The 71360-nt window shown below is 42.7% G+C and overlaps 1 protein-coding gene across 1 annotated transcript; it reads left to right on the forward strand.

Annotated features, from left to right (window-relative positions):
- The first annotated feature begins 31280 nt into the window (after positions 1-31280).
- On the forward strand, positions 31281-56008 carry LOC144248241 (3'-5' RNA helicase YTHDC2-like). The gene is made up of 27 exons (XM_077790205.1): positions 31281-31455; positions 32086-32176; positions 32549-32742; positions 34342-34541; positions 35151-35317; positions 37744-37846; positions 39018-39174; positions 41380-41487; positions 42579-42727; positions 43116-43251; positions 43603-43729; positions 44687-44752; positions 45539-45723; positions 45874-45970; positions 46047-46134; positions 46234-46314; positions 46756-46838; positions 47761-47866; positions 48004-48123; positions 48477-48749; positions 49241-49367; positions 49811-50016; positions 51310-51505; positions 52613-52722; positions 54151-54440; positions 54836-55013; positions 55802-56008. Exons 1-27 carry the CDS (start codon positions 31281-31283, stop codon positions 55844-55846), a joined length of 3858 nt encoding a protein of 1285 aa, XP_077646331.1. The 3' UTR covers positions 55847-56008.
- The last annotated feature ends 15352 nt before the right edge of the window (positions 56009-71360 follow it).

Consider the following 71360-nt stretch of genomic DNA (forward strand, 5'->3'; position numbering starts at 1 on the left):
CCTGGAGCACCTGTCCCCTGGCCAGGCTGGGAGAGCCGGGGCTGTCCAGCCTGGGGAGGAGCAGGGAGCGGGGAGGCCTCACCGCGGCCTTGCGGTGCCCAGAGGGGGCAGAGAGCCATGGCGAAGGGGAAGGGTTTTAGACGAGAAGGGGAGATTGGGATTGGGTGTTCGGGAGAGCTGAGGGGCAGTGAGACATTGGAACGGGCTGCCCAGAGAAGCTGTGGCTGCCCTGTCCATGGACCGCTCCAGGCCGGGCTGGGCAGGGCCCTGAGCGCCCCGACCTGGGGGGAGGCAGCAGCAGCAGGCGATGGCTGAGCTGCCTCCATGGCCTTCTGGAGCTCCATGGGTGAGCACTGCGGCCATCAGTTACCTGGGCATGGAATGTTGCCACCGGTTGCCAGGGGCACTCCTGGTTCCAAGGTTCTGTTGGCACGGAGTCTGTTGAGCCAGTTGAGGGATTCTCTGCTGCGCAGCAGACGCAGAGCATCCGTCTTCTCCATCCCACAAGGGAATAGAGAGCAATTTGCTGACATTTGCCAGCCAAACTCTGGACTGATCGTACAGGTGAGTGCAGAAGATTCCTGGAAAGGCTTCTGATGCTGAGGGGCTGGGCTGGGCTGCAGGATGGGCTGCGGGTGGGCTCAAGTACCGGAGTCATGGACTTCGCCTCTTGCTTTGGACAGGAACTAGAGACTTGGGAATGGGAGTCTTAAGGCATGGGAGTGTTCAAGAAAACTGGCAATCCAAATGGATAATCTCACCTCTACTTTTCTGATAGGTTTGGAAGAGCAGTTTTCTGTCACGCCAAAAAACCTGCAGTGGGCTGCCTAAAGGAACCAAAGGGATTGATCACATCCCTGACATTCCTTTTTTGCAGTTTGTCCCACTTATTTTGGTGGTTGTTTTTGATCACGAAACACCATGAGCTCAGTAAGTACTTTGCAACTCAATGCAAATCTGATTCTTGAAACGTTTTCCAGGGTACGTCTAGAAAGCATTTCAAGAGTTTGTAGCAAATGCAGAGGAACAGAAACCTTTGAAAACTTCATGTAACTTGATGTTCTGGAATTGGGAAGGTTTTGAATGTCTGTGCTTGTTAGCAGTAGTGCAGAAATGCTTACGGTGTGAGCAGCAACCTGCTGGAATTGGGAGCTGGTCTCCTCATTTTCAGCCATTGGGACAGGCTCTTTCTCGGGGAGGCGGCTTGTCAGAGATCAGGGGTGCTGTCTTTTCCCAGATGTGATGTGCTCGGGTGGGAATGGCCCACAGCAGCATTTGGTGTGTATTCCAGCCTTTGCAGGAGTGCTTTCTGTATCCTTGTGTGCTGTCATTGGTGTTGCAAAACCCAAGGGCCATGTTACTATTAGTGGCAGAGAAAATGCTGAGGCTTTGTTCCCTGTCAGCATCAGCGAAAGCGCCCTGGAGGAGCAGTTGATTCCGGACCAGCTTGGAAACGGAGCAGGCTGCTGCCCTCCAGCGCAGGTGGAACTTTGCAGACGGAGCCAACAGACCTTGAGGAAAGTGCTTTTGAGCCTGGTAAGAACAGAAGCGGCTTCTGGAGGGTTGAAGACCATCTGGCCATGTGCTTTTGCCAGTTTCTAGGCCCTTTACTGGGGAGGAAGGGAAACCTTGGGATTGAGGAAGCTCCTGGTATGGCTTCCCTAAACAGCAAGCCTTCTGACAACGGTTTTGGTTTGTGACTGAGATCATTATTGCTGCTGCTTGTTATTGCTGCTCTTAGTGGCTGCAAGTGGGAGATGAGCTGTGTAGGAAAGGTCCTCAAGTGCTGCTCAAACACCTGAACGTGTGTTCTGATGAGCTGGCAGTCACTGCAGCTGCCACAGTGGAGGGTGGCAAGCTGAGTTTGAGATCTCCCAAGCTTGACGGAGATGAGGAAAACCTGTCATTAGCTCTGCCCCATCCTTCAAGGAACCAATCTACAGCATGGTGCCATAAAATTAGTAATTGCTGTGGTTTGTTTGTTTGGTTTTTTTCCTGTGTGCTAAACACTCCCCTGTGTGAAATGAATCATCTGTTGGTGTGAACCTCCTGTAATCTGTTGTCATCCAACAGAACCTGTGAGGAGCTCAGCTGCCCTTCAGCTTGTTTTGCACAGGGTCTGCCCTGCTCCCTGTGCACTGTTGAGGGCAAAGCTTGAGTGAAATGTTGGACACATTCCTGAACTTGAGGGCACGGTGAATCCAGCCACAGCCTGTTCTACAGTGGTAACCCATTGCATTCCTCTGCAATCTCTGACCATGGTTCTAATGTTCTCTCTTTTCAGCTGGTGTAGAAGTCATAGATCTCACAGGTGCCTCTTCTGAGCCTGAAGTCATCACTATCAGTGATGATGAGTCTCCTGTGGTAAGTGATGACTGGCACACTCCTCTCCATCTTGCATTCAAATTAGTTTTCTTGTCTGTCTTCTGAAATCTTACTGAGTACCCTGGCCTCAAAGGTTGAATGATGGCTCTGATTTGCCACAGTTTAGTCAGCAATTCCCAGTCAACCACAAACACACTCATGAACATATCAGCATGCCTGAGAACTGCTTGCAGAGAGCAGGTGAGCAACCTAAAAGGTTGTTGCTTCTGTGATTTAAAGGAAAGCACAGGAGATTTTTGACTTCCCAAGGAAGAAGTGTTTTACCTGCAACATCAGTTTCAGGTACCTCTGTCATTGAGGTGTAAAATGCAAGTGGGGCTGACTGGGGTACACAATGATCTGGTTTCTTATTCCAAGAAGTCTTTAAAAGGGTCACATTTGGTATTTTTTCATTTTCCCTTAATATTTGGTAAGAATATGCTTGGATCCAGCCCACAGTGCAGTGTATCTGCTCAAATTTGGGTTGCCACTGCTGCTGTGCAAAACAGAAACATGCAGCAAACATAGCACAGGAGTTATATCCTGACAGGGTTGTTCCTGAACCTTTGCAAAGAAAAGGCCTCAAATTTTACAGCAGAATTTGCATGACCCAGCTCCACATGCACCAAATGCAAGAGCAGGGTTGGGTACTGGGTTTTTTCCTCTTCAGTAGCTGTTCATATAATAAGTAGTGTTCAGGCTATCACAGCTGAAATTGCCAGTCTGGGGGAAAAAGAGAGACACAGCTCCACCCCAAATCCAATTAGGGAACTGAAATAGGGGCACAGGAAGTACAGTGTTCAGGTGGTTCCTAAGTGGTGGTTCCATTTCTACCCCATTTCAGGACATGCAGCAGAGCCAGCAGCAGCCACATCTTTCCAGAGCATCAGAGAATTCATCCGAGCCACTGGCAAGTAGTGATGAAGAGGAACCAGGAGATAGTGGGTATGTGAGAGTAAAATATCTCTCTAAAATCTAATTTCTGATATATAGTGGGAACAGGTTTTTCCAGGCTTCTGGGTTCTGCTGAAGTCTGTGCAGAAACTTCAGGCCTGGAATGTAGTGACCTGTCTGGCAGAGAAGTAAGCAAAAGAATCCAAAAAACCACATAGCAAGATCCAGCTGAAACCTTTCTTTTCTTTTCGTGATGTCATGGCTGAATATTTGTTACAGTGTGGCTTGATAGATGTTGAAATGCTTGCAGCACATAGCGGCTTGGGGAACAGTTGTGGTGCTGGGCTGGGATTTTGTTTAATCAGAGTAGGTATTACATGCTGGTAACTCTGTCTGCAGTGAGATTATTGGCTTCACGTTCAATGGCTGCATGTTCTCTCTGGTTCCCTCTAGTGCATGGCCAGCAGGTCTTGCTAGTCCTGCAAAGCGGGAGGGTGTCAACTCACAGGTGCAGGACAAGGAGCAGAGCCAGCAGCAGCCACATGGCTCCAGTGACACAGAGAATTCAGCGGAGCTATGGGCGAGTAACCAAGAAGAGGAGCCAAGAGATAACGATGAGTATGTGACTGATGAAGTGTCTCTCCAAAGTGTAATTTCTGATATTCAGTAGACAGATTTTTTTGCCAAACTGCTTGATTCTGTGTGTTGGAATCTGATTTGAAACATAGTGACCTGTGTGGAAGGGAACTAATGGGAAAAAACCCCCAACAACAGAGCAAAATCCCAGAGAAACCTTTCTTCTCCATTCAGGAAGGCATTATTGAATGTTTCTTAAATGATGGATTGCAATACACTGTAATGCTTGCAGTACATAAAAGCTCTTGCACTGGTGTGTTTCTGGGCTGGGATGTTGCTAAATGAGAATGAGTGGTTATTTCTGTTTTTGCAATTTTATGTCTTGGTAGCTCTCTTTGCACTGTGAAATGGACAGCTGCATATTCTTCTAGTTCTATTAACTCTGATGAATGGCCAGATCATTTTGAGAGTCCTCTGACATGGCAGGATGACATTACAGATGTAAGCATGATGATCTTATCACATGTTCTTGTCCTTTCTGCTTTGTGGGAGGGGAGGAGACAGAGTGGGAGCTCTGTCTCTGTCTCAGCTGCCACTCTGTCTCCTCAGTTGTCCTCGGTGGGATGCCACATGCAGCTGGCTGGAAGCACAGCCCTTGCTGGGAAGCTCCAACTTGCCCATCCCTCCAAGTCCTTTCTTGGTGGTGTCCATAGAGGGAGAAGCCCTTGCCAGGATGGCACTGGCAGCTCTGTGTGCTCCTTATAGTTTTATAGCATTGCCTGAAAGACTGCACATAGTCCAAGTCCACTTTGCCTGGTGCCAATAGAACAGCAAACTGGAATTCTTTACTTCCAGATTTCTGTTGTGGCTTCTTTTCTTCAGTAGCTGTTCATCTAACGTGAAGTGTTAAGGTTATCATAGCAGAATTTGCCAGTTTTGGGAGAATGAGGAAAATAAACAGCGCCAGGTCAAATCCAAATAGGGAACAGGAACAGGGGAGAAGGGTGTTTAGGGGGTTCCTAAGCTGCCCCTGTACCCTGTTGCAGCAATGAGAGCACAATCAGCAGCACCCACTTCTTTGCTTTTCAGGGCAGCAGCTCTTTGTGCTACTGCTTTGAATGCTCTTAGGCAAACTGAGAGGGTGATACCCTACCCTTGCTCCCCTCTTCTGCTGTAACTGCTTTCTGAGCTGGGGTTTGCGTGCAGCACCAGGGGGCTCACCAAATCTAATTGTATCTTCTTTTCTCTCCCTTCCCATGTGCACCAATGCAAGCTTCTTGAAGGTGAGTTGATGTTTTCCAGTAGGTAATGGACTTTTATCTAAAATGTGATCATTAGTTTTGTTGTACTTTCCCAAAAAAGTCAAGCAGCAGGGATTGAAACTGCTTTTAGCAAAAAGCAAGGGGCAGGGCTAAAGCCTCTGGCCAGTGTCTTAGAGAACGGATGCAATGTGTGTGTGGTGGCCTCTGTCAGTCACAGTGGGAAATGCCTGCAATAAAAGTAGCAGAATACTTACGCAGAAGGAACTTTAATTTGGTAACACTTTCTGCAGTTTTGATTGATTAGTGATTGATTAGTGTTACATGGACCCTGGAGTTGCAGAGGTCATCTCTGCCTGCGGTTTCTGAGAGTTAAAAAACATTTCTTGACCCTTTTGCTGTTACAGAGCAGGCCCTTTAAAAATGGCTCTCCCTGTGACTTGGTCAATATGTTGTCCACAAAAATTTGATTTGTTACTGGGGTGTGACAGGTAAATAATCCTACACTTGAGAGAGACATTGGTTATTTATTTCAGTGTTTCACCAGTCTGGGTGCTCAGTGGTATTTCACAAATCGGACACACGCACTCTCAAAATAATTTCTGTTATTTATAGATTTTATCAAACAAAGAAATTAGCATTACAAGTGACATGGTTATCTCCTTAGCTCGTATTCTGTCTTCTTTTGGGTAATGATTGCTTATTTCTCACTTTAATTAGTCCACTTGGTCCATTGCTCAGTTTCCCTCTTCTTTTGGGCTGGGGAGTTTCTTGAGTTGCTGCTCCATGAGTTGTGGGTTGCAATCTCCCCCTGCAGGAATTATTGTCTACCAGTCAGAGCTGCTTTCAGGAGTGCTGGGTTTCTTAGTCTCTTCCTGGTCTTGGGAGTTATGCCAGATGTTCTTTTGGCTCCTCAATTCTGCATTTTTTGTGTCCACTCTCAGTGGGCATCATTCTCCCCAAGCTTTGTTAACCCTTCCCCAAATCTGAGATCCTTCAAGCATGTCAATCCCGGAACCTTTACAAGGCAATTCTACCAAGAAGGAATTTGTTTTTCTTCCCCACTTAGAAGCATGTTTGTTAGTTGCTGTCTATTTAATGGAATAAATCTCCCTTCCAGGTGATTTGGTTTGAAAGTATAGAATGATCAAATATAGCAATACAAAGTGCATCCTTCCTTAAGAAATCTTTCACATAGTCTACATTTTGCATAACATATAACTCCATTTTCAAATTATCTTAATTCAGGAGGATGATGATGGCAATTTTTAAAGGGGATACTGCTCCGAGTAATTTTATAGTATCCAGGGACTTTCCTTGAGAATCTCTTGGGTCATCTTTTTTAGCTGTGTGGAGGCTGAACAGAGCAAATATTTTATGTTGTTTTGTAGCAGAGTAGTCACAATGTATGGAAGGGTCCAGTCCTAGTATTTGGGAAAGTTTTTGAAATTGTTTTTAACCTAGCTGAATAGTGTCCATTTAAAATAGGAACCATTGCTGACTACTTATATCATTTGTTTCAAAGGTAGCTCTGGGGAGAGAGAGAATAATAGATCTAACTTCTGAAAATTAAATTACAGTGCATGGAGAGGAAAGGAGAAATGTTACACTGAGCAGCCAGGAACAGGTGGATGGCTCTGGTAATGGAACAGGAGCTGATGATGCACCTGTGGCTGACTCAGGCCCTGCAGAACAGGGAGCAGAGGAGGAGGACTCTCAAAGTTCAGAGTATGTATGCCTCATGCCCCACCACACACAGAATTCTGTGCCTTTCTGTCTTTTCTGTGCAGGACTTAGTAATACTGCTATGCCTGATTTATCTTTGATGCCTTCCCTACTCTACTTATTTCCCTCCTTCTCCCATGTTGCAGGATGATCACATGATACCATTTGAATTTTGGGAGAAAAAAGCAGCCCAAAGCAGATGTACATCTTTGCGTAGAGCCTTAGAGAAGAGTGTGGGAGTATGGCAAGGAATGGGGATTTGTCACAGGCCATAGCTCAGTATTGCATTTGCTTTTTCTGACAAGCTGTAGTAGTGATGTTCGGTATGGAAATGCTTCCATTGTAATTACTGGGGCTCGGCATCACGGGGCCAGCAGGCAGCAGCTGGGCGAATTCCAACAAAAATTCCCTGCTGGAAAGGTGCTAGGTGGTTGCCTTTCTCCTGGAGCTGGATCCCTTCTTCCCAAGGTAGACTTGCACACAGGCAGTTGTGGAGGTCCTGCTTTTATGGCCAGTGCTGGATGTCACAAGCCCTGATTTGCTTGCTTCTGTGATGGAAATCTTGCAGTTCAAGTTGGGTGCCTGTGCAGTAAAATTCCCATTCTGCAGAGGAACAGGAAAGTCCTGCTGTAGGAGCACTCCATCAGGATAAGAAAGACACAGTTCATCAGACTGATTAATTTTAACCAAGTGTCTTTGTCACTAGGGACAACAAAGAACATTAGAATTATGATATAAGGTTTTCAAAGTGTCTTTTTGGGGTGGGGGAAAGACACAGGTTTTAATAAAGCTGGTGTGCTTTGAGCCTTTTGGAAAGGCAATGTAGGAGACTACCTGAGTATGGAACTTTTAGGTGTCAGGCCTTAACTATGCCACCTAAAGGGCTTCTACGATTCTAAACCATAATGCATTTTACCAATGAATTTGTAGATGCTTAAGTTTTGGTTGTTAAGTCTGTAGGTGACGAAATCCCAACCCCTGGTTAATATAAAACAGGAATACTTTTTCCCTCCAGTCTCAAGCTTCTCAGTTACTGAATGTAGCTGCTCTGTTTAGTTAAGGCTGAAATAGCTCAGTGCTGCAGCATTTAAAATTGACCAAAGGCTCCTTCCCAGGGCTAGATCTTGCCAGAACTGTGTTACTCTGCAGTTTAAAATTGGGTCCTGGAATGAATATTCTGGGGTGAATAATTCCCAGAGGACAGCTGATGCTGTAGTTACAAAGCTGTTACTGATGACCTGCTGGAAGTCAAAGTTGCCATACACAAACTGGCCTGTGCTAGAGACTGCTGCTACTTCAAAGCCCAGAGCAGGGTGACTGACTGCACCTTTCTCCTAGGGAAAGCCAGGACACCCTTTCCCTCAGGGCAGGGGAAACCCCAAATCCTCATTAAATGCACAGCAAACAGAGTCTTAAAGACAGCAGGGTTCTTCAAAGGAAATGTGTCATGGCTAGTCAGCGCAGTTGTATGAATATGTGAGATTTTATATATCAATAACCACTGAAGCGTGGTTATATTAACAGCTGCGTGTTCTTTCTAGTTCTGTTTCCTCTAGTGCTGAGCAAGGAGTTGTTATCAGGTGTCCGCTTTGCATGGAATTTTACTCAGAGGTAAGGATCCACCTGTTGTTGTCCTTTCTGCTTTGTGGGAGGTGAAAGCCAGAATGGGGGAGCTGCACAAGTCACTTGGATGATGTGGGATGCTGTGGGCAGCTGGCTGGAAGCACAGCCCTTGCTGTGAAGCTCCACAAGTCACTTCTTGGTGAATGTAGAGGCAGAAGCCCTTGCCAAGATGGCACTGGCAGATGTGTGGGTCCCTCATAATCCTAATTCTAGGTGCTCTAAATAGAGCCTGGTGCCAGTTGAGCAGCAAAATCAAATTCTTTCCTCCCAATACATGTTGTGGTTTTCTTTCCTCCAGATTGTGCAGCACGGACGACAGCTTGTGGCAACCCTATGTGGCCATGTCTTCTGCAGCAGATGCCTCCCTATTGCCCTTGGGGTTGCTCACATATGCCCAACCTGCGAGGTGAAACTCAATGCAGCAGTATATTTTCCCATTTATTTATGAGTGCTTCTGAGGACAGACTGAGATGGATCTTGGCCAATAGACAGTGTAGAGACTTGTTTCTTTATGTATATAGTTCTTCCTGTATAAACTTTCATTTCTGCTGAATTCAATTATAAATAAAGTTTTGATTGATTTAAATATAGCCTGTCTGCTCTTCTGTGCTGGACTGTACTGATTGTAGTTCTTGTGGCCGGTGTGTGTTGTACAGGGAAAAAGAAGCACAGCCTGCTTGGGGTGAGAGGGATTCAATTTCTCAGGCCAGACTCTGGTGGATGCTGTGGTGAAAATGTTATGACTTCATTGCTCAGAAGATGGAAAGAGTAGCAGGTTGTGCACGCAGCCAAAGAAAGCAATGTTCTTTGACAATGACTGGTATATTAACAAACTGCTGCATTTAGTGCTGTAAGGTTTCATTAGAATTAGAATCTGGAGGCTTCTGAAGGAATGTGTTTTTGAATGTCTGCAGTTGGTTACCACCTTTGAGCTGTTGGCAGTACAACTGTGTTGTAGCTTCCTTCAATCACAGCAGTATAATCCTATGTTACACTGAAGAGAAATGCAACTGTCCAGAGATTTAAAAAGTGGACATAAGAGAGGAAAGACAATTACTTCTGTTATACACAAGTAATAAAGAGGCACAGGCAGATCTCAGGTAAACAGTGGGAGAGTAAATTCATTGTGCCATGAAACAGAAAACTCAGATGACCAAACTGAACTGAGGTCCTCTGTGTGTTAAAAGTTGGTTGTCTGTGTGGACATGAATCCTTAGTTTTGGTTTTTCATTTTTGTCTTTATCGTATTATTTATCTGCTTCCTCAGTCATATTTCAAGATGTCCTAATATTGCCATATTTAGGTAGAGGTAGTAATAGACAAGGTTCAATGTACCCTCTAATTTTTATGTGGCTTGGTCTTAATAAAAAAAATGGAAACATTAGTATTAGCCTGATAAAGTGACTTTTTGATTTTTGTTTTTAATGAAGACTACTTGAGTTGTCAAGAAGACTACTTGAGTTGTCAAAATTAAACTCAAAGGTAATTTTTCAACAGACACAAATAAAATTATTTAATTACAAGATGGCCATAAATTTTAGACCGATGTTTTTTGTTTCTCATTTTTTGGTAGACTTTTAGCTACTTGGTGGATGCAATGACAGTACGTAGAAATGTCTTACTAAATTATCTAAATGTCTTTCTAAAAGCTATATTCCTAGGTGACATGCAATGCCACGTATTCTCATTAAAAGGAGCACTTAAGGAAATGATTTATGGTCAAGTAAATTTAAGTAATGAAATGGCACTCAGCTGATATTATAATAGGTTTAAACAGATGTTAGTATGGTTCAACACTATCGGCTGAGGCAATTTTCTTTAAAAATGTTGGTATAGGGTTAGGAATTAAAGCATTCTCTGTGTGTATATATATATATATATATAATTTTTTAGAAAGTATTGATCTAGGGAAGCACTGATTAGCAAAAAGTAACTGAAGAGTTAAAGCATTGGTTTCAGTTGTGGTGCATAGCTGTCAGCATAAGGAAAAGCACATTTTCAGCTCATTTCATCATTGGTCTGTAGGCATAGGAGAAGTGGGGCTTTTTGAGCTTTGAAGGCCAGACCAGAAAGACAGCATATTTGCATTGTTCATTTCTCATAATCGGTGCTTTCAGATAAATACAAGGTGCTTAAATATTCGTCTATTAAATGTATATTTGGAATTGCTTTAGTGTCTTTGCATTTTTATATAAAGTATTAAATCTCCTTTTGGATTTTTCAAAAAATGGAAAAGTCATCCCTACCCATTCTTCAACACCCAGCATGTTGTCAAATACCCAAAAGGATGAATTGTAATAACAGAGAAACTTTTGTAAGAAATGAGCTTCCTCATGCAGAGCAGGAGCTGAACATATCCTTGTGCTCTCCAGAGCCCTGGATCAATTCCCACCATTCTCCCCACAGCCCAGAGCACCCAACGGGACCAGGGGCGGAGGAGCAGCCCTGAACCTGGCAGGGCTGAGATGGGTTCCCTGCTGCTCTCAGGAGCCACAGCCCTTCCTTCTGAACACAGGTCCCGTGGCAGAGTGGCTAGAAGGAAAAGTGAATACTGATTCTGCTCCTTCTGCTCTGTTCACCTTCCAGAGCAGAGCAGGGCCTAAGGAGAAAGGTGCTGTCCCTGGTGTTATGAACAAAAAAAATAAAGTTTAAACTTTTGGGGAATGTTGTTAACAAGGTATGTATAAAAGGGATGTTGTTGATACAAGTAACAAGTTATAATTGGATCTGTGTTAACAGGGCGAGGTGCAGGGTTGGGTGTTGTGGGCGCAAAGCAAGGTGATTAGTTGTATTAAAACTCAATACTGCTGTGTATAGCTAAAAGGGGACTGGACCCAGGGAGGAGATGCCAATCTTTGTGGAGGGGGGCAGAGAAGCTTCCAGAAGTATTGCACCGTGGAACACGGCCACAGCTCGGATCAGGACTGGAGGAGAGGCCAACCAATAGGAGGCGAGAATCTCAAAATGATTGGCCAAGACTGCACCAACTTATGGGCCAATCAGCAACAGGAAAAGAGACCTATCACAGCACGGATCCTGAGCGGCCAATCAGGAGAGGAGAGAGACTTTAAAAGGCCTGGGGGGTGTGACGCCCGGGTCTTTCATGGGAGCAGGTGTGCTTGGAAATGTTCCTAGGAATACAGTTACTAAGCTTCGGCTTCCAGTTGTTCTGTCTGCAACAAACAGGCTTACTTTTTTTTAATTAAATGGCCTTCTTTTTTTGTCAAAGTTTTAAGCCTGTCCATAACAACTGGGGCCTCGCCCGGGAAAGCCACACCCAGAGGCGGGTCCGGCGTAGGACTTGGATTTGGGAGGTGCACCCAGCTGATTTCGGCTGCCCGGATTACTGAGGACTAGGTCGGATGCACAGAGGGGCTGCTGGCTTGATCCCGAGGAACGGCTGGAAGCCTCAACAACTTAGAATCGCCTTCCAGGCAGCAGGAGAGGTCCTCGCAGCACTTGGGTGAGCGGCACTTGGGTGAGTGTGCGAGGGGGACGGAGGGTACGGAAGGGTACGGCCTGAATGGAGGGAGTGTGTGTGAGTGAGACGGGGCCGGCAGGCCAGACCCCCGGAGCGATAGTGGAAGGAAGCGAGAGGGCAGAGGACTGAGTGTGGTACCCTCGGGGCTCAGCCATCCCCAAGACCACCGGGCTGGGCTGGATTGAGGGATTCGGTCCCAAGAGCACCCAGGGAACGCCTCGGAGTGAGGGGATACCCCTAACAGGGCCACGGAGGGCTGAGTGCCCAGAGCTTCCCAGGGGTGGGTCTGGGAAGACCGTCCAAAGGCATTAAAGGTGACTCCCGTGGGTTCCCAGAAACCCAGTGCCTGGAAAGGTCCTTCCTACGTGGAAGGAGGACCTCAGCGTCGGTGGTAGTAAATACTCCTACCTGGAGACCGACGACAGGGAGCCACCGTTGAGAGGAGTGTCCTCCTTTTTGGTGGGGGGGATCGGAGTCCCGGCTGAGGGGGGTAGGACCCCAATTCTCGGCAGGGCCGGGCGCTCGGGGCGGGGAACGCACCTGGTCCTGCGCGGGGTGGGCTGGGCAGGTGGACGCACCTGGTTTCGGCTGGCGAGGGGAGTTAGGGGGATCCTCCTGGCCTGGTGACTCGAGGTGAGAGTGGCCGGCTCGGGGCGGCCGTTCAGCTCATCGGGAGCTGGAGACGGAGCTGGGATCTCGTCCCAGCGCGGCGAGCCAGGGTCAGGGAGAGTAGAACCTGCCTCCCATAGGGAATTTATTGTTTCCTTTGGCATGGTACTTCAGTTACATAGTTTTTACTTTTGAGTCCAGGACTACCTAGTACACCTAATTGTTGGTATAATTGCTTTCTAGGTGCTGATTATTTGGGGATACAAATGGTTATTGTTTAACTGTTTCCCACTGAGTTCATTGTGTGTGTGTAGAAGGTCGGAGCACCGGTATAGTGAGGTTCTGGGGAGAGGTGGTAGCCAAGAGTCCCCAGACCACTTACCGGACAGGGAGAATGAACTTAAAAGCATTTAGTTAGAGAGAGAGTATTTCTGTTTAGTGTACTGTTAGTTTGAAGGTAGAAGCATTAAAAATTATAAGTTGCTAAATTTTTATGTTTGAGTTCAAGACTACTTGAACGCATTTAATTGGTACAAATTTCCAATTTTTGGCATAAGTAGAAAGTTCAGTCTTCATTTTGGAGTGAGTGGTGCTGCGGGCTCCGAGGTGCCATTTGGGGGCGAGGCAGTGGTGGCTCAGAGGAGCCACTTTGTGGCGGGGCTGGGCCCTCCTGGAAGGGGCAGTGGTGACAGGCAGGCATTGATTGATGCAGAAGGAGGCGGCCGAGGGGGCCTAAGGTGGACAGAGGGCTTGGGGGCCTTCTTGTTAGTTGTGCTCAAGTTTGTGATCCTGATCACCAAGCTATAAGAAACATAATCTATTTCTATGTGTGACTTACTTGTGATTGGAATCTTGTGGTCAGTTATAGTGAGTTCTTTTATTCTTTTTGTTTCTATAGATTGTTTTATTGGATTATTCCATTACTTTTGTTCATTGTGTTTATTTCAATTACGAGAATTGTAATTTGGTATTTTGGATCATTACTAGTAATATTTAGATTGATCTTTTTATTGTAATCTATTCAGATTGTTTTATTTCGTTGTTTCTGTTAGATTCATTTTGTACTTTAATAGTATAGTTTTATTTTGATTTTACATTTTAATTGTTTTATTTCCGTTTATGAGTTCTTTTATTCAATTGTTTTACTAGACAAAATTTGTCCATCTTAATTATTTAATTCCAATAATTCCATTTAATTATTTTATTTAAATTTGACAGTTGTGACTTCAGTTATTCTAATTCAATTATTCAGTTTCCATTCTACTAATTATTTTATTCTATTTCAATTATCTGATTTTTAACTATTCTCATTTAAATCTAAACTAGGTTAAAGTTGCTATTTCAATTCCAGTTGTTTTATTTTATTTGTTTTATTCTGAATGGTTTATTTCAACTTTTTATTTAAATTGATTAATTATTTTATTCAATTGTTCATATATTTAAAAAAATAAAAGTAAAAAGTATTCCAAAAATTTTATTTTAATTGTTTTTTTCTGACTATTTATTTCAATTGTTTTGTTTCAATTCATTAATTATAATTTGATTGTTTATAAATAAAAAAAATATATATATTCTAATTGTTTTATTTCAAATATATAGTTTAAAGGATTAGATAAAATAAAGATGATACAATATTGCATGGAAATATGGCCAAAAGAAGCTCTCCAAGAAGGATCAGTTTACTGGCCTTGGTATGGTTCAAAGGACAGGTGGCTGTGTTTAGCTTCAAACAAATGTGTGAATTGGAGGGAGAGTGTGAGTGAGGAAGAAAATAAGTATGCAAGTTGCTGGTTAGAAAGTAATAGCCTGGAGGAAAAAGCTAAAGTGTACAAAGTGTCAAAGGACATTAAGGGCGTTAAAGACGCAAGGGAAGAACCCACAAGAAAGTGGGATCCTTTGGATTATCTTCCACCCTCTTCACCTCCTGTTCCTCCAACACCTGCTCCTGTCCAACCTGCTCCTTCAATACCTCCTCCCGTCCAACCTGCTCCTTCAATACCTCCTCCCGTCCAACCTGCTCCTTCAATACCTCCTCCCGTCCAACCTGCTCTTTCAATACCTCCTCCCGTCCAACCTGCTCTTTCAATACCTCCTCCTGTCCAACCTACCCCTTCAGCCTCTCAGACTCCTCCCCATATTCTCTCCACACCATCAATAGGAAGTACATTAACAACCCCAAGTCAGGTGGCTATAACCCCTGACTCCAGGATTAATGTTTCGTCACACCCTCCAAACCTCCTCAGATCCAGTGCTAATCAACCTCCTTTACACAGTGTTGTCTTAACACCTCCAAGACACATAAATGAAACAAAGATTGAAGGGAGAGAGGGATCAGTAGTGAATAGTGATTGGCAGACTAGTGTGCAAGGAAATAGAGTTCAAGGTTGTAATTGTGGTAAAGCTGAAACAGTAAGTCCAATAGCCCACCATTAGAACTTGGTTTAAAATGAAAGAGTGTTGCTCAGGAGCCAAAAGGGCAGAAAGTCTGTGTTCCCCTAAGGGAAGTTCCCATGGGAGGAGCCAATGAGGGAATAGGATTTGTGAATGCCCCATTGACAGCTTCTGAGGTCAGAAATTTTAAGAAAGAAATAAAGACCTTGGTAGAGGATCCCCTTGGAATTGCAGACCAGCTAGATCAATTCTAGGCCCTAATATCTATACCTGTGAAGAATTAAATGCAATAATTGGGATTTTATTTTCTCCTGAGGAGATGCAGCTAATACAAATTGCAGGAATAAAAGTGTGGGAGAAAGAAAATAGAACGGGCAACCCTGCAGATGTTCCCCCAGGGGAGGTTAAAATGCCCCTAACACCAGCGGATTCGGACCCAAATAATGAAGCAGGGAGGAAAAGTATGAGAGAGTATAGATCTTTGAACATAAAAGGAATCAGGAACGCAGTTCTGAGAGCAAACAATGTAAAGCTAGCATTTGATAGCCATCAGGAAAAGGATGAAGCTCTAAGGGCGTGTTTAGCCTGGTTAAAAAGAAATTTTCAACTTTATTCCAGTGTGGATCCAGAAAGCCAGGAGGTAAAGGCACTCATTTGTTGTGGTCGCTGCCCTGTCCCTGAGGGCTGGTGGGACAGGGCTGGAGCCTTCCTTAGCCCCAAGATGGGTGTCTGTGAGCTCAGCCTGCTCATGAAGGGTGAGGGTCCCGATGCTGAAAGCACTGTCGACATTGGTTATAGCATGAGCTGCTCTGGATTACAACTGGAAAGGCATTGTTTGGAGAATGTTTTGGCTGAAAGCTGGAGAAGATGTGCTCCTCTCCTGGGAATGCATCTCCCTGTGCTTTGTTTCCTGTCAAGAGAATTCTTCCAAGGGCTCTACACAATCAGTCTCTGTGCCAGCCATCTGCACTGCAGGGCTGCCTGTCCTGTTGATGTTGTAGCTGTTGTTGCAACTAGCTGACTGCCTCCAGACACTGGGGCTTCCTTTTGTATCTCCTGGAAGCTGGGATCTCTGCTTTAAAGTGAGCATCTTGCATTTTGTTTCCCTCAGGGAAAATGGTGAACGTGGAAAATCCCAAGATGAAATACACTGAAATGGAATATATTGGCAAGGGGTGAGTCCAGCCACACTTACTTCTACACAACCATGGGCCAGGGGTTCTTCTGCTATATCACTGGTATATCAGGAGTTCCACTGGAATATCTATCCAGTGTGAAGGCAGGTCAGCTGCAAACATGTTCAGACACTGGAGATTGTCCCATCTCTTCAGTGCTCCTCAGAACTTGTGAGGGTGCTCAGAAGGCATTGTCAGAGACATCTCCATGCTGCCAAAGTCTGCCTACATCAAGGAGCAGGACCTGGAAGATCTCCTTGTCTCTCAAGTGTGGGACAGCTCTGTGTTAATTTCTTCAGTATTTTTGTATGTCTCAAAACCACACTGCCACACTAATGAATAAAGAAGAATCTTGCTTGCCTTAAAGGGCAACCTAGCCCCTCTCAAAGCTGTGAGATAACAGTTCCCAGGAACATTTCTTTCACATGGTCTGTGGAAGGAAATACTCCATGGTCAGGATAGGAACCACTCTGTTTAGAAACTGAAACACAAGATGAAAGAATCAATTCCTTTAAGAGCTGAGGTAGTAAACCCCAGCGCTTCTGCAACCAGCCCAGGCACTGCCCATGCACTTGAGAGGAAAATGCATCATCTGCCTTCTGGCAGAGCCCTCCTGCATCCTGCAGGTTTTAGGCATTTACAGCAGAGATCTCCTGTGTGGGCCGGCTTTCACTCTAAGAAATAAACAGCTTCTCCTTTCTCTGCTTCTGTTTTGTTTCTAGGCATTTTGGATCTGTGGTTAGAGCACTGAACCAAGCCACAGGAGGAGAGGTAAATGCCAACATCCCCCACAGACTCTGCTGCACTCAAGGGCTTTCCCCTCTGGTGTGAGCAGCTGTGGCCGGAGCTTTGGGTCGAGCTGTGCTGAAGAGGCACAAGAAACACAGACTGGTACCAGCCTGCAAAATACATTGGGGACAGTCTTTGTCCTTTTCAGCTGCCAGAAGGAAGTCACGCAGGGCAGCAGTTCATTTCAGAGAAGGATGTGCTCACTTTCTCTCAATTGCTAAAACAAAGGTGGTGCCTTAGAGCATCTCACTGCTCTTTGGGGCTACAGCTTCAGAGTCCTGAATTCTCACTTCTGGTTGCCAGCAAATACATCTGAAAGTTACTGGTAGTTCTTTAGCCACCTGCAGTGCTGCACTTGGGAACTGCACATAGGGAGAGATCTGCAAGGCATCCCTAGAAACTCGAAGCCCTGCCCATAGCCCAAGATGTAGCCACAGAGTATTAAGGCATGGATTACTTCTTCTGAATCCCATACAAAGCAGCAGGGAGTGGGCTCAGAGGTTTGTGGGTGATAGTTGAGACACCAGTGTCACCAAGTGTTCAGGGCAAAACCTCAGTGGCCACATGTCCTGTAACTGGCCCCCAAGGGAGTGGAGAAATGGGCTATTGCAATGTCATTTCCTAATTACTGCAATGCCTAATCACAAGGCAGTTTGGCACAGCTCAACTGTGTCATTGCAAAATCACTTGCTCCATGTGCTTTGTGGTCTCATGCCACCAACTTCTCAAGTTACTGATTTTCAGTGTCATTTTAGGTGACCATAAAGAAAATAAGCCTTAAGGGACGGCAGAGGAAGCAACTAACCGTTAATGAAATCACAATCATGAAGAAGCATAGGAGTCCCAGTGTTGTGAATTATTTAGACAGGTGAGTGGCCATGGTCTTATCCTGTGAATATACATGTACATACTGCAAACATGAGAGGTTAAAAATCCACTTTGGACACTTCTAGAAAGTAGAGCTGTTAATTATAATGTATTAATATTTCTCTACTCATCTGCAATGGATGAGAAGAGAGTGCATCTTGTCTGCATGAGTCTTCCCTGGCACACGTAGTTTGAAAATTATTCAAAACCTGGATCAGCTGTATTTTATATGTTAATACCTTTTAAGTTCACTGCCTCCACATTTTTTTGCATTGATTTTTTAAAGTTTCTTCGATGCTGAATGATGAACCATCCTAAAGTGGATTTCCTTTGGATTGTTGCCCCACTTTTCTGTTGCTATGCATGCCAGGAAGACTAGGTGCTTATTTCCAGAAACACCACGCGTGACAGGCTTTTGATCTGGGCTCTTACTAAACCACACTTTTCACTTGCTGGCCATCTAAGACATCTCCTTTTTCACAGCTGTGCCTTTCTCCCTGAGACTGCACAGATTGCAAACAAAGCACAGCCAAGAGGGAATGTCTATTCCTTTTATTCTGTCCTTGTCACAAAGGGCCTTGGAAACAAGATGCCCGGAAGCAAAAAATCAACCTAGCCATACATGTTTATCTTCACGCCCTTGTTTCTTTCCTTCAGCCACCTTCTGGGTGAGGAACTCTGGCTGGTCATGGAGTACATGGATGGAGGCGCTCTGAGCGATGTCATCAGGAAGACCTTCCTGACTGAAATCGAGATAGCAGTCATCAGTCGGGAGGTCAGCAAGCCCACCTGTGCTTCCAAGGGTTTGGGTAGGATTATCTGGGAAACAGGGGCTCAGAACAGGAGAGGTTTCATGTGCCAAACTTTGCTTCTGCGTTGCTGGTATGCTATGGGCATGTAAAAGCATCTCCAGTGAAATGCCTGGAGTGCCCCTGCACCCACTTTACTCAGTTCTTGTACTCCTATCTCCTGCTGTTGTATTCTCACTCTACCTCTTGTATCTGCTGTTCTCCATCTTGCCTCCCTAAACTTTTGCCTGTCTTCACTGCATTCCTCACTTGTAGAAGCAAGGTGCTGGTAGCAGGATTTGAAATGAACAGCAAAGGAAAAAAGAGAGACTCATTTCTCTCAGTCCTCAGCTAAAAAGGGTACTAGTGCAGCTAAAATGCTCTTTGCTTCTGAGCACATCCACTGCAGCAGCAGTCATCCTGGCTGGTTTGCAGGGGACAGTCTACAACAGCAGGTGCTGTTGCTCTTTCAAAAGGTGACATGCCTTTCCTTAGAAAGGTCCTGCTCTGCAAGTGTTGGAGCAGCAAATCTTCCTCTCAGTGGCACTGTGTTCTGCCATTACTCGCCATTCTCCTGGGGAATGGGAACCTTTTAGAGTCTCTGTTTCTTTTCTGGTGTGATGAAATCCCTGTGTTTTGCCCTCCTGGTTCTGTTGACTCTCTCAGTGCTTGCAAGGATTGGCTTTTCTTCACTCAAACCAAGTGATCCACAGAGACGTGAAGAGCGACAACATCCTTCTCAGAACCGACGGCTCTGTCAAGCTGGGTCAGTATATTCCTGGTCAGGTGCAGCGTTCAGGGATGTGGGGTGAGGGGCTGCTTTGAGTGGCTGCCAGCTCCCCAGGAATGGTGCTGGTGGCAGTGCAGGGACCCCCCGCTCTGAGCTGATGACATGGTTGCAAGGTGCACAGAGGTATGACAAGGAACAAGCAGTCAAAAGGGGTGTTGCTCTGTGTGTGTCCATTGCAGAGGGAGGGAGCAACAAGTCTAAACCTTCCATAGAACAAAAGCCACTGCTGAAGGCAGTGTACAAAATGTGGGGATTTGGCTAAAATCCTGAGGAAACAGAGCAGGGACAGTTGTCCAGGAGATTCAACAGCACATTCTCAAAGTTCTACTGGGCAATTCTTTTGCTTGGTTTCCTAATTGCACAGAATTCAAATAAAAGCAGTATTTTGCTTTCCCCTCAGCTGATTTTGACATCTCTGTTGAGCTCAGCCCTGAGAAGAATAGACCGTCCTCGGTGGCCGGGACTCCTTGGTGGATGGCGCCAGAAGTGGTGATGCGTCAACCATATGGCCCCAAAGTGGACATATGGTCTTTTGGAATTGTGGGAATCGAAATGATAGAACGGAAAGTTCCCTACTGGAGCCGAAGTCCTGTCACGGTAAGGGGCAAATACTCACTGATCCCGCTTTTCTTTCTCACCTGCCCTGTGTTCTGTATGCCATTGGACAAAATCCCATTGCCATCTGCTGGAACTACTGCCACCAAGGTCCCGTCCTTAAAATGTCCCTGCAACACATCAGCATCTGCTGTAGTTGTGGTTGCATCAGTGTGGAACTCAAGCTATACCACATGCAAACAAACCCCATGCTCAGGCAACACTTTCCTTTGGGTTGTAAGTGGTTCCAGTTCTTTGGTCTGTGTAGATGGCCACAATAAAAGGAAACAAGCATCTTAGAATTGGTGCTGTCCTTCCAGAAATGAAGGAAAGAAAGCCAAACCTAACAGAGTTTCTAAAAGAGTGGTTTTAGTGAGGCACTGCATCCCCTGTGCAGTTTCTGCACACTGAGAAACATGCCTGGAACATGGACATGAGGCTGCAAGGGCCACAGAGTCTCTTCTGCTTCTTGTGCAGTGTTGCTGAAACACTTAGTGACTGTGTTTCTCTCATAGCCCAAGCCACCTTCTCCACATCACCAAGCCGGAGCCTGGTGAGAGGGAGAGCCTGCAAAAACCTCCTGTTTGTTTCCTGGCATTTTCTGGGATGGTCCTTCCATTCATGCATTGACTTGTGTAGCTAAATGAGCAGAGGGTGTCCACAGGGATGGCACCTCTCCATCTTTGGAGCAGGAAAAGTTTTTCTGTTGCTGCATAAGGGAAGCTGAAATTTTCAGACTGCTGACAGAAAGAGCTGCAGGTGGCTCCTGTGTGTCCAAGCAGGCATTTTCATCCCCATACATTTGTGCATGCACCTTAATGTGTCTGTGTGGAATATGAGATTATAAATATTTGTTTCCTTACCTGGGGATTAACTGATGGATTTCCTTTCTTTTTGTTCAATTACCATTGTTTTCAATAACAGACAAAAAACCTGATGAATCTTGTTGTATGGCAACCGGGCTGAAGGGACCCACAAGCACTGCAGAGATGCCTTTCATGTCCTAATCCTTGGAATTAGTTAGTATTACAAAGTCCCCCTTCCAAAAAGGCTGCCAAACTGGTGTGAATCCTCAGAGAAGCAAATGTGCTTTTGCTGATGTAGTTCCCAACTAACTAGGTCAATCAATGAAATTGGCTGCCAAGGCAAGATCTGCGGGATGATGGAAAAGCTGTGGCTGCATCAGAGTTTGGTTTTTTATTGGCAACGGAAAGTCATCTCTGGGTCTCTGCCAGGGCAGAAACTGCCACTGAAGAAGAGAGGTTAAACAATGGGTTCTGGGAGGGCAGTTACAGATGGGAAAGAAGCAGGTGGAGCCTTGTGTTTCCTGTTTCTCCAGACTAAATTCCTGATAGCCACAGCAGGGACGCCACAGCTGCGGCAGCCCAAGCTCCTCTCGGCTTGGCTGCGTGACTTCCTGAGCTGCTGCCTGCAGAGAGACGAGGAGCGGCGCTGGTCTGCCAACGAGCTGCTGCAGGTAAAATGCCAAGGGGCTGAGGTGAAACAGTGTACAAGGGATGGGCTCCTCCTCCACCAAGGTCCGAGGCCTCAGATGAGCCCCCTTCCTCCTCACCTCCACTCTTGGTGCTCTTCAAATGAAAATGCTGAGGAGTGCTAGACTGGGCTGGGCTGGCAGGGCTCTGTAATGTCCTGTTTTACCTAACAGCAAAATAATTGACATAGAGCATTGTAGAGAGACATGAAATGGTGGTGGAGGAAGCCACGGCTGCCAGTCCTGGCAGAGCACTCTGGAGAGATTTGGCTGTGGGCAGGAGGGGCTGTGGGGGATTCACTGTGAGCCTCTGAGGGGTCCTGGTTTGTGCCCCCCACCCCACCCTTAGAGGTTTCTGGCACACAAACAGGGAGAGCTGAGAGGAACTTGTCCCAGCCCCATCTGCTGCCTGGAACACTCAGGCAGAGGGGAACTGGCCCAGACTGACTGCCAGGTTGTGTGGCAGAGAGGGAACTGCAGGACCCAGCGCCACTCGGCTGGCCCTGCTGGGAACGAAGGTGCCATGCAGCACAGGAGGGGCAGGGCATGGAAAGGCAGACACTGCTCTGTGTGCCTGTGGAAATTAGCACAAGACAGGGACCTATGGGAGTCATTGGAGCTTCTTGAAAGGAAGAAACTCCAGGGACAGAAAGCACCATTTCTAGAGCACTGGCAGGGCAAAAACCCCAGCAAGATGGAGAAACCAGAATAAATGGATGAGTGGGATTCTGGGCCGGGTTTGCCTGTGATGGCAAGATCCTGCACATGAGAATTGAGCAGCTGATGGTCCCATTGTTTTACTTTTCAGGTCTTTCTAGGAACCAGAGGAATCGTGATTGAGTATTTGAAGCACTAAACTTGGAAGGAGATGGTTCACTGTTCTTTGTTTGGTTTTTTTTTTTTTTCCCCTTGGCCAGCATCCATTTGTAACATCAGCCAAGCCAGTGTCCATCCTGGCACCACTTATCACTGTCCTGAAGAGGATGCAGGAGGGAAGAATGTATAACCAAGACAAGGTGTCATCTCCACAACCAGTTTTGAGTAGGATTGTAGAATAGGATTGTAGAAGAGTCTTGTAGAATAGGATTGTAGAGGATTGTGGTGTAGGGGTGTTAAAGAGTTTTGTAGAATAGGATTCTGGAGTAGTATTGTAGAGTAGGATTGTTGAAGAGTTTTGTAGAATAGTATTGTAGAGTAGGATTTTAGAGTAGGATTGTTAAAGAGTTTTGTATAATATGATTGTATGGGCAGACTGTGGAGTAGCATTGTAAAGTAGGATTGTTGAAGAGTTTTGTAGAATAGTATTGTAGAGTAGGGTTGTTGAAGAGTTTTGTAGAATAGGATTGTAGAGTAGGATTGTAGAGTAGAAATATTGAGTTTTGTAGAATATGATTGTATGGGCGGATTGTGGAGTAGCATTGTAAAGTAGGATTGTTGAAGAGTTTTGTAGAATAGGATTGTAGGGTAGCATTGTTGAAGAGTTTTGTAGAATAGGATTGAAGAGTAGGATTGTGGAGTAGGAATATTGAGTTTTGTAGAATAGGATTGTATGGGAGAATTGTGGAGTAGCATTGTAACATAGGATTATTTAAGAGTTCTGTTGAATAGAATTGTAGAGACAGCTTGTAGAGTAGGATTGTTGAAGAGTTTTGTAGATTACGATTGTAGAGTATGATTGTGGAGTAGGAATGTTGAGTTTTGTAGAATAGGATTGTAGAGGAGGGTTGTGGAGTGGCATTGTAAAGTATAGTTGTTGAAGAGTTTCGTAGAATAGCATTGTAGAGTAGGGTTGTTGAAGAGTTGTAGAATAGCATTGTAGAGTAGGATTATGGAGTAGGATTGTTGATGAGTTTCCTAGAATGGATTATAGAGGAGGATTTTCAATAAACAAAGTTTCTGAAACATCAGCCCATTTCGAAGATTACCCTCCTTCTGACTCCTTCAGGGGCTCTGTCCTCACCAGGCTTGTGGGAATTGTTCCAGCAGCTCTGGGTGCCAGGCAAAGCTCCCTCTGCTGCAGCTCTGTCCACAGGCTCCTCTCCTGAACACTCAGGGGCAACAATAACACTCCCCTTGAAACAGAAACAGAAAGAAAGAAACCCTTCTCAGCAGTTACACAGAACACCTGGTCCAAAAACTCTGTGGCTCACACTCTTAATCCCTTGCTCCTAACAAGAAGTCTGGGCACCAAAGCCCTTCAATAGTCAAAAAGATTTGACTCCTCAAACACAGTCCAAAAACTGTCAAAGCTGACAGTGTTGGACATGGGTGTGACACTGAACACATGGGATGGTGTAGTAGATAGGGACAGGCGAACGGAAGATTTCGGGATGTGACGGAAAGAAAGACCCCCATCCCCCTCTCACCCTGCAACATGTTATCCATTACCCCAAAGAATGTAACCACACCTAACCAAGTAGTTTTCCACTCCTGACTAACCCTAGAGACCCTGCCAACCTCCCCTGACGTAGCAGAGTCCCCCAAGACTATTTAAACCCATGAGATAAGATAATAAATGCTTTTCGACCGTCCACCACATTGGTGTCCTGCGTGTGTCGTTAGCCCGAGTGGCCCAGGGGAGACTGGGCTGCCGTGCTGTTCCTTGCAACCAGGTCGCCGTTGTCTCCCATGAAGGCAACAGATGGCTTCTAAGGAAGGAGTCCTGCCAGCTCCTGGCACAGGGATGTGCTCCTCCCTCCACAGCCCTGAGCACAGCAGTCTCATCCAGGCTACAGCTTGGCAGGGACTGCATGGGAACATACATCTCTTCCCACAGAGATGCCCAAGAGCAAGGCGACTGAGCTCTGCAACATGGACAGCAAGACGGGCCAGTTTGCCCAGCTGAGGATTTCCCAGATGGAAACTGGACTGCAGGCACCAGGTTACTGAGAGGACAGGAAAGCTGCAGCTCCAGCCCAGCCCCACCCATGGCTCTGGGAGCACCTACAGGTACAGCAGAGCTCTCACAGCAGCAGCAGCTGCAGCCCAGCCCTGCTTTGCCTTGGCCTTCCCACCCAAAAGAGGCAGAGCCCACATCTCCACATCTGCTTCTGGAACAGAGGCACCTCTCGCATGCCCCTCCCTGCACAGGACACTTTGCCTTCAGTGGCAATTCTCCAGGCACTCTTCTCTTCTTTCCCATCAAACAAAGCCTCTTAGAACCTACAGAGCTTCCACTTCCTTACCACAAATGCCCCTGCAGAAGGGATTCTCCCCAGGAAAATGAGCACGCAAACCTGGCCAACACCTCTCATCCTCACTTAAGGGCTATCCCCCTTTTCATTCCCTCTTCTTTAGGAAATCTTCTTTTACCAAGCAAATCCTGCCCTGTCCATTCACAGCTGAACTGAAGAAGCCTTTGCTTCTCAGCCGTGCAACAGCATTCAAACGCTCTCAGTCCAGCCTCTTTCATCCCTGTCCAATGCAGGTTCCTGAACAGAAGGAGACTTCTCAGGCAGGGATCTCCTGCTCTCCCAAATCATTTTCTCAGCAGCAAGGCCCAGATCTACTGGTGGTGATTCCCCTTCCCCAGGTGCATTCTGTGCTGAGCTGGATGCCCTCAGCGCTGCACAACCAGCACTGCCGGGTGGAGCGCTGGGGGCTGAAGCGTCTGCTGTGCCTGCAAGAATCCAAACACTTTGGTTAGGCTCCTGAATGGGGCTTTGGGATGCAGAGCTCTAATCCTGCCTTGGCTCAAACATCACAGGAAACACATAGAAAACTCTATTCCAGAAGTGTATTCAAATTCTGAAGCGATTTGGAATTTGGATTTCTTCTTCTTAAAAAGTATTTATTTTAATTGATATGTACATACATTCAAGTATGGGCTGTAAAATTGATCTACACACACACTAATGAAGCCAGGCTGTGGCACTGCCTCCCCTGAGATCCAGCTGCTCATTTCTTCCTCATGGTCGTTATTTCCCAGTGTTTGACCTGGTGTCTCCTCTCAAAAGGACTCTATTGCTCCCAGCGTGTACAGCTTTTGCCTGCTTTTCCTAGGAATCCTAAATGTGCTGAACAATCTTTCAGGCTGTTTCCACAATGGATCCTAAGGAGATCAGTAAAGAACAGCCCTTTGGCAGCTGCTTTGGCTACTGAAGGCATTTTCTGCTGAGATGGTGATGACTCTTCATTTCAGTTTATGATGGCTCATGACTGTCCAACCTGGGCCCTCAGCCCTCAAGATCTGCTAAGCTTTTGATTGAGCAATGGGCTGTAATCACTTTGTTGAAGATTTTTTTTTTAGGAATATCCCAGGAAGTAAAGAAGGAACAAGACAGAGCTGGAAAAAGGCGCCTGGGTGTGTTGGATTTGGCACAGCTTGGTTTTTGGTAGCAGGGGAGGGCCATGTGGGTAGCTTCTCTGGAAGGCTGCTAGAAGCTTCCACCATGTCCGACAGAGCTGGTCTGGGATGGCTCTGAAGAGGGACATGCTGCTGGGCAAATTAGAGAGGTTGTAACATCTCTGTGATGACATATTGAAGAACAAAAGCAAAACAGCCCATGTGTGGTTCTTTCCCAGGGGTGGCGAGGCACTGCTGCCAGGGGCCATCCAGGTGCAGCACGTGGCGATGAGCTGCCACGGCTGCTGCCATCCTGGCACGACCTGTGGTGAGCCTTCTCTGCCTGGCTGCTCCTGGCCAGCCGCACTGTGGACAGAAGGGCAGGGGGGGGATGGCAGCAGCTTCTCCTTCCCAGCATCCACATAAAGAGAGGTGTTCAATAGTGCCAGCCCTGAAGTGGCCACCACTGCCCCCATGGTGGTGGCAGGGCCACATGGCTGGGAGCAGAAATGTAATGAGCGGTTCCCCGGAGCAGAGCCTAGATGAGATCAACATTTTGGTGCTGTGACATCCTGCAAGAAACTTTGAATTAGTCAAACTTTTTGGCAATGGTACCCCATAGGAGCAGTTTTTCTTCTAGTCAGAGAAGAGGAAGAAGTGAGGACATGTGAGGGAAAACAACATGGCAATGCCAAAGTCAATAGAAAAATAAGGATATGAATAAGGGGAGAGAATCCACTGGGCCATAACTCTGTGGGATGTGTCTTGAGTTTTTGGAAGTCGCAGTCTCTCTTTTATCCTAAACTCACAATTTTATCTTGCCCTCTTTGTTTCCTCATTCGCTGAGTTAGTGAGAAAGTACAGATTCCCAATTCGCCTACTCCATTTAACACATATTCTCCCTCATCAAGCATTGTATGGTCATTAAAATTATCTTTAATCCCACCCTGGTCTGAGAGCGTGGTCCTGCATCAAGATCAGCTGCCTGAGCTGTCCATTCTGCCTTTAGCTTCTCCGGGGTGGTAGTGTGTTTTTCTTCCATAAGTTGGTTCTGTTATCCCTGTGCAGATGGTTTGTCCTTGAAGCCTATCCTCTCACCTCCCTTGTCCATCTCCCCAAAGATGCTCTTTGTTCCAGTACCTTCCATGTCCATCACTGTAACTCTGCCCTCCTCCTTTGTCTGTCAGTATAATCCCGTCTTTACTTCCAGATCCTTCCCTGTCAATCTTGTATCCCCCTAAAACCTAACTGGTTCATTCAAACTGTACTCTTCCCCTGTTATTCCCTATGGGTTTGAGCATTGTAATCCCTACCTTCTGCTCCTCCCCAGGTTCCTTGAAATTTGAGAAAGTCTGTAACCTCCCCTTGTACCCTCCCCTGTATATAAATTGGTGCACACCTTTGTTCTGTGTCTTTCCTTCCCTGACCCTTCTCCTGGAATAAACCTCCCTGAGAAACCATTGGAAGACCCCTCCCTGTTCTTTGTCCCGACCCTTTTGCAGATACAGCTCGTGCTCTGGGGGAGCAGCCTCACTGCTGCAGCTTTCTAGCAGCCCTGCTATACTGCCACCAGGCCAATCCAGGCAAGGGGCGGCCACTCTCGGCGTGGTCAGGGAAGGGGCTAGCTAGAAGTTGACCCAGCACTCCTGTCACTCCTGCCCTACAGGGAGAAAGCGTGTGTGGGAAATAACCATTTATTCCCTTTTCCTTCAGTAAAGATTTGTGAGAGCCCTGCTAGAGTTGCCAGTGAGTTGGCCTCTTGCAGGGCTGGGGAGAGTCCTAGGGGCTGAGTCCCTTCTCTTAATGGGGTGCAAGGGTGCCCATGGCAATCGGTTGTAGCCCAGGAGAGGGGTGGAGGGGCTGAAGCTGCTGCCCTGGGCAGAGGGATCTGCCACTGTCACCACCTCCTGCCATGGCTCCTCCTGGGGCCAGTCCCACTCCACGGAGACTGGCACAGGTGGGGGGCAGCTGGGACCCCCAGGGAAAGCAGCCTCCGATGTACCAGCTTCCTCCTCCACATGACAGACTTCGGGGCCATGGACAGGAGCCCCCATCCAGGAGCTGCTGCTCTGGGAGCTGCTGGAGGTGGTGGAGCTGGCACTGGCCACAGGGCTGTTGTTGTCGTCCCTGAAGGCACCAGAGCACAGCAGCCTCTGGGCCTCCTCGCTGCACTGGCCCACCATGATGCTGATGGTGCCATGCACCAGTGGAGCCGTGTGCTGCTCGAGGACAGGCTGCAGCCCCTGCACCAACACCTCGGCGTTCAGCCCCTTGAGGCACAGGTCGTGCAGGATGGAGCTCTCTGCGGCCTCAACCAGCCACCACCAGAGCCGGAATATCCCCTCCAGCCTGTGGCGCAGCCAGCGCTGCAGGGGCTCCAGCAGCTGCGGCTGTCCACGGAAAAGTCGGGCCCACACCTCGGGCAGGAGGCCACCCGGGAACTCCGGCCCTGAGGGGCCCTGCTCAGCTGGGGACAGTGTCCCCTGTGGCACAGCTGCACAGGACACCACAGGGCCATGGGGCTGTTCTCATCCAGGCAGCCGGGAGCTCTCCCTGCCCGGCCGGTGGCCACTGGCAGCTGCTCCGGGGCAGTCCCGGCTGTGTCCTGATGCTCGTCTGCGTGCTCAGAAAGCCTGACGGTCTCTATGGGTGTCCTGCAGAGTGGGCACGAGGGATTCCTGTGTGCCCACCGCTGGATGCAGCCCAGGCAGAAGCGGTGGTGACAAAGCAGTGCACAAGTCACATCCTCTCCGTGCCTGGCACCAAGGTCTGCCAGGAACAGGCTGTGCCCAGCACCAGAGAGGCCTGGCTTGATCCTCTCGGCCGTGGCCTCTCGCTCAGTAGAGTTCAGGCTGCAGCCAGAGTGGCCCTGCGAATGCCTGAATGGAAGCAGTGAGAGACACAATGTCTGTTGGAATCGTGCTCTTCCCAGCCTTCATTCTGGATTAATTGCTGAATACTATGGATGCCTTGAGGGCACTGAAGGGCTGCAGTTCAGTTCAGTTCAACAGTGATGTGGGAAATGGATTTGTAGAGACAAAGCTCAAGTTCTGGACCATGGCAAGTGAGGACCTGAGAGAGATTGTTTTACAAAGACAGAACAAGACAGAACTGATCAAAAGGCCTTTTCTTTGATGTCTCAAAAATAAATAGAAGTGAAGTAAGGGAAGTGGAAGTGGAAAAGACAGAAAAGTAAGAAATGATGCGTCAGCGGATGATAGGAGAGGTTACAGAAAGGGGGCAGTGGCAATCACCCGGATCAGCAGCCAAAGGTCTGGGGAACTATCAACGTAGGAGTGTATCCAGTAGTGTGCAGTAAAGCAAGAAATGCCCATTTTCACTGCAGTTAATTTATTAAACAAATATCTCTCAATATAATTTGACATCAGCCTTACTTCCCTAAATCTGTATAAATACATAACTTACTTCATGGGATCATTAATGATCACAGCAGCAAACAGCTGTCTGGTTACAAATGTACCATAATGCTTAAACCCCTGCATACTGGAATTCCTTTTTTGTTTGGGTTGTTTGGGGGTTTTGTTTGTTTGTTTGTTTTGGGTTTTTTATGGGTTTTCTGCTTCTTTTTGTTTTTTGTTTTTTGTTTTTTTTTTTTTTTTATTATTATTCAAGGAACTGAAAAGATAAATATATCTTGTGCTCTTTCATTAACTTGATCTTGAAGAATTGGCTTACCAGTGATCCTTGCATCATATTTCAACAGCTAGCAAGTCTTACACCACTTAAAATATTTTAAAAATCCCAAACAAACAAAAACCAGAAAGACTAATTATTTTACAGTCAAGCCTGACACAGTCTAACACAGTGCATAATACTACTGTTTCACTAACATCCTTTGCAGTTCTTTTTCTCTTAGAACTGGCATATTTTGTGGAACATAAGAGTGTTTACAAGAGAGAAAATGTTCTGCAAACTGAAAAGAAGTCAGCAAAAGTGACTCTAGGGAAGGTAAAATAAGAATGCCTAATTGTATTTAAACATGCAGATGTATTTTTTGCGTAAAACTGTGCTGCCTCTTAATTCTTCTTATAAAAAATACATGGGCATTTGACGTATGTTAATACAAGAAAATAATTCTTATTCCAGGGGTTATTTGTTTTGAGTAAACATTAGCCAGAAGGTATCTCTGAGGCCAATCATGAAAGCAGAATTTTTAAATACTTACAGGTTGTTATTTCAAATACGAAAATCCACAGCTAGTAATTTTTACTAGGAGAATACCTATAAAGAATACAATCTCCATGTCTAAGAGCTTGGTCAAGCACAATTCTTTGCTCATTCATATGCTGAGTGCAGACTGTGACTCAGTATTCAGCAGGGCTGCAGCAGGCAGTGCATGCCTGACCACACTCTCCTATTTTTTCACCCTTCTAATAGCATTGGAGAGTCAAAAAAGCAATAAAAAGAGAAGGGCATGTATTAAGGAATTTGTTATGCAGGATGCACTCAGGCTTCACACCATTTAGCCATACAGATGAGCCCTAACCCAACAGTTACCTCTGTGCACTGCTGTATTTACAGGATTGCAAACTGAGAGCAGAATTGAGCCGAGGAATCTTTTTTCAGAATCATGGGGCTTTTTGTCTGTAGGAAGGCAAGCTGATGCTGTTAAGAGGTAGAAACTGTTAAGAGATCTGGGTGCTTAAGTAAAGATGTGACTCTTTCAAATTAGTTATGAACTCTCATTTTTCCTTGTTGATACCAAGGATGATAAGAGGAATGCTCATCTTATTCAGCTGGCGTGTTTAATTTTCCATAACTGTGATGTGCTTTGAGGTGGCAGTACTGAATGTCACAGGAACAGCTATGAGGAACTAGCATTTTGTACTTTGATTGAAGATACATAGTCAGATACCTGAACTGAAAAACTGAAAAAAAAATTAAAGTAACCTTAGAACAGATCAATTGTTCCGCTCCAGTGTAATCTCTCAGTGCAGAATTATGCTGAAGTTAGCTTTGTAAAAGCCTTGCTGGAGGTCGCTTAAGAGCTACTTTTCAGCTAGCTACATCAGACAGTGAGTGTTTATTTTCTATTTATTTAATTGCCCATTTCAACTGAGGAGTAGTAGCTTATTCTTCTTCCAAGTACTCTCCTTCTGACCTAATGATGTTTCCGAAGCAGCAGCCTTCAGTACCGAGGCCTGTGTCAGGCCCAAGTGGATTTGGTTAAGTTTCTAGCTCGTGTCTTCAGCGTGGAGTCCAAGGACAGCAGGAAAAGCAGGGCAAGCAACACTTTACCGAGTGAGGAGGCTGAGGCCCGAGATGACCCTCGCCACAGCTCCGTTTCACGCCATGCCATGAAAGCAGGTAATTCATGACGGGACAGGGAGCAGGGCCGCGTTCTGCCCGCAGCCACACGCGCAGCGCGCTCCTCGGGCAGCCGTGCCCCCCGAGCGGCGGCACAAGCGCCAATTTCCTCCCGCCGGGGCCGGCTCGGCTGCGGGCGGCTCCAGCCGGCCCCGCCCCGCCCCGGCGGCGCCCTCGGGCCGAGCGGCTGCGGCCCCGGGTCCGGGCGGTGTCGGGGCCGTGCGGGGCCGCGCGGGGCCGTGTCGGGGCCATGTCGCGACACGGGCGGGTCCCGCGGCGGCAGCCCGGCGGGGCTGCGGGGGACGGGGCTGCCGCCGCCGCGGTGCGCGCCCGGGCCGAGCCCCTCGGGGCCGCCGGCGTGGACGAGGTGGTGGCAATAGCGGCGCAGCTGGCCCTGGAGCGGTTCCGGAGCGGGGACGAGGCGGGTGCGCGGCACGGCCCGGCCCGGGGGCAGCTGCGGGTGTGGGGAGGGCGCTGGCAGCGGGTCAGGGAGGGGATCCTGCCCCTCTGCCCGGCCCTGGTCAGGCACGGCTGGGGTGCTGTGTCCATCTCTGGGCTCCCCAGCACGGAGACAGGGAGCTGATAGAGCGGGTCCGGCAGAGACCACTGAGATGAGAGGTCTCTCATCAGGAGAGCTGTGGGAGTTGGTCCTGTTTGGCCCAGAGGAGACTGAGAGGGGATCTCACTAATGCATATGAATATCTCCGAGATGAGTCCCAGGAAGGCGGTGAAGGCTTTTTGGTGACAGGACAAGGAGCAATGGCCATAAATTCAAAGAGAAGAAGTTCCACCTGAACATGAGGGAGAGCTTCTTTCCTTTGAGAGTGGCAGAGCACTGAAACTGCTGCCCAGGGAAAGCATTGAATTTCCCCCTCTGGAAACATCCCAAACCCTAGATGTGTTCCTCTGTCACCTGCTCCAGGTGACCCTGCAGGGGGGTTGCACTGGGTGGTCTCCCTTCCAATCCTAACAATTCTGTGTTCTGTAATGTTGAGTTGTCAAGATTACTGCCTGTTGCATTGTTACTGTCTTTTCATTATTATTTATCATTCTAGAGATGGAATTTCCTTCTAGCTTCACTAGTACTGAAAGAGCATTTGTTCACCGGCTCTGTCAGTCTCTTGGACTGGTATCTAAAAGCAAAGGGTGAGTCGGGGTACAGTTTTCAGTTCTTTGGTGCAGATGATAGAATTTCAAGACTAATGATAACCTGATTGATGTTTTCAACATCCTCAACTTGCTGCAAGGAATAGTATTAGAGAAAAAAGTGTAAAAGTAGCTACAGATATGAGCATCTTTGTTCATTGCTGTATGCATGCTTGGAAAAGCTTGTGACATGCATTTTGGGACAGCATGATTTTATACTCTGTGGATTTAATGGCTCCATTAAAAAAGGTTCTCACTGTGATTTCTGTTTTTTTTCCAAAGATTTTGCTTAGCATCTCATACCCTGACAGATAAAAGTTAACCTAGAGTAGGTTCCTTTTTCCTAAAATAAGTTTTCCCTCCCCCTGACAGAAAAGGAGCCAATCGATACCTGACTGTAAGGAAGAAGGATGTGTCAGAGGCACACGCAGTCATGACTTGTGACTTGGCTCTCTGTACGAAACACGCCGTTCGGAGCCTAATTCAGCGCTTTCCCGTCACAAATAAGGAACGCGCGGAGCTCCTGCCAAGAACAGAGCGAGGAAGTGCCTGTGCTGTTGAATCTGGTACGTTCAGCATGTGTTCTGATTTGGACTTGTCCATCGACACCACTCGAAACCACCTGCAACCCAGTGACAAAACAAACCTCTTCCTGCTCTGTCCCCTCTGGTGTCCTAACAGACACCTTCAAACAAATGCATTAATTTTCCTTACTTTTAAGGTCTTTTATAACTGGTGCTGTGAGGAATTTGGGAAGTCGTATCATGCACATTGAGATGTCCACCTTGTGTTGTGTTAATTTAGAATCTTTGAGCCAGTTCCAGCCAAATCTTTTTGGAAGCACATTTTGAAATGTGGCTTCACAGAAGTAACTATGAGGTGGGGTTGAAGAGTCAGAGTTACTGTGATGCCATAAGAATGCCTATATTAGAAAATGAGGTTGTCTGTTCTGCTTATAGAAATTAATGTGCTTGATAAATCAAAAATTTCAGTTTTTACTTCTTCATCTCTACAAAATAGATTTGGTCCTTAAGAGACTACTGTCCAGACTTCTTGATTTCTTGAATATGGAAGAGTTCACGGAAAGACAAACTTCGGTCGAAATGTTGGGTTTTTTTTTAAAAGCAAGGTTTTCATCTAAATTATTGCTTTAGCAGCTACAAGTGGAAGAGTTGCACTGTGTTTCTGTGTGCAGAGATGGGTGTAGTGAACAGAAAACATTTGTACCAGTATGCCTTGTTTAATTGCATGGTTTTGATACGTGGTGTCTCTTCTTGACGTGCTTTCTTTGCTGTTATTTCCAATTGTTTTAGTTGTTTAATAGGATTGTTATATGAACCAGAGGGAAGCTGTAATAAAAGTGCTGAAATGCAATGTCTTAGGAATGTAAGGGATAAGTTAATGAACAGTCTAATATTTGCCTTTCTCTGCATCTCAAGAATGTATTTTTAGTTCTCCTGATCTCTTAGTCTGTTTGTCTTGGTACAACAGAGCTTGAAATTTAGAATATGAATCTGTTAATGGCATTACATATGTATAACTGAGTTTACAGCAAACTTTTCATTCTGCCAGAGAATAATTCTCAAGGAATTACAGAGTAGCACTTGCAATGATGGATGTGAAGTAGCTCCCTCAGAAGATGTGCCTGTTTTTTGGCTACTTATGCACTGCTTTCTAACACATCGCACTGCTGCGTGGGGGCCAGGGCTCTTGATACAGCATGCTTGCATTGGTATGATTTCAGGCAAACGTGTGGAATAGCTTAAAGGTTTAACTCTGTCAGTGTGTATTTCTAGGGGGAACTGCAGGTGTGAAATGTGGGCGCAGATACAAAGGCCACCAAAATACGCCAGGCTGATATTCTCTGGTTTAGTTTGTTTCTCCTTTTGCTCTTTGTAGGCTTTTTTGACTTGGAGCAATGCTCTGGAAGAGTCTGGTTTTCTTCAAAATACCTATGAAAGTAATAACTGTTTTGAAAAATATCTATTGCAAGCACTGCAGGACATGCTATAAATATGACATCTAAATGTGTGATGGGTTTGTCACTTTACCCACAGGGATGCATAAAAAGCCAGCAATGTTAATTTTTAAGTACAATTTTTGAGCAGTGTTTTTGTGACCTTCCTCTGTGTCTGCATAAATGACCTTTTAACTTGTCTTCACAGAAAAGAAAGAAGTAAACAAGACAAGTGGTCGACTTAATGATGGTATCCCCCAGGTCCCAGGGAAAAGAGGGGAATCAGAGTTTGATTCCTTCAGGCAGTCACTACCAGTTCTTGAAAAACAGGAAGAAATTGTCCAAACCATAAAGGACAATAAAATTGTTTTGATTATAGGAGAGACTGGATCAGGAAAAACGACGCAGGTATGTTGCTTCAATGAAATAAAAACTATAACAGTATTTATTCTAAACTAATGCCAGTTGTGTAACATTTGTGATATGGGGTACTTTGATGCTGTTTCAAGGCTTTCCTTTTCCTGTGTGATTGAAAATGTTGTTCCAATTTATTTTCTTGCTTTTGAAACACTAAGCCTCTAGATAGGTACTAGAAGCAAAAATGATTCCTTACAATTTTCTGGTAGATACCATTTTTTCATTAAAATAATACAAAATATTGAAGGGAAAGTAGCTATGATGTTTGTATAACCCTTTTTCTTCTAAGGCTAGTTCTGTTCTTAGTATCCAGAGTAATCTATTTTTTGTGTTAAAATGTGAGATTATCTGCAGGGCTTTGGTTTTTTTTTTTAGATTTCTCTGAAGCAGGAGGGAGGCACTGTAAGGTTTTTCTTTAAAAAAAAAACTTAAATAGGTTATAATTAGAAATTTACTTTCTGCTGATTCAGATATGCTTGCTATGATAATTGTAATGAAAAGTCTTTTGCAATGTGCAATATTGATATGCAGTTAATGGTTTCCCTGTGCTAACAAAGCTGTGACTTTCTCAAAAAGCAAATTTGAACCACTTCTTTACAGATCCCTCAATTTATCCTTGATGACTGCTACAAGAATGGAACTCCCTGTCGTGTGTTTTGTACTCAGCCAAGACGTTTAGCAGCTGTTGCAGTGGCTGAAAGAGTGGCAGCAGAAAGAAGAGAGAAGATTGGCCAGACAATTGGTTACCAGATCCGGTTAGAGAGCAGGTACCAATGATATTTCTAAGTGTCGGTTGATCTTGTGTTGGTCTTGTGAATCTTGTGTACATTGAAACTGCAGTATGTTTGTGTTGCAGCCTCACAGATGGGATACGTTACTGCAGGTAAGGAATACGTAAGAGTGAAAAGGATGGCTTTCTTCCTGTGTTTTGCAGTTTCATGTAGAAGGCTGTCTTACAGAACTGAATCTCAGGTATTTTCTGTTGATTTCTTCTGCATGGAAATCCTTGTCTGATTTTCAGATCAAGTCTACACTTTCTTCTTTTTTTCCCCGTCCTCTCTGCTTTTAACATGTGTGGATTCAAAAGGTCTGCAAGCTTTGAAGGTAGGTGTGAAAACCAGCATGCTGTAACAAATGTTATGTAGTGAGAGTTGATAGGAGCCATAAAAGGGAAAACAGAAAAATTGGAATGTGACTGATGAAGCTGAGCATTATTTATCAGTCTAGCCTGGATTAAATGTATTCTTCTTCAGCTGCTGTGTTTAAAACATGAAGTGATGTAAAAGTAGAGGTTTCAGTATCACTTGATGAATTTGTCTGTAAAGCAGAGCATGAATGGATTGTTTGGGGTTTTTACATCTTTGCACCGTGTAGCGAAATGACATTTCAGGGAAAGGCCAGCAGTTGAGATATGAGTGACCAGAAGATGGCTAAAGGTTGTGTTGCTTGAGTGAACAAAGATAGCACATAGCTGGTGAAAATGAATGCACTTGAACAATGAAGCCACAATAAGAATTCAAATATCACAAGGATATTAAGAGATTAGAAGAGCTGGTGCAGATGTGTCACAAATAAGCCGAATGATTAATATATGGAAGTACTATGCTGGCAGAAGAAGAGCAAAGTCAGGTGAAAATGGTAGAATTACTGGGAGCAGTGCAGAAAATCCAGCTTGAGAAAAATCAATACAATTACTCCAGGGAAACACTGAAAGGGGGAGATAACAATATTTTGAGCTGTGGACAAAAGAAATTTGGAGTGGAGATGTTGAGAGGTGTTTCTAGTAAGACAGAAACATAATTTTTAAGGTTTTCTCAACTGTCTTCCAGAGAAAAGCTGTAGAGTACAGTACAGAGGAACTTTTCAGCTCTTTTAGGATGGCAGTAGCAGAGGGAGTAGTGAGAATTGCTGTTTTTATTGGGACAGCTAACTGTGCCCCAGGTATGGAATTGTAACATTTCAGTATTTTCACCTCCCGAAAAACCAGAGGATCAAGCAGATGCCTCTGTGATTTAGTCAGCTGTAATGAATTGTGTCTTCAAGGCAAGGCTTTGGGAGCTGTGGGGAGGCTTCTGTGAGGACGTGCCAGAAGCCTCTCCCGTGTGTGACAGAGCCGGTGCCAGCCAAGACAGACCTGCCTCTGGCCAAGGCTGAGCCTATCTGTGATGGTGATAGTGCCTCTGGGACAGTGGGGAATGGGGAGGAAAACCTGCACAACAGAGGCAGCAGTTCAGGAAGAGCGGTGAAAGCATGTGAGAGAAGCAGCTCTGCACACAGGAAGGTCAGTGCAGGAGGGGAGGAGATTCTCCAGGTGCCAGAGCAACCCATGGTGCAGCCCATGGTGAGGCAGCTGTGGCCCAGCAGGCCGTGGAGGTCCGTGGTGCAGCAGGGATCCTCCTGTGAAGGATTCTGTGTTGGAGCAGGTAGATGCTTGAAGGAGACTGTGATCCTCTGGGAAGTCTGTGCTGAAACAGGCTCCTGGCAGAAGCTGCGGCCCCGGGGAGGGAGCCACACAGAAGCAGGTTTGCTGTCAGGATTGTGACCCTGTGGGGTCCCACACTGGAGCAAACTGTTCCTGAAGCACTGCACCCTGTGGAAAAGGACCTGTGCTGCAGCAGTTCCTGGAGAACTGCAGCCCATGGGAAGGACCCATATTGGAGAAGCTCGTGGAGAGCCCACTTTACCGTGGGAGAGACCCACATTCTCCTTATCTTTCTCTGGGGCCTGGGAGTCTTTTTGTTATGTTTCCTCTCCCTTGCCCGTGGAGAGGACAGATAGAGTGGCTTGGGTAGGCACTTGGCGTCCAGACAGGCTCATCCCACCACGTGTAGACAAGTACAAAGGCTATATCCAAGCACAGGCTGAGGAATTGGAACCTGGTTTTCCACATGGAATTTTCTAGTAAAATGAATGACGTGCAGGGTTTCTTCACAGTTTTCTTTTATTTCCTTAGTTATTAATATTGAATCTTATTCTTTCAATTAATACGTTGTCCAGAGTTTTGAGGCGCAAGCACTACAAATTGTTAGGAAATGTCTGGGAAAAGGCATAGTTTAAAAACAAGTGGTGTGCATGAATCTTTTGAGGAGAGAACTGTAATTTCTCTTCTGGTCAGCAGCTGCTTTAATTTTTGATCCATGGAAAGCTTTAAATGGTGCAAACCCCTGAGTTGTCTCTGTGATGTGATCCATAGGGTTTCTCCAAAGACGCTGGTAACATTCTGCACTAATGACATGCTCCTTGGCACGCTGATGGCAGGAGACAGCACTCTCTCCACCGTGACCCATGTTATTGTGGTGAGCATCCTGTGGTCTTTCATGTGGGGTGGAGCAATATGTATTGCTTTGGAAAATGAGGTCCTCATTTGTTTTACTGAAATTTGCTGAGCACTTTAGGTGTTTTTGTTTGGTAGAATCTGAATCAACTTCAAAGACTTTCTGAGTCCTCAGAGTAGAATGCATGTTTCGTGCAGTTTGGTGTTTTTCTGTGTGTTTGCGTTTTTCCTGTAAAAATATCTTATTTTCATGCCAATGGTTAAGTGTGGAATCAGGAGGAGTGGAGAGGGACAGAAGTGTAAATATTTCTGAACTTCCATGGTCAGCAGAAAATCCTTAGGGAGGCTTACCTTGATGTGGTTCAATGTGATTGTGTCAGATTTTCTCTTACCATTTGTTTTAGCAATACAGGTTTTCAGTCCATTTGTTTGCCCAGAGTTTTCTAGATAATGTGGAGTCTAATTGCTAGCAAACTATTCAGATTGTTCATTTGTGATTATGTCAATATTCCTATGATGGAACTGAATAAGTAAAGGGAACTAGAATGTTTTTGGCAAGACTTAAGTACTGAAGATGAAAAGGTAAGTTTAGGTGCCTGCCTGTTTATCAGAGTTAAAAAAGCATGAGAATGATTTATACATTCTTGATGTCAGCCTACAAACTTTGTATTTTGACTCCTTGTTTCCTTCATTCATAATATAAATCAAAACAGAAGAATGAAAAAGATGATTAATCAGTTATGTGCCTTAACTTATAGGCTTTGTGTATGACTTGTCTAAGCAATTTGTCTGTTTTTCTGATTATGTGGTGTCATACATTTTTTTAAATGCTTATCAGTGGTGAAGTGAGAATTTATTAAAATAAGATTTGTACTTTGTGGTGTTTTCTTGAAATTTGGCTTCAAATACAAAACCAGAGAGGTTTCAGATACTCACTTTAGCCTCTAAAGTTAAGGTGCTTACAGCTTCAGCATTGCAATGCACTCAGCGCTGACAAAAACTTTTTGAGGCATTTTTGTTTCTTTATGGATAGTTTTTTTAAAAAAAACCTATTACTTAAACTAGACTCACACATATTAAGGCCTCTGTAATGTGCCACCAAAACATGTATTTTTTTTTAGAGAAGTTTGTTTTTGTCAGAAGTTGTGAATCTGTGATGGTTTTTTATCTCTTTTTTTCCCTTTTTGTTACAGGATGAAGTACATGAGAGGGATAGGTTCAGTGACTTCTTGCTAATAAAACTGAGAGATGTGCTGCAAAACCAGAATAATTTAAAACTAATTCTCTCTAGTGCTCCTCTAGATGCAAATCTCTTTATTAGGTATTTTGGAAGCTGCCCAGTAATACATAGTAAGTCTTGATCTTAACTCTTAAGTCTGAGTATACCTGCCCTGAGACTCACAGATCTTACTAAACTGTAGCAAATTATTCTGAGTAAAGGCACATGATTAATACACTGAGAATTCCAGGAATCCTTGTTCTTTCTGTATGCAGGTTTCTTGTTTCTTGACTGTTTGCACCTCATTCAAAGTGAAGTGTTTGAGTCACTGGGAGTTCTGTAAATGCAGGTACATCCTGCCCCCCTCCACTCTTAATTGAAGAAGTAGGAAGAGGTTATTGAAGTTCTGTCTTCATGCTGATACAGGACTTAGGAGCTACATGAGTGTGATATATATCAGTGCATTCCAGTAGGATCTTACTCTTCAGGCTTTGTGAAGGTTGTCACTGGTTACTGGATAAAACACAGATAACTGTACCAGTTCAGTTCAGAAATACAGGCTTAGGCAGATTGGGTTTCACATGAAAAAAGAATCACATGATTCTCTGATTTAAGGAAAATTAGTAGTTGTTCATCTAGGTAAATATTCAGGAAAGATATCCAGTTTTGCTTAGTTTGTTTGCAGACTCAGTTACCTGCAGTTAGACTACATTCAAATGCAAAGAAAAGTTGCCATTATTTGCTGGTTTAATTTCATTTGACTGATCTTTAGTAAAGCCAAAATGTAAATGCGTGGGAGATTGCGGGTTTTTGTGGGTTTGCGGTTTTTGCCCCACCCTCCTGGCTTGCAGGTTTTCTGCATGGGTGACCTCCTCTGGCACCTTGCAATCCTCTTACTTTTTCAACAGTAATGTCCAACTTTAATGTGTTTTGAAAAGTAGCTTTTAAGAGAAATGCTTTATCTGACAATCAGGTAGACTCTCTGCATGTCAGCCTTTTTAAAAAAAATCTCAATGGTTTTAGGAAATGGGATTGCTTACTGGTTTATTTTAGCAAATGTTTGTGAGGAGGAAACCTTTTTTTCCTTCCTTTTTTTGCAGATGGAATTGTTTAGTTCTCAGTTTTGAATTTCTGCCCAGTTGAATAAGGTTTGCAGCTTGTTGGAGACAGGAATCTGGAAATTACACGTGATTTCATGTTCTTTGAATTTTTTTTGCAAGGGAGTGCCTCAGTTATGATTGTTGTATGACTTTCCAGTTTAGTCTTTTTGCAGCTTCCTGTTCTTTCAGATCGGTCAATTTGTGTTGGAAAATCTGCTGGCAATCTCTCCCAATCTCTCCAATTTACCACAGTGTTTGTGCTGGTTATGTAACAGGCCAATAACAATTCAAAAGATATTTTTTTCCCGTTTTTTGTTGTTGTTGTTGTTTTGGGTTTTTTTTTTTTGGGTTTTTTTTTGGTTAATTTAAGAATTAAAAGAAGTGGTTTTGTCTGTTAATTTAATATACAAGGTTTGAGTCTCCTTCAGCAATACGGCTGACAAAATCCTGACCACAGAAACCACATTTTGTGGCTGTGGATCGCTGTAGTACACAGAGTTTGTGATCAGTGTTGGAAGGCTTCCTCTGTGACCAGCTTCTAAAAGTATGTGAATTGTGGATTGTTCTTTCTGAAGGAAAATCCTGAGTGTTCCTGAGTCAGGTTAAGGAACAAGAAATCAAAATGTAGAGATTTTAATCTTCATGCAAAAAGCATCCTGCAATGTCGACAGATAAGGTCTAGAAAACAGTCCTGTTGAAAAAGAGATCAGGATAAATTATCAGAAGGTAAAGGCCGCTGGGATGTCTCATCTGTCAAGAAGTATTCAGTAAAGAAAGCTCAGCTTTGCTGAATTAGTAGAGGACATGGAGATAAGGCTGCCTTCTCACATGATTCTCATGAAAAGAAAGGAGTTCAGTACAAAGATTTACTGTCTCTGTGTGGAACCTTGCAAAAAGCTGTATTAATTGCTTATTATTTAATTACATTTTTAATCCAGATGGGAGACTTACATGGCAAGTTCTTGTTTGTAAGCCTAAACAAAAACAACTGTTTTCTTTTTCTCGTTTAAAAAAAAATTGTAGTTAATAATTGTCAATCTTACGAACATCTCCTGCTGGAACACTTCATAAAATTGAAGAGGTTGAGGAGAAACAAGGTGGCATTTGATTTTGGAAATGTTTTGTTTTGTACAGTTTCGAGAAAAATAAACTCCAGTGAAGGTAGTTTTTTAAAAAATTAATTCTGTAAGTGAAGCTGGTGAATATATGATCTTTTACGGATTTTTTCTATTTTAGTCCAAGGGAGACCTTTTGAAGTTAAAGAGATGTTTCTGGAGGACATTTTACGAAGCACTGGGTATACAAACAAAGAGATGGTGAAGTACAAAGAAAAGAAGCAGCAAGGTCAGTGGACTTGTTAATTCTAAGGGTTGGCAATGAGAATCATTGATTGAACAAACAATTAACAGGATTATTTTCTGTTGAAATTCCAGAGTCAGGAGATTAAATGAGTGTGATTTAGATGACAGCAAGTATCTTTAAGCTGTCAATATTTACATTATGGAAATAGTTTATGCAATTAAAGAAAAAAGATCACTTTGATTCAGTGGTTGCATTCTGTTTTCACTCAGTTGATGAATGTCATCTTTTTTCTAATTATTATGCTGTAGAGTTATATATAACTGGGGGCTCTGCCCACATGAATGCTAAAGAAGCATAGGATGCTCTGTACCTTTGGGTGCAAATTAAAGTGCAGCTATTAAAGCAGGCATGATTTTGTACATCTTGCACTAAATGGACAAGGTATTCCCTTCAGTAACATTTTTCACTGCTTTCTTCAGGCATGGATGTATTTTTTTAAGTGTTAACACTCTTGAGCTAAACATCATTGGTTTTAAGTTGATTAAGTAGATACTGCTTCAGAAGTTTTCCTGGCAACTGAAAGTAATGATCCCAGTGATTATTTAAAGGAAAAGTAAAAAATGCAAACCCCAAAGCTATAACATTCAATATCCAGTCCTAACTGGGTATTGATCACAGTGCTCATCTCTGATCACTGGGGTCAGAAAAGTTCAGTTAGGACACTGGTGTTTTCTGATGTTTCTTCCACTAGTGTAGAAAAGTAAGTTGTTACATGCAGGGACTGTATCACTTGTCTTCAGAATTCCATTTGTGGAAAAAGATCTGGCCTGAGATTGTGTGGAAGGTGATTACTTAAGGAAGATACTTTGAATGCAGTAGTTTGGAATAATGGAGGTTTGGGGGGTTAAACACCAAAGTGTTGGGTTTTACCTCGTTTTTATAGCCCTGGTGCAGTGCACTTTGGGTACCCTTAAACATGTCATTTATGTTGGACTGGTAGTAGCATTCTAGACTAAAAAAGATGTTGAATGGGTAAAACTTGGTAAAACCTGCTGTGACTAACTTTTTTAGTAGAAAACAATGGATAATAAATATGACTCTAAAACTTTCTTGGGGAATACTTTGCATTCTAGAAGAGAAACAGAAGAACACTCTTGCTGAGTGGTGTTCAGCTCAAGATAACACTAACAAAGGGACATCTCGGAGACAAAAATCGGTTCCAAGGACAAATGAGGAGTACAAACAGTTGGATGATGGCGGTGACACAGTACTTAATCAACTGGTAAGTTTTTCTTTAGTCGGAAGAGATGTTACAGGTGTTTATATTTGTGTTGTATTACTAGCCATTTAAAATCTGTTTTCTAAAGTTTTGTCGAATCTTTCAGGACATTAACGTATTTTAAAGATTACTTGATGAGGATGAACGGCTCTAGCTGAAGTGTGCTCTTCAGTTCGGGTGGTTGCACACAGCTTTTCCTCAGATCAAATGGCTCGACTGCCATTGTGTTCGTACTTGCGTATGACAAAATCAATGCATGAACTGATACCTGAGTGCTGGGTTTCTGTGGCTGCTGGGAAAAATAACCATTGCAATTCTTTGTGGGTAATGTATGAGAATAAAGACAACTCTTGGAAAAGATTAAGCTTTCAGTATTGTTTTTTGTCTTCAGACTGAAAAAGATGTGAATTGCCTTGAACCGTGGATAGTAAAAGAAATGGATTCCTGTCTTTCTGACATCTGGTTGCATAAAGATATTGATTCGTTTGCTCAGCTGTTAAATCTTATTTTAACTGAAAATGTCAGTGGTAAGTTTCATGTGTTATTACATAAGAAAAGAGCAACCTCAGATGTACTTAGATTTTTATGGCTACTTTTATCTCCAGTTTCAAATGGTGTTACCTTTGCATTCTGATGCTGACTGAAAAATGATAGGGCTAGCAGAAATAATGAGTTGTTTAGTTAGTTGTTGTTTTGAAGTATTGACAGAAGTGTGTTTCTAAAACAGTGTAGAATTCATATGAACTAACTTCAGAGATAAAGTGAGGAAACAAATTCTCTTTGGGCTGGAATTTGAAAGCAGTATTTGTACTATATTTAGATGAAAAAATAACATTTCTACTGGGTTTGCTGGATTTTTTTTTTTTTTTATTTCTCAGTTGATTATAGGCACAGTGAAACTGGTGCGACTGCTCTGATGATTTCTTCAGGGAGAGGCTTTTTGAGTCAAGTAGAACAGTTGATCAGCATGGGAGCAAGTATCCACTGCAAATCATCTAATGGCTGGTAAAAACAGAGAAACCAAAAGATAGATTTATTTGTCAATATAGGAGAGAGGAAGAAAATTCTTTAACATCTAAATTAATTTGCTAGCTTATCACACTGCTGTAAGAACTATAGATTTTGACAGCCTCAACAATTTCTAACTCCTGATAATCACATTGTTTTCTGTAAATTCTAAATTGAATTCTTAATTACATGGTCTTGATTGTGAGCTATAAATTTTGTTTCAGTAGGTCTTGTTTAGGATACTGGTTAGTAGAACAACTGTAATCTACTGAATTGAACCAAAATATTTGGCAATTCCTATTTTCATGGAGTTACACATATCAGAAGATCTTTCTGTTATGTTTCTAAATATATTGTAGCATGTAAAAATATTTGTGGATCTGTAGAAACTCAGGTTTTGTGGTCATGGAGTATGTCTTCATATAAACAGGGAAGTACAGTAAATAATTGTAGTATGGAATGATAAGAATTAGGATTCCAGGGGTCTGATATTTGGTACTAACATTTGAATAACTTGGGGAAGAAATGCAATTTAAAGTTAAAAGGGTGAACTGCATAGTGAGGACAGCTTCTGAAAGACATGAAATAGCCAGATGTTATGCCTGGGGTGTGACTTTTTGAGATGACTTCAAGGATACTGCAAACAGGCAGGTCTGATCTCTGCACCATTTTTAAAGGAATGGCACCTTCTTCCTCCTCACTTCCTTGAGCATGTTTGCTCCTGTGTAAAACTGACATTCTGTTGTGGTAAAGAACTGTAGTCACCTAAAAGTCAGCTGTTAACACCTATTCAAGCACTTTCAAATGGGAAGTTGCAGATCCAGCAATAACAGTACTGATGTCAATACAGAAATGGGTACAAAAGTCTGATGTCAATTGCCTCTCCTGATGTGCTCTTCATATGCATCTTTTGAAGTGAAAAGTCTAATAAAAATACTTGTGCAACTATTTCAGGATGGCTGTGGACTGGGCTAGGCACTTTGGACAGACAGAGGTTGTTCATCTGTTGGAATCCTACAGGTAAGCTGTAACTGTTTTGCAGAATGAGTTGTATATGATATACATAGAGTTGTGATGGGAAATTTGAGATTTGTGTTCTTCTAATCAGAACAGGTTTTAGCTTTTCATGCTCTAAAATCTGGACTTAATAGCAATACCTTTTTTTAAGAATAGGAGTATTTCAAAAAATAAACAGCAAAAAAGTTTGTACTCAATAGCATATTGTTTATGCTTGCACAACTTGCTAATTCTATACTATGTACCATTTTCTTTTCACATGCTTATTTTGGAAACAAATCTGTAATGTGTTTTTATCTATATTTTTTATATGCAATAGGCATATTAAAGAAAATTTGCAGAAGTAATGTGTACACTAGGCCATTCAAGAATGATTTTCTGATTAACTTACAGTTATCATACTTGTGGTAGTGTTTTGTAAAGATTATCTCTACTATAATTTCTCTTAGTGTAGTTTCTGCTAGTGGGAAATTTTTGGAGAAGACATATCTCTCAAATATTTTTACTTGAACAGATAAACGAGAAGTATCTTTATACTTTCCTTTGCTTATGGTTGTGTTTCAATGAAGTTGAAGAAAACTAAAGTTAACACTAATAAATAAAGTGGCATCCTTCATTGGGTTAACATTGGAATCAGTAAACAGTAATAGTATGGTGATTCCCTTCTGCAACACTTAAACATCAGAATTCAAGACCAACAGTCATGTTGGTCTCGGTCTAAGTTTGATTTGATGGCTCAATGCAAACCCGAAGGGGCAGCCTTGATTCTGGTGTATTTTCCTGTTACAGCGCTTCATTCGGATTTGGAAACATGGATGAAAGTTCCAGTTCCCTGGTCCAAAAAAGTGCTAGTGACCTTAGTGCAGAGGACAGAGAGCTACTGACAGCTTACCATCACAGTTTTGATGATGAAAAAGTGGATCTGGATCTGATAATGCACTTACTTCACAGCATCTGTCATAGTTCTGATGCAGGTAGGTAAATACCTAACCAGTGGTTGTGGATTTGACTTCTGATAATCATGCTCTTTTTTCAGCAATCCACAGATGTTAAAACCTTCTGAGTGCTATTCGACATGTATTTGAATTTTCTGTTTAACTTTGCAAACCCACTTCCTTTTTTAGGAGCAATTTTAATATTTCTTCCTGGGTATGATGAGATAGTGAGCCTGAGGGACCGCATTGTTTTGGATGACAAGAGATTTTCTGATAATGCTCACAGGTAAAACCTTTAGTTACTGTGGCTTTTCATTGCTTCTTTTAAGGATCCTTAAAATGTTCCTTTTGTCTTGCATTAGATACCAAGTTTTCGTGCTTCATTCAAGTATGCAGACTTTGGACCAGAAGAAAGTGCTTGAAAGTCCACCTTTTGGCATCCGCAAAATTGCAAGTATTAGAGGACTTTTTCCAATGCCACAATGACCTATTTTGCCATTGCTTTTGCAGTTATTATAGTTTTGGTGGTTTTGGGTTTTTTCTTTGCAGATTCTTTCTACTAATATTGCAGAAACCAGCATAACAGTCAATGATGTGGTGTTTGTCATTGACTCAGGCAAGGTGAAAGAGGTAGGACTGCCTTAAATTTTCCTAGTGTGATTCTAAAACACACAGTGTATAAATTTTGGAGAACTTTTTTTTTTTTTTTTATTACTTTACAGTAAAGTGAGAAAAAGCTTTTACTAGCTGAGAGCTAGTGCCTGTCAGGCAACAGTCCTTTCTGAAAGGCTTCAACATGAATTTGTTTTAAGACAAATACTGTAAGCTATCCGTCTAAAAAACCTTGAAAATCTTGAATTTCAAAACTTGTGGAGCATTAAGATACTAGAAAGGAGATACCCTCATTAATTCACTTGAAATTGAGAAGGTACCTTTGTCTCAGAAGCTGCTGTATATATTACTATTTCATACTTTTTAGAAAACTCCTGTTGGTAATCTAACTAACTAGTAACTTGTATTTCATGTACCCTATTGAGTTTTCAGTTTGTATTCCTTTCTTTGTTTTTCTAGAAGTCTTTTGATGCACTGAGTTGTGCTACAGTGCTAAAAATGGGGTGGATTTCAAAAGCCAGTGCTATCCAGAGAAAAGGCAGGTAATAAATGCCTCATAGTGGTTCCCATTTTGCAGATATGCACAGTCCTTTATGTTTAGAATAAACCACACAACATAGTAATTGTTTCTGGCCTATTCCGGTGTTGTGTTGCATAGAGGCCAACACTGGTTCTCTGCAGACGAGTAGGCGTCAGCATGTATTTCCTTGGAATAATCTCCCAAGTTGTAGAAAAGTGATGCTCAGGCATTTCCCAAAGGTCTGGGTTGTTTTCCCCCCATTAATTTGTTCTCCTTCCTCTTTCTCCCAACGTAGCACCCGCAGTCACAATGTTTTCACATCATGTCTATGGGCAGAGGACTGCCTATTTCACTTTCTCCAAGCTATCCATGACTTAACAGGCCATGATTATATTCTTCCCAGCACTATGGGGGAGGGCTCAGAAGTTTATGTAGCAACAAATGCCTGTTTAATCAATCATATTGGCATTAAGCTGCATGTATGCACATAGATGTATATGACTGGGAGAATTTGCTCATTCCTCCCTCATTCACTCACAAGTTACTTCATCTTTATTCTACCTTTTACTCCAAGGATAACTTCTGTTTAGGGGATGTGAGGGGAAGCAAGAAAGTTTGCAACTGGTTCCTTACAACAAAGGATGATTGAGATTTGGACTGGTCTTAGGTTAGCAAAAAACCCACAGCACTTTACATTAGAAAAGCCTTGTTTTTCTTTCTCCAGATTTCTCAGTGTTGGGTTAAAATTACAGTAAAAAATTGCCACACTCTCAAAAATAATTAATGATTAGGAAATTCTCATGTTGCATGTGACCTAACAACACTTTCTTCATGGTAGTGCCTGTTCTTTTCCATTCTGAGTTTCTGTGTCTGTTTGTTGGCTTTTGGTTTTGTTTTTAGAAAGAAATCCTCATTTTCACAACTTCCCATATTTTATTTTCAAGGGCTGGGCGCTGTCAGCCTGGGGTCTGCTTTCATCTCTTCAGCAGGCTCCGATTTCAGAATATGTTGGAATTTCAATCTCCAGAACTTCTAAGACTGCCGCTTCAGGTGCATGTTCAGTTAGAAACTATAACTTTAAAAAATACAATGTCCTCAAACCATACTACTAATTGCAACAAATCATGTGTTTGGCGGCTGCTTCCAAATCTTGGTAATCTTTTTTTGTTCTGCCTTTTACCTTGCAGGAGATCTGTTTGTACACAAAAATTCTGGCTCCAATTAATTGTCCAATTGTAGACTTTCTTATGAAAGCTCCTGATCCTCCGCCTGCTGTAACTGTGAGAAATGCTGTGCATATGCTTAAGGTCAGAAAAGGAATAAGTTTAGATGGTAATTGTGTTTGATCCCAAATTTGTGGTGTAGCAGTTTACTGACTTCAGTTTGTACTGAAGCTGTTTTTAATTACTTAAGGATGTTTTGAAGTTTTGCTTGTTGTCTGTTTTCATTTTGTGTGTGGGGATGTGTTTTTCCATGTCAAGGGAAGAGAGTGCTTCAAAGTCTTGTCTCTGTTAATAGTCTGACTTGCTTCTTCAGTGTTTGGAAACAAGTCTAGTTAAAGTCCATTATTCACATCCTTTTTGCTTTCACTGTAAATTGATTTTGTCCACTGTACCCATCCTCCTCTCCTTTATTTGTTTGTTTGTTTGTTTATGAACAGACCATAGATGCCCTGGACCCTTGGGAAGATCTCACTGAGCTTGGTTATCAGCTGACTGAATTACCTGTAGAGCCACACCTCGGTAAAATGGTGTTGTATGCTGTAGTTCTGAAGTGCCTGGATCCTGTTCTGACCATTGCCTGTGCTCTTGCCTGCCAAGACCCTTTTGTGCTGCCCACGCTGGCCTCCCAAAAGCGTGCAGCCGTGCTGTGCAGGAAGCGTTTTGCTGCCGGGACATTCAGTGACCACATGGCCCTGCTCAGGGCTTTCCAGGTAGTCTTTCATTTCAGAGAGTACTAATCACAGCACATCACCCAAGCAAAATGCAGATGTACCAGTTGGATGTAGAGTGGCGGACTGTGATTAAGTCCTCAGAGAAGACTTTCTTTTTGCCTAGTGCCTTTCCTGTGTATTGGACTCATAAATTTGTGAGGGAACCCTTTTTGTAGTATGTTTTGTTTCAAACCCTAGAAAATTTTGAATGTTTCAACAATGTGCCTCTTTGCATCCTACTACACTGAACTTTGAATCATGATCTTAATGTAATGATCTTTATTTATTGTTTTAATTTGACATAATCATCACTGGAGTGAGCACATAGAGAATCTAATTGTTGAACAGAAAAAATAATCTGGTTTGATACATTAACTTTTAGAGTGGGTTTTGCATTCATTTTATTGACATAAATGTAATCTTTAAAAAAACACCTGCAGTTTTTAGTTTAAGTCCTTCAAATTAATAGGCAAATGTAAAAACATTTTCAGGCATGGCAGAAGGCACGCAGTGACGGCTGGGAGAGAGCCTTCTGTGAAAAGAACTTTCTGTCCCGAGCCACAATGGAAATCATTGCAGGAATGAGAACACAGGTGCTTGGCCAGCTTAGAGCCTCAGGTAGAGAAGTTGGAAACAATTTTAACGTTGTTTTAAAGTCAAGCATATAGAAATTGTAACAAAAATCATGTTCACTGGTGTAATTTTCCTTAATTTGAAATACACTGTCATGCACACATTCATGCAGGGTATGGTGCAGATGAGGAATTGTGGCTGATCAAACTGAAAGCACCTTCATCTCCACATGCCACTGCGTTTCATGTTTTAATGAATTATTCCCATAGGAAATGTCTTTATATTGTAGAAAATAGTGGTATTCTGTGTCAGTATGAAACCCCTTATCAGGAAGGATTTCAGTGTAATGGTTTCTTCTTGGTGCTGTTAAGGTTGGCAGTGGTGAAAAATGCAACAAAGAAGTCATTTATTTCACCTTTTGTTTCTGACTCCTTTTGAGAGCCAAACACAAGGTAACATGGCACTGTTTTGTCTCTTTCATTTGTCAGGTTTTGTGAGAGCCAGAGGAGGAGCTGATATTAGAGATGTTAATACTAACTCTGAGAACTGGGCTGTAATTAAAGGTGCCTTAGTGGCTGGGATGTATCCCAATCTTGTGCATGTAGACAGAGACAGCCTGGTGTTGACGGAACCAAAGGAGAAGAAAGTGCGATTTCATCCTACCTCTGTTCTTGGTCAGTCTCAATATAAAAAGGTAAAGACACTTTGAATTCATAGTTCAAAAAAAAGGGCACTAAAATCTGTCACGTGTTTTAGAAATGTCTTTTCCTGTTTGTCAGTACTTCAAAAGCAGTATAGGCATTTAACACTACAGCTTTAGAAAATACTGTTCTACCCAGCTGATAGAATTGGAGTTGATTCATTTTTCTGTCGTTTCAGTTAGTCCTTTCTCTAGATGGAAAAGGCAAAAAGGCAAAAAAACTGCCCTGCTATAAAATTGTTTTAAAGATATAATGATCCCTATTCTTAAAAGCAAGTTTTTCTCTGAAACTCATTTTTAACATTTCTTTTTAAAACAACATATTTTGTTTTACCATGGTAGGATAATTGATGAATCTGGTTGAATTCTCACACTTTTTTATGTGCATGTGCGGCTTTCGGGGGGTTCTCGCTGCTGTCCCCCGTCCCTCCCCGGCCCCCCGGGACCCTCCGGCTAGCTGTCCCCTCTCGGGGCCGGGGTTTTCCGCGGTCCCGCTGCCCTGGGCTCACCAGGCAGGGCTGGGTTAGCACGGTCCGAGCGGCAGCGTTGCCTCAGTCGCCGCTAGGATTCGAGATAAAGAGACCAAGAGAGACCAATGGTATGCTTGTCCAGAGAGGTTGTATTGCCTGAACGGTTGCAGGGACCAAAGACACTGGGCTATTGCCCAGATACAGTTTTATACAGCAGAATTAAGAGTTAAGGTCTAAACAATAGAGACAGTTTTCATCTTAGGCACATCAGAACCGCCCCAGGGGCCAGGTCCAATGGGAACTGCTCAGGGGTGGGGAGAAAGGGGGTTTAGAGAGGAATGCTGAAGCAGGACTTTCCTGAAACAATGGAGCATACATAAATGTATCTTTTCCCTCAGTTTCTCATTTCCAGGGCCTTTCTAAAACAATGGGGCATACATAAATGTATCTTTTTCCTCTGTTTACCATTCCCAAGGCCTTTCTAAAACCTTCCTCCACACTACCATGCCAGCATGATAGCAACATGCATGTATATTTTTATATGTATATAATTGTACATGTATTTAATTCTCAAAATACAGAATCATAGAATGGTTTGTGTTGGAAGGGACCTTAAAGCTTATCTCATTCCAGCCCCTGCCATGGGCAGGGACACCTTCCACTAGTCCAGGTTGCTCAGAGCTCCACCCAGCCTGGCCTTGGGCACTGCCAGGTTGAGGCACCCACAGTGTCTCCGGATAAAATGAGAAATACGTTCAAATTTACATTAATTACAGGTAGAGGGTACAATAGCCTGGTTTTACCTGCTCTTCCACAGATTGCCCCAGCAAATGGACAAGCTGCAGCCATCCAGGCCCTCCCCACAGACTGGCTTATATATGATGAAATGACGAGAGCTCACAAGACAGCAAACATCAGGTGCTGCTCTGTTGTGACACCTGTCACCGTGGCCCTCTTCTGTGGACCAGCCAGACTGCAAAGTAATGCCTTGCAGGCATCTTCATCCTTTCAAGGTACACTGGAGTCTGGATTTGGGATGTTTCCATTGGTATACATCAGCGTGTGACATGCAGAGCTTATTTTTCAGTAATATTTAATACATATATTGGCTGATTCTGGAAACAGCGCTGTTATAATTCCTGTAGCTATTCAGGAAGAGTTTGTTGGTTCTGTAACAAATCTCTCCATTTTGGGATTCCTTACCTATTCAAGTCCATAAATTACACAGTCGTAGGGTCTCAGAAACTGCAGTATAGTTTGTAAGGAAAGAATGCAGCCACAATATCTAATGAGAACTGTAGTATTGGTACTGAGAAGTGTAGTATGCATGTTCTCTTTCTGCAGACTACTTTATTTGAATCATTGAACCAGATTATTCAAACAGAATAATTTAGAAACAATCAGTATGGCAAACAAGTCATGTTGCTTCTAGCTAACACATACATTTTCAAGATATGTTCTACTGATAATTTTTAATTTCAGTTAACTGTACTATTAACTGTAAGTAATAGAGAATATATTTACATTTCCTTCTTTTTTTCTCATTTAAATTGAGTCCTGTTGGAATGGAAGCAAAAATAACTGCTTCTAGTTGTCATAGTTTGAATCAAACTAAAAGTCCAACTTATTTCTAAAGCTTTCCTGTCTTGCTTTTAAACTGTGAACCTTAGAGTAGTACTCATGCTGACTGAATTGCACTTAAGAAAAATAAAGAATCCTAATTAATAGCCATACATATTTTTTTTTTCTTACTGGGTCTTTAAATCTGCTGTTTTACTAGGAAATAGAGGCATGTGTGATTTTGCCAACAGCTTTAGGCAAAAGTTGTATAGTGGCCTGTGAAAACTGGTGAAGGTACATGAGTTGGGTCACATCATATCAATCCACGTTTTTACATAGTAGGACCTTCAGCAGGTCTGGCTACTTGATGGCTGCTATCTGGAGCAAAGACTTTGCAGTGTATTTGCAGAAAAGAAGAGGTAGTTTTACAAATGTTTACATTTAAAGTCAATTTTAGAAGGAAAAATATTGCTGGTAATACAGTAGTATGCGGGTTTTTGTATAGAAATAATAGTAGAAAAAGTATGGAAATTCTGATGAACCTTTTGTCTTTAATTCAGGGGGAGGGGTATCTAATGATAGCAGCGACAGTGAGATGGAGGACAGGACGTCTGCTGATCTGGCACTGCTGAAGCTGGATGAATGGCTCCATCTTAAACTGGACCCTGAAGTAAGAAATTACTCCTGGGTTTGCTTCATGTAGAGGAATTGTAAAAAGATGTGAAAAGGTTTTTGTAACATTTGAGTAGCCAAGAATTTTCTCCAAGAATGTCATGGTCCATTTAGGTCTCTCGAACTAGGTACTCTGTGATTTAACCTTTACTTCACAAGCTCATTAAGAATTAAACGGCTTCAATCCCCTTTGGCACAGAGTTGTCTGTTGCATGAATTTGTGTATTCAAAATCCAAGTTGCAGTGTTTGATCACCTGTCACCCATACCTTTCTCTTCTTTTACCTGTCAGCAGAAAGAAAGAGAATAGTCACCTAAGTCAACAGTGAGAGTGCTCATCCCTCTTCCTCCATATTGGTGTGGGTGTCCTGTCTCTCACAAAAGGGAGCAGGAAAGCCTCAGCAATCCAGATGCTGTTGGGTCTGTTTCAAAAACTTTCTGGGTAATATGATGTTTTATATCTGAGCTTGGCAGTTTTGTCCCTTTCCACAAGTCAGCAGATTCTGAAGAGACTGGCAGACAAAAAATGATGACTGCAAGGGACAGCAAGCTGCAGGTGACAGTGACAGCATAAGGGCCCTTCTGCTCCTTCTGGCCTCCTGTCCTGCCTGCATGGTGCTCCATCAGGCCATAGCACAAGCTGGGATAAGCTAAAATCTGGACAGGAGCTGAGAGAACAGTCACATTGGCATATTGTGTTCTTCTTTCTCTGAGAGGATAACCAAAATCAGATCAAAAAAGGAGCACTTGAAGCTGAAGTTGCTGAGAGAAAGTTGCTGTCAGATTTTGGAAGGATACATTTCAAATCCTCTTTGAAATAGAAGTCTTTATGTCATTGAGGAGCTGTGGCTGCAGTTTATGGGTCATGAAACACACAACTTTACCAACTCTAATAATAATACTCTCTCTCCTAGTCATGTCCAGAAGAGTGATTTTTAAAAATTTATCGTAATGGAAGCGTTTCTGGTAGCAGAATTAGACAATAGTCTTCTGAATTTAGTCATCACATTTGACCAGGTGTCGATGTAAGAAAAATATCACTTAGAGCTCTTTTCCATCAACTATACTGAAGAGTGCATGAGTAGAGACTGATTTGAGAGGAAGGGCATAAAGCATGAAAGGATTGAGTTTTCTTGAAAGATAAGAAGGAAAAAAAAAGTCTGTGGAATTACAATACAAAGCTAGGTTTAGTACAGAGCTAAATGAAATGTTTCCAAAATGACCTTGTACCCAAGGAAAAGAAAGCAAATTAACATCATAGTTTAAATATGGATTATTCCCCTTCCCCAAGACCTTAGTCTTGCCTTCAATTCTGGGCTCTCTTTATATTGGAATGCCAGGTGTTGCTTGATAGGGAAAAGACAGGGTTCTCTTACCTGTGTGATCTAATTTTCATCAGTCTTTAACAGAATTGGAATTCATTGCAGGCTGCTGGTATGCTGCTGCAGCTCAGGCAGAAGTGGCACAGCTTGTTTCTGCGTCGTATGCGAGCTCCTTCTAAGCTGTGGTCTCAGGTTGATGAAACAACTGTAAGAGCAATTACAGCTGTTCTGAGTGCTGAAGAACAGTCTGCAGGTCTGCAGCAGCCTTCAGGAATTGGCCAGAGACCAAGGCCTGTGACTTGTGAAGAACTTCCTTTGGCATCTACATGGAAGTCAACCAGCAGCAGAAAAAGCTCAACAGAAACAGAATTGTCTGACTCCTCTCATGCTGAAAAGTAAGATGCTGAGGTCTTCTGCTTACTGTAGGTTGCAGTTTATGTATACAAGTATCACTTAAGTTTCTGCTAGTAATAGGTGAAAACAGTGGAAGTACATTTGGAAGGTGTTATACTGTTGTATGCTGCATTGTAATCCCAAAGAGAAGTATTTCATACCTGGGGCTGCTGTTTGAGAGAGCAGTCAGGAATATTGTCCATGAATTGTGATGTTTGAGAAGTAGCAGAAGAAGTTTAACAGTAGCATTAAAAAGCAATGAATGGTCAGTATGAGTTTTTAGTTAGGTTTAATAGATGTTGTAGTTGCTGTAATACATGGGGTCATGCTGTAGGTGGACAGGTCGATGTAAATTGTTCAGTGACTGCTTGTGAAACTCAAGGTATGTCCTTTGTAGGGTTTCAGTGAAATCTTCTTCTCCTGCACTCCACCAGCCAAAGAAGTACAAAGAAAAAGACATTTTGCTCTCCGGACAATCCTCAGATGACAGATCAGCTAAGTCCTCAGTAAAACCTGCAGAAAGCAGTAGCTATTCCAGCCCCTGTGCTACTCCTTCTTCTCCAGTGTCTGGAAAGGTAGAGTTCTCTAACATACTACCCTGCTCTTCCAAAATAATAGAATTTCTTGCTGATATCATTCTGCAGTTAGGTATTTTACTGATAAATTAGGAATCTAACGTAGCTTTTCATTTGTAACACTGCATAATACTTCCTTCTGGAATTTAAAAATCTAGACTAAATATCCTTGTTTCACTAGTTTAATACAGCAAAAATAATTTATGGACTGCTGAGGTAAAGCTATCCAAAGTAGAAAAAATGAGATTTAAAAAAAATCCCAAACTTGTTCTAATAAACGTGTAAGTTTTTTTCAACTAAATGAGTATATTATATACATACTTCTGAAGTTTTTGGATTCTGCCTTTTTCTGCATTCATAATAGATTTTCAGTATCAATACTGATTCTGTCTTACCTGCCTTACTATGACTGATTTTTGTGATGGTTATTTTAACAAAGCACACATTTTTAATGAGATTACTGTGACAGTTGTCCCTATATACTTGAATAGTAGACTGCAGTTACACGAAGGAGATCATTCAGAGGAAACTTCATGGACTCATTGGAGGATGTAGTAATTCCTCTTGAATCTTTCAGCTTTTAAATTAAGACAGCGTAAAAGGAAGAAAACATGTTTCCCGAATATAGAAATGCGAGTAGTGTGCTGTAGGCTACACTCTAGGATGATGAATTTTGGTGTCATCTCAAGGTCTGTCAGACTTTAACCAATTCTAATTAATCACTAGGCTTTTTAATCCTATTCTGCTCTACTTGTTTCCTGCCCCTCATGGATGAATTACTGTGGAAGGGGCTAACAGCAGGCCTGTTAGCTAAAGGAGCAAAAAGAAGCTGAGAGGCAAGAAGCTGATCAAGAGCTCTCTCCAAGGCTGCTACCAAGGAGGCTGAGAGAAGAACTGGAGAAAGATAAGGAGAGAACTGCAGCTGGATAAAGCATTTTCAGAAAGTTAACTAAAGTCACTGTTACTGTTCACCAGTGGTGTTATGTTGATTTTTTGTGGCCAACAGTTGGGGTAGAAGAAGTATAAACAATTAGAACGTTTATAAAAGGTCATGTTCGATAATAAAGAGTTGCCATCTGAGACCGCCTGTGGTCTGTGCTTTGTGTGGCGACCGCCTCACGATGCAGTGTATATACCAGTGACAGCTGGTGCCCACCGCGTGGAGCAGCAGCCTGAGCAGCGTGGTCGGTCTGGAGCCACGCGGGGTCCCAGCGACTGGCAGCCCTGACCCGCTGGGGAGTGGCGGGGGAGGCGGCGCTGGTGCAGCTGAGAGTGGCGGGTGGAAGCCACAGGCAAGTCCTGACCTGATTTTCTCCTATCAACACACCTGGAAGCAGGTGGGGCAACAACTAGTGATAATGGGAGATAAATCTAAAGAGGAAGAGACTGTTTTGGCTACATAGAAAGCTTTGTTAAGAAATAAGGGAATTACTACTTCAGACTATGCCCTTTGTAGTATATTGCTGTGGGCTAGATCATAGGATTTTGCTACTGATCCTGACACAGCATTTAGTGTTAAAGGTTGGAAAAAAAGTCAGGAACAAGCTGTGGGAAGTCACCTGAGCGGGAGATAAAACTATTGTCAATCTAGTTGTTACTTGGAGATCGCCTTTTGAGGCATTAAGGGAATGGAAAACAGCGGGAACAAGCAGAGTACAAGGTGGATGAAGATTTGGGGTTGATAAAGGAGTCTGATGGGAGGGATGAGTCAGATGGGGCCTCTGATGGGGAACTTGTTGCATACATCCTTGAAGAAAGTGCGGGTGCCCATGGAAGTTACCAGGCAGGCTACCAAAGCTTCCAGGAAAGTTGCCAGAGCTTCTGGGCTGGATGCTGAAGCTTTTGGGAAAGCTGCTAAGGCTTCTGGGCAGACTGACAGAGTATCTCCTTCTCAGACTCCTAAGCCTCTTTATCTCACCTGCACAGCAGCTTTCAGCGGTGCCTCTATACACTGCACCACTGCGCCAGTTAGCGGAAATGTCTTTGGCAGAGAGACAAACCCAGCTGTCTGCCCCCTGCTCCCCTCTGACGCTGTTGAGGCAGGATGGGAATGAACAGACTTTGTTCAGAAGGCTGAGACTATAACTGATTTATTTCAAAATACATCACTCTTTTATACAGAGCTTTGTGCAGACCAACTCTATTGGTCCTGAAGTGAAAACATGTCACCCTATTGGTGTGCAGTGGATGACGTACAGTAGTAAAACCTAATTATAAACAATGTGAACAAGAGAGATAAAGAACTTACATTCTTTCTCAACACTTTCTCAAGCTTCTACCTGGTTAGAAATTTATGGTTTTTCTTTGAATCTAAGACCTACACCCCTCCACTCTAGCCCAGCCATTTGCCCCCCGCCCCCCTCTGAGCTGCATGAACAGTTGCAAGGTCGTATCCTCCACTGCTGGACAGTGACAGCAAATCAAGTGAAGAGTCACCCGCAGTAACACCTGAGGTGGGGCAGGGAACTGTTGGCAGTTCAGCTTCTAAGAGATCTAGCCCTACTGCCCCATGGACTTTGCCTCTGTGTCAAGTAACTGTGCTTCCATGACAGCCTCAGAAGTTTTGGGAATTTCTTAGGAAGAAAGCAGCTGAATAAAAAAATTGGGACCTAATAGAAAGATTTGGTGCCCCAAAAGTACCTCAGGAGGAGAGTGTTAAGGCAAATGTTGCCTGTGATAATCCTATGGCTTTTCCAGTTTTTAATGCAGTTCCTGGAATAGGGCAGGATGACAGTCATCATGTCTTTGCCTGGAAGGTTGTGCAAGATCTCCAATTGAAAGTGGCTCAGTTTGGTATTAATTCCTCAGAGGTAATGCAATTAATACATGTAATTAATGCAGTATGCTTGTACCTTATGACATCATGCATCTTGCTACAGTTTTATTCCAACCAGTACAGTATGGTGTGTTTCAAGAAACTCGGAGGTGAGTGGCTGAGCACACAGCTTTAACAAATATGCAGCTGCCTCAACACGACTCGTCATGCTGTGGGTGTTGATGCCTTATTGGGCACTGGGCCTTTTGCTAACCCAGATTTGCAGGCAAGGTGGGATCCTTCAATTTTGACACAAGCTCGGCAAATAGGCATGAGTGCTTTAATTAAAACAATGGAAATGGCAGCTCCAAAACAGAGATATGTTACTATACAACAAGGGATGAGAGAACCATTTTTGCAGTTTGTGGAAAAGCTTGCTGCAGCTATTGAAAAACAGGTAGATAATGAACCTTTGTGACATAGATTGTGTATAGAATTGGTGAAAGAAAGTGCAGACCCAGACTGCAGAACGATTATTGACACCTTACCTGGGGAGCCCACATTGCCTGAAATGGTTACTGCTTGCTCAAAAGATGGTTCAGTAGAGCATAAAATGACAGCTCTTGCTGCAGTTCTAAGACCACCACCGAAATGCTGTAATTGTGGACAGCAAGGGCATGTAAGGGCACAGTGTAATACCCAGAAAATAACATCTAAGTCAAATGCAAGCAGCAATGTTATGTGCAATCATTGTGCTAAATTTGGGCACTGTGCACGAGTAAGTATCATGCAAATGGTCAGCTGTTGCAGGGAAATGGGAAGAAGAACACGAAGGGGTGTGTGGGGACACAAATAACCTGACGACCATTAACAGCAATTATGGGCCTTCCCAGCACTGTAAAGCTACCCATTTGCAAACAGTATTCAGGAGCAACAAGTGGGTCCACAGGGATTGATGTACCCACCACCGACACAGTAACTATTTTGACAAAAGAAATCTGCAAAGTGCCCCATGACACCTATGGCCCAATAGGACGTGGATTGAGTGCATTTCTGATAGGGATATCAAGTACTACACTTAAAGGTATTCATGTGCATTTAGGACTTATTGATGTTGATTATTTAGGACAGAGTCATGCTATGATATGAATTGATGACTGCCCTATTACTATTCAGAAAGGAACTTGCATCACTCAGCTTGTAGCCTTTGTGAGTTTTGTTCCCAATACGGTAAGTACCTCAAGTGTTCCGGACTGAGAAAGTAACGGAGAACCATCCAGAAAAGACATGCATCCTCACAGCCAGTGGATATCATCCAGGGACCGTATCGGTAACAGGTTTGATTGACACTGGAGCAGATGCTACAATACTCTCGTGACTGCGTTGGCCTCAATCGTGACCTCTCACTCGTGCAAGTTTTGGACTGATGGGGTTGGGTGGTTCTACAACAGGTGGCTTGTCAGCCATTGTAATTCATGTGAAACATCCCGATGGCCAACAAGCTAACATCAGACCCTCAGAATTACTGGGATTTTTAATTACTATTATTACAGAATTGCTATGGATTTTTAATAGGAGCCACTGTGATGCAGGGTGGTGAATGTCCAGTTGTAGCCTTGACATGGTTAACAGATAAACCTGTCTGGGTTGATCAGTGGCCCCTTACTACTGAAACGCTTACTGCCCTGCAAGAATTAGTCACAGAACAATTGCAAGTGGGTCATATTGAAGAATCATTCGGCCCCTTGAATACCCCTTGTAATAAAAAAGAAATCAGGAAAATGGAGACTTTTACATGATTTACAGCACATAAATGCTGTAATGGCAACAATGGGAGCTTTACAACCAGGCTTTCCTACACTGACAAAACCTGGCTAAAAGATGCATTGAATCAGATATATATCACTAATACTTTCTGAAAGACTAAATATGGTCTGCAATAATTCTAAAGTTCATCAGCTGCTTACATTATTCTTAAAATGTAAAATTGTACTGCTCTCAAAAGTAAGAACCTTCCTCAAACTCCTAAGTAAAAGGTTGTTTGAAACGTATTCTTTCAAACAAGAAGTGTTTCTCAAATATTTTACAAAACCTAGTGAAAATATTATTTTCTTGCAAAATTTCACATTCCTGTACAGACCCAAGCCAATTGTGCTTAAGCAATCATAATTACTCACACTATTACTGTGTTCTTCTACGCTACAAAGTACATATTATATAATGTCAGTAACTTCATTTTATAAGCTAAATTAATAGTTTAAGACTTTCCATTAGGAATCAAAGAGTATCTGACAGTATTTCGGAGATTAAAATGTGTGAAAATACCACAAATACATAAAATTGCAGTCCTATACAGCATGTGAACATAGTAAAATACAATGATCATGACAGTTACATTTTTCCATTCTAATCTTTTTCTGAAGCTTTGCATGTGTACCAGGTAACTGGGCTGGGCTTGGTGTATCGCTGTAGAGCCCCAGGAGCTCTGCTCCCACTCGGCTGAATGTTAGCACATGGGCACCAGCCCTGGGCAGGAGCCAGTACAGGGCCCCTCCTGCAGGAGAAAGGATCAGGCCCTGCTCTGTAACTTTCATTTTGGCCACTTCTGTGAACAGGTAAGAAAGGTCAAAATGAAACTTTTCCCAGCTATTTCCGTCTGCTTTATCTTTTTAGGTGCCAGAACTCTGGGTCACAGATGGCCTGGGTGTGTGCTGAGCAGTGCAGCCCCCACAAAGTCCTTGGTTTCCCCACAAGTTGCCATGCCTTGTTCCCAGGTGTGCCCAGCTCTGACAGGAGCAAGAGTCTGCAGCGCCGTGCCCTGCTCAGCCAGGGCTGTCTGGCACAGAGCAGCAGCAGCGCCAGCACCTTTCAATCCACTCCTTCCTTATCTTCTCCTGGGACACAGAAGCCTCTGGAAATCAGCACCACCAGTCTTCTTCCCAGCTCGGAGCAGCTCCTGCTGGCAGGCAGATGCTGCCAGTTTGACTGCTTCCAAAGGGGAATAAAGGCCGAGATGTACATGCTCAGGAGCCCTGGGCATATCCAATAAATGTGCAAATATGTGGGAGATTTGTCAGGAATTGTTTCAGCTGTTATGCCAACAGTGCCTTCTCTCCTGGTTCTGTGTGTTATAGATGAGTCATGTAACAGTTGGCTCTCACTGTTAAGAGGTAGATATTATGGGGATGTAAAAATGTATAGTGATGTTATTGTAATACATCCTCCCAGAGTCCTATTTCCCCTGCCCCTTGCAATAGCCTTGGTAGTCAGGGCTTGTGACCAGGAGGTGTGGGTGGCGTAGCAACACCTGACCTCCAATAAGAATGTAAGAAAGGAATCTCTACCAGTGGATGGCAAAACTTTGACAAAACTTTGGAGGGGTTAAGGGTATAAAAGGCAGAGCATCCATTCTATAGATGTGCTGCTTGTAATGGTCAGAGACTCCCAGTGCTGCAAATTTTCCTTATTCAGTCCTTTGTTAAGATTTAATAAACATTTAAATTTTTTAAAAGTAAGCGTTGTTTCTCAGAAGTGCAATGCTTTGGGCCATTTTCTTGGTCTGGTTTCCTTTGCTTGGGCCCCATCTGAGTGCTCAGTTGGGGTACAGGCTATAGGTGTTTGGTGCACTCCTGGAGTTACTCTTGGATTCCTTGAACAACAGGGTTTGGCCACAAAGTGAATTTGTGCTGCTTTGTGACAGAGAAGAACTTCCCCGGTTATTTTGCGTTTGCTGTACGGAAGGGTGGTTATTGCTCTGCATAAATTCACAGGCCAATATAGAGTGCTTGCACTGTGATGTCAGGGCATGGTTGCCATGTGGTCATGGTGACAGCAGAAGGTTGTCTTGGTGCACGGAAGGCCTCAGTGTCAGAGCAACCCTAGGGCTTGCTCAGTGCAGGAGCATCCTCCTGGTTGAGGTGCTTGTCAGTGAGAGCTGCCCACTGACAAGAGCCTTGTTTTTTCTAGTGTTGGACAAATCTGCACAGCAGTGCTACAATGATTGAGCAACTTGCTGCTGCAGCTTTCACAGCTTATGGCGTTGTTTATTCTGGCTATTACCTCACTAACCTGGCACGTAAGTAGAGGTTTTCCCTGGGTGTACCCGAACCTGGCTTCTGTATGTCTTCCTGCTCTTTGTTAGTGCCTGAGTTATTTTAAAACAGAAAGAACACTAGGGTGCCACTGCTTTGGTAAAGCTCCTGTCAAGGCATTCAGGTACAAGGGGATTTCTGCAGCCACAGGGGCAGCATTTGCAAGGGAACCTGCAGGGGTTCTTTTCCCTCCACGGGAGAGTCTGAGGCAGCAGAGTCTGTCTTTTCCTCAGTTTGCTGGGACATGCAAGACAGCTTTGAAAATGTAAACTGGAGACCTTCTTGGAAGGCCTTCTAACAACTGTGCAGTATTTCCCAGAATTCAGGGAAAGCTTCTTTCTTTCTACATTTTGTCATGAAAGGATTTGACTGTCTAACTTGAGCCTTGACTGAGTGTTAAATAGTGATTCCCTTTGCAAGGAAGAGCAAACTCCAAAGCAGTGAGTGTCTGCTCCTGGAACTTGGAGCTGCTGCTGTGTTGTGTCACAATAGAGCCTGCCCCATCAGAGTGGAATTTTGGAAAAGCTTTTCTGGGCAACTCTTTCCAGCAAGTTAATGAGAAGTTGTGCATGCATCTGATTAAAAAAAACCCTAGGTACCAGAAGGAGAGGATTTTTAAAAGAGGTGTTATGTGTTTGGTAGAACAGGAGCATTGAGTGTTAGAGAACAATTTGCATTTTCTTCATCATGTTTGTGTTCATTTAATGGCTAAACAGGCCAAAGGGTAGGCATGCCCAAGAATATTATCTGGATCTCTTGCTGGTTGTATGAATGAAATGTGTCTGCTGAAGGGATGTTGTGAAAGGGAAAACTCTCTGTTTGTGGTGCTTGTTCTGTGGGTTTCACCAGCCCAGACAATTTTCTCACAGCATCTGGTTCATTTTCCCTTGCCTACTACAGGTCACCTGAAGCATGTATTCAGCGGTGCTGGTCCTAAGGTGAGTAAGAAAGGAACATTTCATGTTTGTGCTGTTTGGCAATTGCAGAGTAAGCTGTGTGCTTAGCCAGAACCAGTAGGCTGTAGAGGGCCAGGCATGCAGGCTGAAAGAAAATCCATTTTCAGGCATTCCACAACAAATACAAAGGCATAGCTGGATATTTCCTAATTTCCAACTCAGAGCCTCGAAGACCTACAAACTCAGTTTTGCAGAGAGTTGAATAAGCCCATTTTAATGAAGTCACAGCAACTTAGATTCCTATCCTTATAAAACTTCATGATACTTCCTTAGAAGATGTGGTTGTAGAATTAGAAGGACAATTTAATGCGGTATTTGCAGTCAAACGGGCAATTTTGTGGCTGGGCAGCTGCGTGGGCCAAAGGAGCCCAGGGTGCCGGTCAAGAGCAGCTGAAGGTGGCCAGCGCCTGGCCAGGTAGCCAAGAAGGCCAAGGGCATCCTGGCCTGTGTCAGCAGCAGTGGGGCAGCAGGAGCAGGGCAGTGACCGTCCCCCTGGGCTGGGCAGCGCTGCGGCCAGAGCTGGGAGTGTGTGTCCACTTTCTGCCCGGTCGCTCTGCGTCTCACAAAACAGGATGGGACCCGGACTGGTTGCAGACTTAGCATTTATTATGTCTGTATCATCCAAGCAAAAAGCCAGAGACACAGAGAAATGAACATCCATGCAAATCTAGATCAAAGGCAAGATGGCAGTTGATGCAAAGCCTTTTTCTACATATTCTTTGAACCTATAACATAAAAGAAAAGGTGCAGAGTCATTATACCCTAACCAATAAGAAAAGGACCCATGTGGGTTTAACATTACCAGAAGGACTTCTATGAACCTCAAACGATATAGAGTAATTCATTATATAAGACTGAAACTTTTTCTATTTTTGCAAAGCATATATCTAGGACTTTTGACATCTCAAACTATCACTAAGTTCTTGTTCTTTCTTGCTGCTTATGATAAATATAAATGAATTCACTTGGTTCTTATTTTCCTAGCTTCCCATGAGAAGGTTTTGAAATTTCCCAGCCTTTTTCAGCTTTATGTCTACTTTCTGGGGCCTTTTTGCACTTTCTAAAGTTTTTTACCTTTTATATATTCCTACAATTCCCCCTCTCTTTTTAAATAAACTATTTTTGACTTGTCACTTATTTATTACTTTGTGTTCCATAGCTTTACTACTGCATATATTTATTCATGTAGGAAAAAAGTTATAAACTTTTTACATGAAGGTACTTTTGTTTTTGTTTGTTTTAAGCTCTATAATTCTAAGTTAAACCATTCTTAATGTTGGGTAAAGTTAGGTTTAGTATCTGTATTAGGTTCTGATAAATTTTGACTTTTTAAGGCCTCAATGTAAAGGTTAAATTTGTGAGTGACTTTAATTGTTTTTGCTGAGGTTTTGTGAATTGTCTATAATTTTTTAAAATTTTTTTCTTTTGGAAAATAAAAACTTTTTTGATGAGTTTGTAATTTGTTGTGAATAATGAAGTGTATGTGGTATTAATATTAATATTCTAATAACAAGATTTTACTGAACTTGTAAAGTTCTTTTGATTAAGGAGTTAAGCTCTACTTCCTGAATAAATTGTTTAACTATGTTTCTTTATTTTTAATTGTAGATTATAAAGTTTTTAAGTTTTTGTATATTTTTGTGAATGGATTTAGAATGATTAGACAAATTTATGTAGCACATTCTTTTGAATTCTTTTCAACTCTGTTTATGTGTTAGAAAAGAAAATTAACTGTTGTTTGATTTTGGAATTTGTTGGACACTGCTGATGTCAGTCTGCGTGTTACTGAGCGCACTGGATGTGGTATTTGTTTGTTTAGTTAATATTTAATCTTGTCTATTTGTCTTAATGTTTTTTCTGAAGCAATTGTAGGTAAGAAGAAGCTTGTTGAAATATTTTGTGGTTTTTTTTGAAAGACTGAAATTACTGCTGTAATTTTTTGGGTATATATGAATAGATCTTTTGTCTTTTCTTGTCTTTTTTGAAACTGTTTTAGTACTAGGTGTTATTACAGTGAGTCTGCTAATGTTACATGGTTTGTCTTTAGGGTATGATAGAATGTTTTGCTATGTTTTATTTCTACAAATGAACTAATAACATTTTGGTAATTTCCGTGGATATTTGTTAACTTTAGATTTTTATCTACAGTGTATGAGTAATTGCACTAAAGCCTTAAATTTTTGTATTCATAGTAAGAGTGAATAGCACTGTATTTTGGAGAATTATTTTTTTTCTAATTGTTTCCTGAAAATGTGACACGGAAATTTATTGCTAAGGAACTACGGATCTTTAATTCTTGGGGTTCTGAACTTGTTTTGAGGAGTTGTTTGGTCTAGAGGCTTTAATCCCTTGTGCGATTGTTTCTATTAGTAATTTCACTTAGCTTGTTGTTAAATCGCTTTTTTGTTAAAAGATCATGTTATATAGGTATTGGCTAATTTTTAGTGGTACACTAACTAAACAGGTTGAAAAAGGCTTTTTTGGATTTGAGTGAGACATACATATGGTATCTGATCTTGTAGCTTTGGTTAATGTGACTTAGACATTTGGTTTTGGTGTTGTATAGGAAAATTTGCATGATAAAAAGTAAGCAAAGTTAGAAAATACAAAGTGAACTGATTTTCTTTCATATCTTTTTTGTTGAGTTACTCTTTGTTAAAAGAATTTTCGATAATATTTTAACTTTTAAACTGCATTTTTTGGAGAGTTTAGAATATTAATTTTTTAGAATCTAATGATAAGAAATCTTTCTTTTCATGTTTTTGTTAAAAGAGCTCTACGAAACAAGCTCTACACATGTATCATTATCATTAGATTGAAGTTTGCAGATTCTACAGGTGACATAGGAACACTGGGCGTGACTTGTAGTCTCTGTTTAGCTTACGTTTGTGTGATTGCTTTTTTACTTTTGGGTTTGTTAGTGTGTTTTGGTGTGTTGTATGGTTTGATGCTCTTTATTGGAATTCACTTTGCTTTTCTAGTACTTGGAGAAATACAAGTATACTCTTTGCTTTAAGTTATTAATTGGCGAGGACTTTTAATTTGTCTTCTTTCAGGTCTTTTAATTAAAACAAGAGAATTTTTTTTTAGTTTTGTTTGTGTGTTATTTGTAAAATGCTTAAGAATTGGTGGATCTGGTTCTGCAAAAGAACTGTTTAAAAAATTATAAACATATAAAGCTTGACTCAATTTTATCTGTAGTATTACTTCTGCTCCCCTCTTCTGTTGATCTAAATGTGTTTTAATATGTGATATGTCTTTTTAACAGTTGTTTGATTTGTGGGGGAGTGGGGAATACTACAGGTGTGATGAACATTTTAATTTATTAGGAATGTTGTTACTTTTTGAGATAGATATGTGGGGCTATTGTTTGTTTTCATTTCCTGGAGTACACTTAATGAAGTAAATGTTTGTAAAAAATGTTGATAGGTACGATTACTTGTTCTCTTGTGTGGATAGAGGTAAAAACTGTACTTGATAGTGAATCTACTGAAACATGAATATTTTTAAATCTCCCCAAAGAAGGGTATTTAGTGATGTTTGTTATAATTGTACTCTTTATAAACTTTGTGGATTAACAGTTCCTGTAGAAACAGGGGTTTGCACAAGGTGACAATCAGGGTAACTGTTAATAATAGCTTTAGCTTGGGATTTAGAGATACAAAACGTCTGTACAAGTACTTGTGTATATTGAGGAAAAAGGTATGACTCAATTTTGCATGCTGAAAAATGTTTGCTAATGTGTTTGAGATAACTATGGCCAGTTTTTTTGTTCTTGTATTTCTTTTTGCTAAACATCTTGGTAAAGATGAATGAGTTGTAATATGAGAAATAAAATATAGGTTAGTTCTGTGTTGTAAATTTTTATGAAGACATGAGAGCTAGCAATAAAAATTATTATTACTAATATTTTTTAAAACGATATTTTTACCTACATTAGTAACAGAGGTAGAATCTGTAATTAAACTGAAAGGCTTTGAAAATAGCTGAAGAGCTTTAACAACAGCAGCTATTTTAACTACTTGAGGAGAACTTTCAACTATTTGGATATTTGATTTCTAATTTTTTGTAGTTTGATTTAACTATACGATTACTGATTTATGTGTTTTTCTTGACTTATTAGCGAAGAGCGTTGTATTACTTAAAGGCCCTTCACTTAGCAAGGGCTGTTTTTTGAAACTCAATTTTGTTTGTAATAATTTGTGACTTGGATAATGAATAGCACAAACACTTGCAAAATTTAAGAATGCATTTTGTAAATCATCTGAATTTTGTAATGCCTAATCTAAATAATCTTTATTTAAAGGTAATTAGAGAACTGTAAAATCTTTACCTATTAAGGTTAATATTCTTGCTTTGGCCTTAATTACAATTTGTGCTACTATCTCTAGGGTTGTAGAAATTGTTTTTGGAGACTTGTAGGGAAGAAAAACTTATTATTCTACTATTAATAATGGATCTTTCTCAGATGGATCTCATGGAAAAATGAGGCTATAAAGTTGTAGCTTCTGTCTCAAAGCAGTCAGGAAGAAAGGTTTCTTGGGAGCATAATGATGGGCTTGTCTTCTTTGGAAAGTTTTTGTGACTTTTTATGGTGAGTTGAGCTTCAGGTGTTAAAATCTTGGGAGATTTAATGTCACAGTTTTCTCTCAGTAGATCAAAAAGTGGAGCAAGTTCATCGTTGGCAATTTTCAAAATAGGTTTCATCTAGTTCATTTCTCTTAAAAGTTGCTGTAAATCTTGCAAAGTGTTGATGTTGACTTGAAGGTGTATCTTTTGTAGTGAAATTGTTTTGCTATCTTCTATCTTAGATATTTTTAGAGTGGGATTTCTTGTATCTTAGATGTAGAAATTCTAGTTCAGTCTTTTGGATTTCAGTGACAGCACTGTCACAAGTTTGTTTCATCTTTGTCTGTGTCAGTGCTGCAATGAGGAGATCATCTATGTAGTGTAGAATTGTGGATTGTGGATGCTTCTGTCAAGTTGGGCACAGTACTTGTGTGACAAAATATTGTTAAATTGTTAGAGAAGTCTTCATCCCTTGTGGTAAAGATTTCTAGTGCTATCTTTGCATTGGCTTTCTTTGATTGATGACTGGAACTGAGAAGGCAAATCTTGGGGCATCTTCAGGATGAAGTGGTGGTATGTTGAAGAAACAGTCTTTTATAGCGATAATGACAAGAGGCCAGTTTCTAGAAATTATTGGTAGAGAGGGACGTGCAGCAGCTGTCTTCCTTTCAGGACTTGTACTAGTAATTATGGATTCACTTTGTAAGCAAACAGTAGTTCTTCTGATCCTTGTGAGTGTTCTCATAGGTGATACTAAGTGTTAGCTACTGGGCTAAAACAGGAGAGAAATTACAGAGACATCTGCACCGTATCTGGTATGCCTGTAACATAAATTGTTCTACCACGATGAGTTAGGGCACAAGTCAGTTCTGGTTGGTTTAGAACATACTTCTAAGTATGTTCTACTTAGAAGACACCTAGCATTGGAGTAGAAATCACATCTGGAACACCTTGGTACACCGTTTGATTGGTTAACAAAGCATCTTGTTGAGATACATTTTGTTTGAGTATGTCTATAGGTAAAGCAATTGTAAAAGCAAGAGGCGTCTTAGGTTGAATTATTGTTGGGGCTTTGAGGAGAAGAGCTAAAACTATTAGCTCTTCATTGTAGTTTACTGAAATGATAACTGGAAAAATTAATAGTCCAAGACTTGTATTGTTGTCTTAACCTATAAGAATTTAAAATTCTTGTCTTTGTTGTGATTTCTTAATCACACCTGTAGGTATACATTCGTAACAGAAATTTTTTAAAAACCGTATTAATTTTGAGTTGGACAAGTCCAGTTTTGTCCTTGGAGGTAATAAGAAGGAACATCTTGTGGTACTGGTGGTAAAGGTGTTTGGCTTTGAGGTCTCCTAGTTAAGGCTAAGGGGGCAAAATTCCCTGGATTCTGGGTTACTAATGCTTGTTTCACTGCGTGGTGGGTCGCGCTTTGCTTGGAGTTTAACGGTAGGGGATTACTATCTATATCAAATTTAGAATGACAATTTTTTGCATAATGTTTCCCTTTTTGATATTGAGGACTAAGAGAAGGTATTCTTCAGATTTTATTATTGGATCAAGGTAAGTCTTTATCACATGACTAGTCTTCTCACATCTGAAGCACGACTTTTTAGTAGAATTTCATTGAACAGCAGCAAGAGTTTTTTCAAAAAGTTTTATTTGTTCTTCCATTGCTTTTTAAACTTTGTTTTTTAGTGAATCATGAGATTTAGTAATTTGCTCTCTAAAGGCACTAGCTTGTGCTGTAGCAAGATACCTTGGAGTGCTAATTTTACTGTAAGTTGAAAGCATTTGAGTAACAGTTGGAGGCTGTTTGGGTAATGTAGAAATAATTTTTTTGCAATCATCATTTGCATTTACAAATGCTAGGTTTTGGAGAATATAAGAATGAGCTGCTTTATCAGGGCGTTGTTATTCAACAGCTTGTGTTAACTTAATTAAAAATGTACGATATGATTCATTTGTTCTTTGTGTCATGGTCGAATATGCTTTAAGAGGAGTACCTGTTGATTTGACAGAAATGAAAGTTTTTCTTGCAGCTTGTTTAATATCTCTCAGCACTGACCTAGGAAAAAAGTTTCTGTGTCTGGTTTATCATATGGCAGTTTGCTAGACAATTTAGCTTCTGAAAATGTTTCATATGTACTACTAACATATTTTTCCCTTAAAACCTTAGTAAGTATTTTCTGCTGGAGTTTTCATAAATAACATAAATTGTGAATTAGTTAAAATCAGTCTTGCCACAATGCGATAATCAGTTGGCATGAGTTCATAAGAGTAAAAAAAATACTTTTTAACACATAATTAAAAATAAAGAGAGTTAATTCTGCTTTCTTTCAAAGTTTGATTTCACTCTTTGATGTTCTTGTCATGGTTTGACACTGGCACAATGCCAGTGCCCCCATGAAAATTCAATCTCTCAATTGAATGCTGTAATGCAATCGAGGACAGAGCAAAGCAAGCCAAAGCTTTTTAACAAGGAAAAAACTTTATCAAGCTACTACTATAAAAGGGAAAAAAAAGAGAGAAAAAAACCACACAAAGATCAAAATGAAAACCTTGCAAAGTATTCTTCCTCCCACCACCAACTCCAACAAACCACAGTGAGACACAATCTGGACCCCAATCAGGTTTCCACCCTGCAGACAATCGATACTCAGTCCATCAAGGGAGAACAGGAGTCTCCTCTGTGCCACAGACCCCCCCAAGAAACACACTGCCACATCCTGTGTTTCCATGTCACACATGGCACTGCCCGGAGAAAAAGTTTGCCATGGTGACCCTGCTCCTTTCCATGCACAGTGCTCTCACCACCAATGCCTGGATGGACCGACTGCTTTTAGGATTTTTTCTTTCAAGGATGCTTTCCAAGAGGGGGAAAACAACAGCTCAGTTTTTTCATTTTTTGGGACGACAGTTCCCCCCATTTTCCCCTGGGGCCGAGGGTCCAAGAACAGAGATCTTCTTCTCTTCTTCTTCTTTGAGGTCAGGGGACACCACCACAAACCCCCTAACTCTTCTCTGTTTGCTCCACTTCTGTCTTTTCCCAGCTGAAGCAGGTCTCTTGGCTCACTGGCATCCTCCTAAAATACAGTCTCTCTTGAAAGAGAAAAATCGGTTCAGTCTATGGCCAACAAGGAAAAGTCCAGCCAAAAAAAACACTCCTCATCTCCTCCCACCTAGAATTCCTCCTTCTAACATCCCAGGGTCCAAGCTGTCTCTCTTCCTCTCTTTCAAACCGAGGAGGAGTGAAATTTCACCAAGCTTTCATTTCTCAAGGAAGGGTTAAAAGTCCTGACTCCCAGGGCTGGCTCGATGCTCAGGCTCTGGCTCCCACAGGCAGCTGGGCACCTTGCGGCCCCCTCGCTCTTCTCCTTTCCTGCGGCGTACTGCTGATGCTGATAAAACCACCGCTGTCTCTTCACTCTCTCTCTCTCTCTCTCGACTCTGGGGGGAAATGGAGACATCCCAGATTTCTCCACCCTTCTACCTGCAGTGGCCAGCCCAGTTCCAGTCCCTCCACCCCTGGGCCCACCTCAGTCAGGCCATGGGCCTCCCCCTCCCCACCCAGCCACGGCCGGGCAGGGGAGAGTCCTGCACTGCATGCTGACCGGAACCAAAGAGAGCCAGTTCTCCTGGGAATTCTGATTTTAACCCCTCTGTGTTCTCAGAGGCATGTCCACCTTCAATTGGTCAATATCCAAATTGACCTCTGCCTTCCGAGAAAATTCTTTTTCCATGTCAAAAAACAAGAGTTATAATGTGAGAGTGATTAATACATAGGCCTACTATTATCCCTCCCATAAGAGACTGGCATGGATAAAATTTGTTCGTTTAAAAACTTAAAACCTCTTTTTTTTCCAAAAGATATAACCCTATTTTTTTCTAATCAGATGTTGCTACATCATGTTCTGAACTAGGCAGATTATTGTTGTAGCAACTGAGCTCTGAGAGAAATCTGTCTTGGTTTCT

The sequence above is a fragment of the Lonchura striata genome, chromosome Z (genome assembly GCF_046129695.1).
Source record: "Lonchura striata isolate bLonStr1 chromosome Z, bLonStr1.mat, whole genome shotgun sequence".
In the NCBI taxonomy this organism is placed as follows: Eukaryota; Metazoa; Chordata; class Aves; order Passeriformes; family Estrildidae; genus Lonchura; species Lonchura striata.

What these genes read in the sequence shown, in the direction of transcription:
- LOC144248241 (XM_077790205.1), top strand. Translation starts at nt 31,281, where the DNA reads ATGTCGCGACACGGGCGGGTCCCGCGGCGGCAGCCCGGCGGGGCTGCG. An exon ending in CAGATCCGGTTAGAGAGCAG is followed by an intron (nt 35,318 to 37,743) that starts GTACCAATGATA and finishes TGTGATCCATAG; the next exon opens with GGTTTCTCCAAAGACGCTGG. An exon ending in CTTCTCCAGTGTCTGGAAAG is followed by an intron (nt 55,014 to 55,801) that starts GTAGAGTTCTCT and finishes TTACTGTGGAAG; the next exon opens with GGGCTAACAGCAGGCCTGTT.